Below are 72,089 nucleotides of genomic sequence, written 5' to 3' on the forward strand. Positions count from 1 at the left end.
TTAGGTTTTAGTCGAGGGGTCATATCAACCTCAACAAACAAACCACTGTAACAGGGTAATGTTAGCTCTTAACCCTAACATTGAGAGTTAGGGTGAAGCTGATGAAAGGTGAGTGAAGATGAAACTTCGCAGCTCTTATCCCTGGCCGGGGAGAGCTTAAGACAAGAATGTGTGGGTTCAGAAGGTGGGAACCCTTCTACACATATGACTGACTCAACTGTACAACTGTACAAGATCTTGGGTTAGTATCTGCAATGCATCAACACAGTGGTGTGAGCAAAGCAGATGACACACATAATAGCAGGGGATGGATTGCACATCCCTGGTATCTGCCAATGCCTCTTCACTTAGGAGGTCTTTGAATATGTACAAGGACAAATGTAAACAAACACAAACATTGCCTCTTAAGGAGGACTTCAAACAGGTGCCTGGCCAAGTAACAGGCCAGGTCTTCCAGACTACATGGAGTTAGGATGGTATACCTCAATGCAAATGCTCTTAAGCAAAGCAAAGCAAGTTCTCAATAGAACTAAAGCAACTAATGTACCTGAAATCAATCAAATACAATAAGTACTCAGACAAACCAACATTAAACAGCAAATGGTTAACAATTAATTATACACAGTCAAACACAAGTCAATGCACAAAGGTGCAATCTTTAAGGCACAAGACCAAGTTTTAAAACCTACAAAACAAAACAATGATTAGTCATAAACAATCGAGAAAGCAACTCCAAATGAGGCACACCATCAAGCATAAGCATTTGTGCTATTAACCTGAAACACAACTCAAAAGTGAGAGCACAAACCACTAGTCCAAGACTAGGGTCAAAATGAGATCAAATCATCAAAACAGAACATGAAACTTATCCAAAATCAAGATCAAACAATTAGAAATCAAACCCAATTGGTCCCACATTCATATCATTCATCAATATCATTTCATGATCAAAATAGGTCAAAGCATGTCATATAAGAGCTCATAGAAGTCAACAGAATGATTCAACTCAAATCCAATCACAAACATTTCAAAAAATCTTCAAATAATTCATGATCAATCATCATCCATAACATGATAGGCATATCAAATTTCATCTCATTTGGATCAAGGGAAGTAGGTCAATGAAAATCAGAAAGTCAAGGCAAGCTTAAGCAAACTCATACAAAGCATCAAAACATGCACCAATTTCAATTAATCATAAAACAGAAACAACATATGATAAATGAATGGGACTAAAACCATGACAAACTTTAAGATGTCTACAATTCACATATCAAATTTCAAGTCCATCCAATTAAGCATTAGGATTTCACAAATCAAATAACATCATGTGTCACAAGAGGTCAACAATTTGGTCAAACAGGGGAGAAATTATCAAACAAATAGGAAATGAATTCAAAAATTCCAGAAACATTCACAAGCATTCTCAACATGCACAAGTGTCTTCATGCAAAAATTCAGACCATTTTGAGTTCAATAAGCATGGTAATTAAAATCATGAAGTTGGACATGAATGGTGTGACACAAATTATCACACCCCTATTCAAAAAATCATATCTCCACAACCAGCAATGATAAAATTACAAACTCTATACCAAAATCACCATGAACATGTCTAGTTTAAGCACAAAAAATTTGAGAGGCATTGGATTATGTATCATCATTTCACAAGCAAATGGCAAGGCATACACAAAATGGACACACATGAACAAACCCTAACCCAATTAAAAATCCACACGTGCAAAAAATCTGGAAAAATCACCATAATAAACTAGAGATCAAGAGGAGCATTTCACAAAAAATCCCACCAAATTTGGATTAAAATTGAGTGACTTATGAATTTTCTAAAATTGCCATGCCAAATGAAATAAAAATGAAAAATGAAATGATTTAATTAAATATTAAACACGGCAATGGCAAAATGGTAATTACACGGCCACTTAAGTGAAACACCGTGTTTCACTTAAGGGCGTGTCTTGCTCTGATTGGCTTCATGGCCAAGAACACGGGAAACATGCAAGGCGCGGGTTTAAAGGATCAAACATGAATCTGGGCGCATAAAAAATAGGGTTTATGCCATGTTCATCATCATTTTTTCCAGCAAGAACAACTTGTGACCAAAATCAACAATCTATATACCATTGTGTTCATCTTAGCATGTACATTCACAAAACAACAATCATTTAGCCTAATTCAAACTATCATGGAAGAATCGAGCAAGATAATGTTTGACCAACAAACTTTAAATCAATGTATCTCCCTTAATACTCAACCATTTTCCACGATTCAAAGCTCATTACAACCAGCATGGAAAGATCTTTAATAAGCATAGCATGATTTTAACAATGGCTAGGTTCGAATTTTTACCTGATTTGAAGAACAGTGATGATTTGTGGTTATTCAGCCTTGCCAAGTAGAAACAGAAGCACAAAGATGTTCTAGATGATGAATGGACAAGTATTGCAAGCTCAGTTGCCTTGATTCTAGCTCCAAAGCACGACTGCCATGGAAGGGGTTTTAATGGAACAATGCTGAAAATGGCTCTACAGTGGTGAGATTTAGCTTGCAAAGGCCTCAAGAATGATGGTGAGTGATGAACCAATGAACCAGGGCACGAGTCTTTTGAAGATTTTTCAGAAAAATTCAGATGAAGAAAAATGAGAGAGTTTGTTTCTAGATCTAGATCTGAGTTGAAATGCAGTGCTAAGTGTATTTTCTGTTTTGATTATCTATATGTACTCTCTGTTAATGAATTCCACTAATCATCCTTAAGCCAAACCTTGCTAATTAGTGAAAATGGATATTTTGACAAATTGCTAAAACCAATCATTATGCATGGGGGTGCATGCTACAGTGCATGAAAATGGGCTTAGGCACACTCCAAATGTGGTTTTCAGTCAAATCCAATTGGTAGAAAGTGTAGACAATGATTAATTTGAAAGTCCATTTTTCACCTTTCCCTTTTTTAATTCAATGCACTTGAAAAAGGCCATTTTGATTGGATGATTTTTGGTGAAATGTGATGAAGAATTTGGATAGAGCACATCAAATGTGACTTGTAGCAAAAAACCTCACTCAATTTGGCCAAATGGTTTGGAAGTTATCTCACTTTGAAGCTCAAAAATTTCTGAAAATGATTTGATCATAACTTGCCAACCACAAATGAGAAATGAGTGTTCTTGGACTTTTTGGAAAGGTGAGATCAAGATCTTCAACTTTCATGTTGGACAAAAAATCATTTGAAGCTTGTAGGATGATGTAAATTTGAGGAGAAAAACTTTCCATTTTTGGCAGTTTCCAAATACAGGTCAACTTGCTATTTTAGGAAACTCTTTGTCTGACTTTATCTTCTCCAATCTTGATCTTTGAAATGTCAAATGAGACTTATATGAACATGAATGAAGCCTTTCAAACCATCTCCCACCTTCAAATCCATAAAATCAGGCACAGTTGACCACAGTTGACCATAGTTGACTGTCTAGGGTTTCTGGTGGATTGAACAATGACTGATGACTTCTGAGCACCCAATCCTTGACCAAAACACTTCAAAAGGACCCCTAGGTCATGTGAACATGTTGGACCAACCCTAGGGCCTTGTCTCAATGGAAATTGCACTTGCTTGCTTGATTGACTGATCTCTTGACCAGTTTGACCTAATTTTGTCAAAGGACTTGCACTTGGGCAAAGGACAATGCAATGCTATGCAGTGGACTATGTTATGTTAATGACCTAATATGAAGATGTATGTACAAAAGGTAGGTGCAAATTTGAGGTGCTACATAACTATCTCCCACTATGATCATATGAAGAGTGTCCTGCTTCATATTCTCTAGTTGAAGATACTTAAATAGGGGCAACTGTCATACCCCAATTTTGACCCTGAATAGTTGATTCAATATATTCATCATAGTTGTTGCACCTCTGCATTACATAACATGCACCCCCTACCGCATAATGCCTAGAATATCGGTCGAAATAAATTTTTGGATCTACAAGCAATCTAGTTGAATCAATTATCAAATGTGTGTCAAAATAGCGGGCGAAAAATTTCCAAATAAAAGTTGCAAACATCAGCTTTTTAAATCTACGTTTCACGTAGTTTAATCTATTGTGCTCGATATATTTTTCGGCTAATTATTCAGTCAAATCTGATAAGTCTGAGCCTTTTAATCGGTCACCTTTTTATTTCAAAACATGATCAAAACCTGTATGTTTCCAAGAAGTTTATTTTGCGCCGGTCATTTTAGTGCATTCATTTTAATTTTTTGGGAACTGTTGTGCCTAAATTTTATTCATTTTGAGTCCTGTTATTTTTTATTCTTTTGTCAAAAAATCAAAAAAATTAAATAGGTATAATCCTGCTCTCATTTTAATTTTATCATGTTTATATGAAAAAATGTGAAATTTATTTAATTTAATTGATTTAAATTGATTAAAGCTTCTATAAGGGATATTCTAGGCATTTTTAATTTGGTTAACAATGTTGTGTTTCTTTGGTCCAATCGTAACCTTTAATTCAAGTTAATCAGTGATCCCAATTGGAAAACACATGGATCCCTATCCTCAATTATCCTTCTCAACCAATGACCCTTTGACACATCACCAAAAACAAAAGCTAAAGAAACACACATGATAGAATACACTAATCTCTCGCCTCTCTCAACGTCTCTCTTAACCCAACTGTCACCCTCTCTCTTCTCTCTGACTTCTCTGAAAAGATAAAACAAAAAATCTTTTCTTCTTCCTTCACTCCCTCACGAAACCCTCACTCTCTCAAACGCCACCTACCACACCCATATCTCACTGCCAGATCCCTCACCTTCTCCCTAACCACAAACGACGCTCACCCTTCACACCGCTTAACCTACCCGCCTCCTTCGTCATCCACCACAACGAAACCAACCGTCGCGCCTTCAACCCTCCGTCCACCATACTCACACCACCAAAAACCTCACAACCGTTCCTCTCCTTTCACCAAAATCACCGTTAAACACCTCCGTCTCCAACCTCCGCTTCACTGTTCATCATATCGCATCCGCCACGGAACCTCACAATTTCCGTAATCACCAAATCACCATTCCGTTCATCACCTCAACATGATTTCAGATCTCTACCGCCGTTTCTCCATCAAAATCCAATCACCACCAGACCTCGTTTTTCCTTCCGAACCCCAATTCAACAGCCACAAGCGTTCTCGCTCGGATCCGAGTTCCGATTTGGATTTAGATTCTGCCGATGTTGAAAAGAGAGAGAAAGTTAGGGTTAGAGCTGAAGATCCTCCCGCGGACGAGGATTGGCTTCGGTACTCTCCTCCTCCTTCTCCAGTTAGAGCTGAAGAAGTGATATTCTCCAAGGAAAAGACGTTGTCGCGATTTGCATCGGAGATTGATGGTGAAGTTATGCCGGTGACTGCACCTAATGGAGACAGGGTTTATACTAAGCTAGATAGGTACTATGGTGAAGATCGAACTACGAAGCTGAATAGCGGAGATTTTTCTTCTGATCTTGCTTTAGAACCGATCAGTGTTCTGTTTGAAAGGCTGGAGGAAGAGACTTTTGCTAAGACCTTGGAAGTTAGTTCTGAAAGTCAACGTGTTGTAGATGTTCCTGAAACACTAACGCTCCATGAAAAAACTTTGGGTAGATAGATATGCTCCAAAATCATTCACTGATCTTCTTAGTGACGAACAGATAAATCGCGAGACAGGTACTATTATGGTTAAAACAATGGGATTCTACTGTGTTTGGATCTGAAATTCGAAGTACATCAGAGGATGTTTTGTCTGCTTTGAAACGGCATTCTTCTATTTCCCATAGTCAGAAGCCTCTGGGTTCAGGTTTTCCAAGGACAGAGGGAGGATACGATAGATCGATTTTGGAAGGTTGTTGCTGAAATGAGAAGTGCTGGATTTGAGATGGAAGTGGAGACTTTTGTTAAGGTTTTGGGACGGTTTTGTAAGAGGAGAATGATTAAGGATGTTGTTGAGCTTTATGAGTTTGCTTTAGCTGGTGCTAACAAGCCTACGCCGACGTGCTTTACCTTTCTATTGATAAAAGTTGTTTCTTCTAAGGAGTTGGATATGGATTTGTTTTCAAGGGTTTTGAAGGTTTCTTCTAAGCTGATTATTCAAAATCGAAATCTAGATTTGTTTGATACGTTTACACAGTTTGATGAATCAAATCTTTTTTTTAATTTCTAAAAATCAACCTTTTAAACCATTCCAAATTCAATTTAATTTTTTTTTAGGATATTTGATTCATATGATTAATTACTAATTGCCAAGGTTAGTGATTAAGGTCATTATTTCACTTTGATTTCAAATCAAATTCCAACTTTCCACAACTTCAAAGTCCATTTCAAAATAAATTTTAAATAATTTCCAAACCCGATTAAATCATTCTCGGTGCGATTCAAGTACTTTCCCAATCAAACATAACTTACAAAAATCTTTTCTTAAACAAACTCGAAAGAAAAGGACTGTTGGAACCTAGCATTCCAGTGTAACCCTTGAACAATTGAGTCCAAAAGCACATGTCTTGTTCTTATTGGATTTTCATTTTCCATTAAACCATTTCAATTTCGACTTCAAATGATTTTTGTAACTAAGTCAAACTGTCTTAAATCATTTATGTGAATCCATCCTTGATCACATATTGAGAAATATTTTCTTAAATCAAATGCAATATTAAAACTGTTTTTTTCTAACAACTACTGAAAAAGAGGACCATTGGAATCTAGCATTCCAGTGGGAACCCTCGAATGGGTTCCGAGCCATGCGTTTTGGGTTAACCATTCATTTTTTTCTTTCGTACCTAAAACAATTTAATTAACTTGGACAAAATAAGAGTCGTTGGGATCAAGCATTCTGGTATAACTCTTTGAGCAATTAATTCTTATCAAGCGTTTGTTGCCATCAAATAATTTTCTTAAATAATTCGAATGAAAAAGGACCATTGGAATATAGCACTCCGGTGGAACCCTGAATTTTTGATCTTGGGGATTATGCCTCATTCTTATAAATATTCGTCTTCTAAACTCAAAAAATACTTGATTCCTACCTTAACACTTTTTCAATAAAGATGGAAAAGGAACATGGTGTATACCGTGCACTCCTGAGATTAAGATTCAAGGTGGATGCCTTGCCTATCTTAGCTCCCGCCATCGTCTAAAATTGTCAATGCGGTTTCTTCAAACCCCTTTCTCAATCAAATTCAAAACACTTAATTCTTATTAAACATTTTTTCAAATAAAGATGGAAATGGACCATGGTGTATACCGTGCACTCCTGAGACTAGGATTCGAGATGGATATCTCGCTCATCCAAGTTCTCGCCATCACTCAAAAATACATCCAACCAATCAAACTCTTTTTCGCCGTTGTGCGACTAATCAAAAACCTTTTTCATAAACGAAAGACATATTGTCTTAAGGCGATGCAAAACAATGTTTCGGCCACGATTGTTGAGTCGAGATAAGTGATATTTTTCTGAATGTTGATTTGTAAATCCATTCGATGTGTGGTATACGTATGCTCCTCATCTGTTTTTGGTAAAACAATGTTTTCGTCGATTAATACAATATAGCTTTTGTAACACCCCGATTAAAATAAGAGAATTATTTAATTGAGTTAATAGTATTTTATTAATTTAATTAAATAAAGTTGAATTATTGGATTATTATTATTATTATTATTATTATAGTTATTATTTATTTTAATAATAATTAAATAAATAATATAATTGGAATATGAAGAGTGGAAGGGTAAAAGTGGAATTGGGTAAAAGAGGCCAAAGGAGATAACTGAAGGTTTTCATTTTCACGTATTTTGCCTCAGAGTCAGAAAAGGGAGAAGCGCTGAAGAGAAAGAGAAGGAAGAGGAAAAGACCAAAGATTGCTCAGAGCTTCCTTCAATCCAAAGAGGTAAGGGGTCTGAACCTTATTAAGCGATAATATGCGAGCAATTACATGATATAGGATTGGGTTGTTGATAAATTTGGGGAATTTAGGGAGATTGGGAAAGTTGTGGGTTTTGAGAGAAATTGTCCGATCTGTGAGTATGGTGGCGTTATATACATTGTAATCGAAGTATGTTGTGTATGTATGATTGTAAATGTTGATATTGGGTTGTAGGCTTAGAAGCCGCGCGTCCACTGTTTCTGCGCTTAAAATCTTGTTTATGCACATAACAGCCAAATGACGTTCGCCATTATGCCTTTGGCGCTCGCCATTTGGGCCTTTTTTCAGAATAAGAGCGTTTAACGCTAATGGCGTTCACCATTAGCCTAACGACGTTCGCCATATCAGTTTGACAGACAGTTTTCAGAATAAGAGCGTTTAACGCTAATGGCGTTCACCATTAGCCTAACGGCGTTCGCCATATCAGTTTGACAGACAGTTTTCAGAATAAGAGCGTTTAACGCTAATGGCGTTCACCATTAGCCTAACGGCGTTCGCCATATCAGTTTGACAGACAGTTTTCAGAATAAGAGCGTTTAACGCTAATGGCGTTCACCATTAGCCTAACGGCGTTCGCCATATCAGTTTGACAGACAGTTTTCAGAATAAGAGCGTTTAACGCTAATGGCGTTCACCATTAGCCTAACGGCGTTCGCCATATCAGTTTGACAGACAGTTTTCAGAATAAGAGCGTTTAACGCTAATGGCGTTCACCATTAGCCTAACGGCGTTCGCCATATCAGTTTGACAGACAGTTTTTCCAGAATAGGAGCGTTTAACGCTAATGGCGTTCACCATTAGCCTAACGGCGTTCGCCATATCAGTTGACGGACAGCTTTCGCGTTTTAAACTCCCAGATGTGATATCGTTGTAATGTTGTTGTTGTTTTGTTGAGTTGTATGTCATGCTATTAATGATGATGATAACATGACTATATGATGTTGTTGTTGCTATGTTGATTATGATGCATGTTTGATGTGCATGCATTCATGAAAGGCCGATGCCTAGTGATGAACGGACTGAGTTCCAATGATGTTGTTGACTCCGGGCTTGTTGAGAGGCTTGGTTCCTTATGGGGAACTCGGATTCTATGGTGGTGAATCTGGGAGTAGTGATCCTGTAGTGGTCACAAAATGGGTATACCGAGTCGTGTTGAGTCATGCATGGGTGTGTGCATTGCAATTGATGTGTTGTTTTGTTGATATTCATGAGTTTGTGGATTATAATGATGATTGTGATGATCCGTGTTGACATATGTGCAAATTATTCATATTATATTCTGTCGTTATATTATTGTTTAATAATGTAATTCTCACCCCTTCTGCATGTGTTTATGTTCATCTATGATGAGCAATGTGCAGATAATGAGGAGTAGCTTTTGTTGAGGTGAAGAATAAGTGTAGAGTTATTCTACAGAGTCGAGTCAATGCTCTGGTCATGTGACACCGGGGTTATGGGATTCAATAGAGATTATATTATTATTTAAGTTGTGTATGAAGACTAAATTATTGATATGTTTTGTTGAAACATTTTTATAAATCGTTAATTGTGTTGTTGTCCGCTGCGAAGTTTTATTAAAATAAATGAAATATTTTTATGTTGTAAAGTGATGAGTGTTAAGTTGAATGAAATGTAAACTCTTCTACATGTTGTACTCTGATAAATTCTTTAAATATGTCGTTTGGGTAGAAGGGTGTTACATTAGTGGTATCAGAGCATAGTCAGTCCAGTCGAGTCATAATGTTGAATTGCTTGCTATTGTTGACACGGGTGCTACTCATTCGTTTATTTCGTATGAGTGTGCGACCAGGATTGGTGTGATTATGTCGTCCCTAGGCGGAAGTATGGTGATAGATACTCCTGCTAATGGTTCTGTGAAGACTTCTGTTGTTTGTCGAGGTTGTCATCTGACGATCTTCGAGAGAGAGTTCGTGGTTGATTTGGTGTGCTTACCCTTGCACCAAATTGATATTATTCTGGGAATGAATTGGCTAGGATTCTATGGCGTGTTCATCGACTGCTATAGGAAGACGGTGCGGTTCTCTGAAGTTGGTGAGAATGATGAGGCAAGATTTCTATCTGCTAGGCAGATAGGGGATTTTGTGAAAGATGAAGCTCAGGTATTCGCTTTATTTGCGTCTCTACAAGCGGATAAGAAAGTAGTGAGTGTAGATTTGCCTGTTGTCTGTGAATTTCAGGATGTGTTTCCGGAGGATGTAAGTGATTTACCTCCAGAACGTGAAGTCGAATTTGCCATTGACTTAGTACCAGGTACGAGTCCAGTGTCGATGTCTCCTTATAGAATGTCGGCAACTGAATTAGTTGAACTGAAGAAGCAACTTGAAGAATTGCTTGAGAAGAAGTTTGTGCGTCCAAGTGTTTCTCCTTGGGGTGCACCAGTATTGTTAGTGAAGAAGAAAGAAGGTACGATGAGGTTGTGTGTCGATTATCGGCAGTTGAATAAGGTGACTATCAAGAATCGGTATCCATTGCCGAGGATTGATGATTTGATGGACCAGTTGGTTGGAGCTCATGTTTTCAGTAAGATTGATTTGCGATCGGGTTATCATCAGATCCGAGTGAAGTCAGATGATATTGCGAAGACTGCTTTCCGTACGAGGTATGGTCATTATGAATACACTGTGATGCCGTTCGGTGTATCTAATGCTCCAGGTGTGTTTATGGAATATATGAATCGTATATTCCATCCGTACCTTGATGATTTTGTTGTGGTGTTCATAGATGATATATTGATATATTCTAAGACGGAAGAAGAACATGCAGGACATCTGAGAATTGTTTTGCAGGTGTTAAGAGAAAAGAAATTATATGCAAAGTTATCTAAATGTGAGTTCTGGTTGAAGGAAGTGAGTTTCCTTGGCCATGTGATTTCGAGTGGTGGGATCTCTGTTGATCCTGCTAAAGTTGATGCTGTGTTACAGTGGGAGACTCCGAAGTCTGCTACTGAGATACGCAGTTTTCTGGGGTTAGCTGGTTATTATCGCAGATTTATTGAAGGCTTCTCTAAGTTGGCATTGCCGTTGACGCAGTTGACTAAGAAGGGTCAAGTGTATGTGTGGGATGCAGCTTGTGAAGCGAGTTTTGTTGAGTTGAAGAGGCGGTTGACCAGTGCTCCAGTGTTGATCTTGCCTAATCCTGGTGAGTCCTTCGTTGTTTATTGTGATGCTTCTTTGATGGGTCTTGGTGGTGTTTTGATGCAGAATGGTAAAGTTGTAGCTTATGCTTCTAGACAGTTGAAAGTTCATGAGAGGAATTATCCTACGCATGATCTAGAACTTGCAGCTGTTGTATTTGTGTTGAAAATGTGGAGGCATTATCTGTATGGTTCCAGATTCGAAGTGTTCAGTGATCACAAGAGTCTGAAGTATCTGTTTGATCAGAAAGAGTTAAATATGAGGCAGAGAAGGTGGTTAGAATTACTGAAGGATTTTGACTTTGAATTGAGTTATCATCCCGGTAAGGCTAATATAGTTACAGATGCGCTGAGTAGAAAGTCTCTACATATATCTATGATGATGGTTCGGGAGCTTGAGTTAATTGAACAGTTCCGTGATATGAGTTTGGGTTGTGAAGTTTCCGCTGATAGTGTAAGGTTGGGTATGCTGAAGTTGACTAGTGAAATTCTGGAAGATATTCGGAATGGTCAGCAAGTTGATGTCGCTCTAGTTGATCATATTACTATGGTTAACCAGGGTAATGGTGGTAATTTTGAGATTGATGAGAATGGCATCCTGCGATTTAAAGGTAGAGTTTGTGTTCCTGAGGTGTCTGAATTGAAAAAGAGTATTCTTGAAGAGGGCCATAGGAGTGGATTGAGTATCCATCCAGGTGCAACTAAAATGTATCAAGATTTGAAGAAATTGTTTTGGTGGGCGGGTATGAAAAGAGATGTTGCTAAGTTTGTGTATGCCTGTTTGACTTGTCAGAAGTCAAAGATTGAACATCAGAAACCGGCAGGTATGATGCAACCTTTGAAGATTCCTGAATGGAAGTGGGATAGCATTTCCATGGATTTTGTGACGGGACTGCCGAGGACGGTGAAAGGTAATGATTCTATTTGGGTGATTGTGGATCGATTGACTAAGTCGGCGCATTTCTTGCCGATGAAGATTAATCACTCTTTAGAGAAGTTGGCAGAGTTGTATATTGAGGAGATAGTGAGGCTGCATGGTATTCCATCCAGTATTGTGTCTGATAGAGATCCCAGATTTACTTCTAGATTTTGGGAAAGTTTGCAGAAAGCGTTGGGGACTAAGTTGAGGTTGAGTTCAGCTTATCATCCTCAGACTGACGGTCAGACTGAAAGAACTATCCAATCCTTGGAGGATTTGTTGAGAGCTTGTGTGTTGGAGCAAAGTGGTTCTTGGGATAGTTATTTGCCGTTGGTGGAGTTTACTTATAATAATAGTTTTCATGCTAGTATCGGTATGGCTCCATATGAAGCATTGTATGGTAGGAGGTGTAGAACTCCATTGTGTTGGTATGAACCAGGTGAGAGTGTTGTACTCGGACCTGAGATTGTGCAGCAGACGACTGAAAGGGTTAAGATGATTCAGGAGAGGATGAAGATTTCTCAGAGTCGTCAGAAGAGTTATCATGATAAGAGGAGAAAAGCACTTGAGTTCCAAGAGGGAGATCATGTGTTCTTGAGAGTTACTCCGACGACAGGTGTGGGTAGAGCTTTAAAGTCTAAAAAGCTTACTCCGAGGTTTGTGGGTCCGTATCAGATTTTGAAGAGGGTTGGGGAAGTGGCGTATCGGATAGCTTTACCGCCGTCGCTTTCTAATCTGCATGACGTGTTTCATGTATCTCAGTTAAGAAAGTATATTGCGGATCCGTCGCATGTTGTTCAGTTGGATGATATCCAGGTGAGGGATAATTTGACCGTTGAGGTGTTGCCAATTCGGATAGATGACCGAGAAGAGAAGACCCTGAGAGGTAAGAAAATTGCTCTAGTGAAAGTTGTTTGGGGAGGTCCAGCTGGTGAGAGCTTGACTTGGGAGCGTGAAGATCAGATGAAGGAGTCGTATCCGGCTCTATTTGCTTGAGGTATGTTTTCGAGGACGAAAACTTCTAAAGTGGGGGAGAGTTGTAACACCCCGATTAAAATAAGAGAATTATTTAATTGAGTTAATAGTATTTTATTAATTTAATTAAATAAAGTTGAATTATTGGATTATTATTATTATTATTATTATTATAGTTATTATTTATTTTAATAATAATTAAATAAATAATAATTGGAATATGAAGAGTGGAAGGGTAAAAGTGGAATTGGGTAAAAGAGGCCAAAGGAGATAACTGAAGGTTTTCATTTTCACGTATTTTGCCTCAGAGTCAGAAAAGGGAGAAGCGCTGAAGAGAAAGAGAAGGAAGAGGAAAAGACCAAAGATTGCTCAGAGCTTCCTTCAATCCAAAGAGGTAAGGGGTCTGAACCTTATTAAGCGATAATATGCGAGCAATTACATGATATAGGATTGGGTTGTTGATAAATTTGGGGAATTTAGGGAGATTGGGAAAGTTGTGGGTTTTGAGAGAAATTGTCCGATCTGTGAGTATGGTGGCGTTATATACATTGTAATCGAAGTATGTTGTGTATGTATGATTGTAAATGTTGATATTGGGTTGTAGGCTTAGAAGCCGCGCGTCCACTGTTTCTGCGCTTAAAATCTTGTTTATGCACATAACAGCCAAATGACGTTCGCCATTATGCCTTTGGCGCTCGCCATTTGGGCCTTTTTTCAGAATAAGAGCGTTTAACGCTAATGGCGTTCACCATTAGCCTAACGGCGTTCGCCATATCAGTTTGACAGACAGTTTTCAGAATAAGAGCGTTTAACGCTAATGGCGTTCACCATTAGCCTAACGGCGTTCGCCATATCAGTTTGACAGACAGTTTTCAGAATAAGAGCGTTTAACGCTAATGGCGTTCACCATTAGCCTAACGGCGTTCGCCATATCAGTTTGACAGACAGTTTTCAGAATAAGAGCGTTTAACGCTAATGGCGTTCACCATTAGCCTAACGGCGTTCGCCATATCAGTTTGACAGACAGTTTTCAGAATAAGAGCGTTTAACGCTAATGGCGTTCACCATTAGCCTAACGGCGTTCGCCATATCAGTTTGACAGACAGTTTTCAGAATAAGAGCGTTTAACGCTAATGGCGTTCACCATTAGCCTAACGGCGTTCGCCATATCAGTTTGACAGACAGTTTTTCCAGAATAGGAGCGTTTAACGCTAATGGCGTTCACCATTAGCCTAACGGCGTTCGCCATATCAGTTGACGGACAGCTTTCGCGTTTTAAACTCCCAGATGTGATATCGTTGTAATGTTGTTGTTGTTTTGTTGAGTTGTATGTCATGCTATTAATGATGATGATAACATGACTATATGATGTTGTTGTTGCTATGTTGATTATGATGCATGTTTGATGTGCATGCATTCATGAAAGGCCGATGCCTAGTGATGAACGGACTGAGTTCCAATGATGTTGTTGACTCCGGGCTTGTTGAGAGGCTTGGTTCCTTATGGGGAACTCGGATTCTATGGTGGTGAATCTGGGAGTAGTGATCCTGTAGTGGTCACAAAATGGGTATACCGAGTCGTGTTGAGTCATGCATGGGTGTGTGCATTGCAATTGATGTGTTGTTTTGTTGATATTCATGAGTTTGTGGATTATAATGATGATTGTGATGATCCGTGTTGACATATGTGCAAATTATTCATATTATATTCTGTCGTTATATTATTGTTTAATAATGTAATTCTCACCCCTTCTGCATGTGTTTATGTTCATCTATGATGAGCAATGTGCAGATAATGAGGAGTAGCTTTTGTTGAGGTGAAGAATAAGTGTAGAGTTATTCTACAGAGTCGAGTCAATGCTCTGGTCATGTGACACCGGGGTTATGGGATTCAATAGAGATTATATTATTATTTAAGTTGTGTATGAAGACTAAATTATTGATATGTTTTGTTGAAACATTTTTATAAATCGTTAATTGTGTTGTTGTCCGCTGCGAAGTTTTATTAAAATAAATGAAATATTTTTATGTTGTAAAGTGATGAGTGTTAAGTTGAATGAAATGTAAACTCTTCTACATGTTGTACTCTGATAAATTCTTTAAATATGTCGTTTGGGTAGAAGGGTGTTACAGCTTTCGCTAAAATCGACCAACAAACAAACATTTTTCTACCCAGAACTACGTAAGCCTTGATTTCTCTTTTGAGATACGTAGGAGCAGGATTTGTAAATCTTGTCAGGCCCACTAATAAAAAACTTAGGTTTAGTCCTTCGTCAAAAATCCAAAAACATTTCTTCTCTCTTCTATTCTTTCTCTCCCTCATTATAACTTGAGAAGACTAACATAAGCTAACATTCAAAACGAAACTAACAAAACGGTTCCCGTTGAATACAACGGACGTGAGGAGTGCTAATACCTTCCCCTTGCGTAACCGACTCCCGAACCCTGATTTGGTTGCGACGACCAATAATCATTGTCGTTTTGTCTTGGGTTTTATCGATATTTCCCCTTTCCTTTTTAGGGATAAATAAAGTTTGGTGGCGACTCTGTTCAGTCCATCAATGCGAGCGTGCGATCGCGCTTCGCTTAAAGTCGTATCCCCATTTTTCGAGGTGCGACAGATGGCGACTCTGCTGGGGAAAACAATATCCCTAAGTGAGTCAACCCTAGTTTGGTTAGGTTTTTGTATGTGTGTTAGCTTTGCTTGTTTATTTTTCTTCCTTTGTTATATGCTTTCTTTATCTATGTGTCTATGGGCCCAATATTGAACTGAACAAGGATGACATGGTCTATGCCTTATGTTCAATATAGACATAAGGGCAAAAGGATAATTATACACATAAATATTATTACATAAGGATTTGTCAAATCACATGACATTTTCGTGTCTCAGGTAGTAGTGATGTGTTGCTAGATACCGCTCACTGTTTATTATGTTAAATACGTGATTTAATATAATTGCTAATGCCGCGAAAACCTACAGGGTCACACACAAAGGACGGATTGATGAGAGATAAAGTAACTAAGGAACACCGTAAGGTACGGTGCATTTAAGTGAATTGTAGAACATCGTAAGGTACGGTGTACTTAAGTAGAATACGAAATATGGTAAGGTACCACGCGCTTAAGTGATTTTGGCATATTATAAGATATGGGTCACATACACTTAAGTGGGTTTTTTAGCTTGTAGCCCACACAAGTGGTTCTATAAATAGAACCCTTGTGTAGAAGCATTGATTGCGGTTGCATTTTCGTTTTCTCTCTCTCTCTCTCTCTCTCTCTCTCTCTCTCTCTCTCTCAAAACCTTCATTCATAGCAGCTAGCACTGAGATTGAAGGAATCCGTTCGTGTGGACTAAGTAGAGGCCTCGTGATCGCTCTGTAGATTTGCATCAAAGGTTTCAATCGTCACAAGAGGTAACTATTCTATCACTGATCATGCCCATTCGTAAGGATCACTAAAGGAGAAATTTTAAATTCCGCTATGTTTTGGATCGCCATTCTCCTTCAACACCTTGGGTGAATCATCAACGTGGGTTAGGGTCACGCGTTCAGGTAGCTAGGGGTTGTGGTACCGGAGGTCGGTTAGGTCATTCCGATTAATGACATTAGTCTTTATTGTATTTTTATGTAAATGCATATTAGTATTAATATCAATTTGTCAGATTTCGACTTTTAGAAAAAACGTACATTGTTTTTAAAAAAAATGCAAAGAGGCGTCAGACCAATTGACGTCTCCTCTCCTTTTTTACACATGTGCGCCAATGGATTGGCAACACCATGTGCATAAGTCAATCTAATTGACACCACCTCTTTAACTTAAAGAGCAGACGTCAACTCATCCGGCGCCACCTCTTCAAAATGGGGTAGTTTGGAAATTAATCTGAAAAGTGGATTATTTTGAGATTTTTTTTGAAAAAATGGGTTAGTTGAGTAAAAATTTATCTTTATGTTTCATGTGTATTTGTTTATTTTTGTATGATATGTTCTAAATAAATACTATTTAGTATGATGATTAAAGAAGGGTTCAAAACCTATCAGCGAAAACGGTATGTTACGGAAAAATGACCATGACAAAATAATAATGGTAGGGTTGATATTGCTACTTATTTACCGTTTTTATAATAATTAATAAATTATGATTAATTTATATAATGACTACCGTAATAAATATCACAACACCCGTATCCATCAAAAACAAAAAACTGTATGCGTATAGTTTATATAATACAACTGAAAAATGTCACTAATAAGTGATGTGATAAGTGTATTTATTTTGTCTCCAAAAGAAGAAGAAGAACTGAAAAATAGTCATGTTACCTCTCAAACTTATAGTTGTCTGACACTATATTGCACCACCTAGAGTAATCTAACCTTTGAAATTTGAAAACACTAAATAATTGCTACTATTAATTTCATAATGAAGATATAAAAATACTTTTGTATGCTTGATTTTAGGCTTGATTTACACGAACCAGAGGGACCATGAGGTTGACTTTGGATTTACAAGAGACAAGCATACTTTGAATTGTAGTGACTTGCGGACGACAGCGGTAGGATGTAGAAGATAAAAGTTGTTTCAGCGCTAGGGTTTAGAGGAGAAAGGTTGTTTCATTTTGAGAAAGGCAATGGTGGATCCTATGTTTTTATTAAGTATGTTTATTTGTCAAATCGGAATCCAAATCAAATTATGGTGTTTGGGTTGGAGATTCTTTTAGTTCAGACAAAAACTGAATCAAATTAATGAAATTCAATGTTAATTGATCCAGACAACCAATTTTCAAAATTTTATTCGTGAGTGCATTTACTCGAACCAACCATAATTAATTTGTATAATTTATATCATCATTATCATATGAGCTAGTATAATGTTTTCAACTCTCCAACTTCATTAATATATATTTATTATTTATTTATTTATTGTTATCAACCAACATCGTTCTATAAAAGAATTAGATAAAAATAGTATGTTTACGCTACTTAAAAAAACACATTTAACTTCGGACGTGAAATGTATTTAATATCTGCTACAAAAGCGAGGTAACAAAGAGCGTCATGAAAAACTGTCATTTTACCCCTTGGTTTTAAATAACCGAGGGGTAAAGTTATCTGCGCATGGGTTCAAATTCCATCATCTATATTTTTATCATCTTCAAAACTAGATGGTGCGCTCAATACTAAATCTCGATTTTGTGTAAAATCGAGGTAATAGTGCAACATTTTTACCTCGGTTATAAGTAAAAACTGAGAGATATTTTTTTTATACTTTCGTTTGTACCTATATTGTAGAACCATATTATAGAATATAGAATCATATTTTACAGATTTCTGAAACAAAAATATTATACATTTTATCAACTTCTCAAACAGAAATATTGTACCACAAATATTCATCGTTTACACCAAATGCAAAGCCAAAATGACACACACCTTATAATTTTACAACAAAACTAAAACAAATGATTAACCAACAAAAGCAAAACCCAAAATTGAAAGTCTTCTAGGTTGTTCAAAAGTTCTATGCTAAGATTTATCACTGGTGATTAAACACATATAGTTTGAACAATATTTGAAACCAATTAGGATAATCAACAAGATCATTAAATCTTTAGTAAAAAGAATAAAAATGAGTAGAATTACTAAGTTATATAAAATATTTACTTACTAGTTTTCTCGTATCCTCTCTTTATGATCACGACGAATAACATGCACATCATCGGAATCATTTTCTTCAGATGAATGACGTACATGTGTTGCGAAACAATGAGGCTCACAGTTAAAATCTTGATTTTCATCAGTACTTTTAGGAAGATATTTTTTGTTTAGAACAATTTGACATCTAGTGTTATAAGGATCAGTGACATAAAAAACTTGTTTTGTTTGGGTTGCTATGATGAATGGTTCGTTCTTATAAGTTACCTTTTGAAAATCAACTTGTGTAAATTCTAATTCATTGGTTTCTACATTAGTGTTACTTTCAATCCACTTGCACTTAAATAAAGGCACTTTAAAAACAACATAATCAATCTTCAAAATCTCCTTAATGACCCCAAAGTACGCTCTAGATGCTAGTACAAGATTGTTATGTTTGGAACTAAAGATGTACATAAATTCAGCTTCAACCACAACCCCACTATTTTGCATGGTACTACGATCATCATTTGATTTTGTATAAAATGCAAATTTAGTAATATTGTATGTACTCCAAGTAATTACATTAAACTTAGGCATACATGACAACCATTTAATTAGCTTTGATGCACCACTCTCTTTAGAAACACTTTCATTAAACCAAATTATGAAAGTTTTTTTATGTTCTGTTAATAACCATCTTTCATTCATCCAGGGAAAATTTTCTTTATAAGACTTTTGTGATTGAACTTCATCCATGTTATTCAATATATACAAATGTGCTTAAAGAACGACATATTGGTCAAAAGTATTAACATTTAAACATTGAGTACCTCTACCATCATATCTTTCATCATGACGAGACTTAGGAACTCCTATAGAGTTCACTTCTGACAAATAGTTTGTACAAAATTCAATAGCTTCTTCTGTGATGTATCGTTCAACGATCGAAAGCTCTAGACAATGATGATTATGTGTATACCCTTTAAACATCTTTATGTATTATTATACCGGATGCATCCACCATAAACAAACTGGACCACAAATTCTAATCTCCCTTACTAGATGAACAACTAAGTGAACCATAATGTCAAAGAATGATGGAGGGAAAAACATCTCTAATTGACACAAGATAATTGCAGCCTCATGTTCCAACTCGTCTAAATTTCCAAGATCAATGACTTTAGTATACATAGCATTAAAGAATAACCACAATCTAGTTATATTTACCCTTACATTTTTTGGTAGAGTGCCACGGATAGCCACTAGTAGAAGTTGTTGCATCAAGACATGACAATCATGACATTTTAAGCTAACTAATTTGAGATCATTCATTAATACAAGTTTTGTCACATTTTATTATTACCCTTGGGGTACTTTGACACCCTACAAACACTTGCAAAAACTTTGTTTTTCTTTTATAAACAAAGTATGATAAGTAGGGGGAAATATGTTATATTTCCTATTTCTTTTGGGGCTAAGTCTTGTCGTATACCCATCACCATCATATTTTCACGAGATTTCTTAGTATCTTTTGTCTTGCCTTTGATGTTGATAATCGTTCCAATCAAACTATCACATACATTTTTCTCTACATACATCACATCAAGACAATTTTTTACATCAATGCTATACCAAATTGAAAGATCAAAGAACACTGACCTCTTTTTCCAAATATTTTTCTCCATGAGCCCTTTTTGTTTTTTTCCAAAGACAACATTAATGTGTTGTTGTCTTTCATAAACTTCCTTCGCGGTTAAGGGATTTGGAGCGATATCAAACTCTTGCTCTCCAATAAAAGTCTTTTGTAATCTACGGTATGGATGATTAGGTCTTAACATTTTTTGATGCCCGAGATAAACAATATTTTTTCCATTTTGTAATTAGTGGTGGCATGTACCAAATTCACATATAGGACACGCTTTATGTCCCTTTACATTGTACCCTGAAAAATTACCGTATGCAGGAAAATCATTGATTGTGCAAAATAACATGACACACAACTTACAGTTATCACATGTATACACATCATCAACATCAACGCCTTCCTCCCATAAAAGTATTAAATCTTCAACTAATGGTATTAAATAAACATCTATGTAGTTCCCTGGTTGTCTTGGACCCAAAATCATCATTAATAACATCATATATTTTCACTTCATGCACAACCATGATGATAGGTTGTAAATTATGAGAAGAAAAGATCATGACATATGGTTAGTACTCAAATTACCAAAAGGATTCATTCCGTCAGTGGCAAGTCCAAGCCTAAGGTTCTTCGGTTCAAGGGCAAAATCTGAAAATAAGGAATCAATTTTTTCCATTGCTGTGAATTAACAACATGGTGAATTTTTCCATCACACACTCTTTCATCTGCATGTCATATAGTATTATTTACGCCATTTACATTAGCAAGAAATCTCTTGAACCTTTGAATTATCGTTATGTACCACATCACCTTAGAATGAACACTCTTTTTAGTTACACTGTCATCGTCTTCAACACTATTTTCCTTCTTCTTGTAGCGTGACTCCCCACATCTCGGGCATTCCTTCAATTTTTCATACTATTTCCTATATAATATGAAATCATTATGACATGCATGTATTTTGACATAGTCCAAACCCATTGAACACAATATCCTATTGGCGTCATAACTAAGGTTCAACAACGTGTTATCTTCTGAAAGTATTTCTTTCAACAATTCAAGCAATTCAGTGAAATTTCTATCTGTCCACCCACTTATTACCTTAAGATTAAATAGTCTTAATATAACTGACAGTTTTATAAAACATTTACATCACAGATACAATGACTCTTCCATGTCTCTTTGCTAACTATCTACCATATTAGCTTTCTTGAAAGCATATACTCCAATATGACGAATCATGTCTTCTAGAGTATCATTCATAAAATCATCATTATCTTCAACTGTATGTGACATAGGTTTTTTTGTCACTTCACCTTGCCATACACATTTTGTGTAATTTTGAATAATTCTATCACAATCTAAATGATTGAATATATCATTCCTTGAATGTTTTTTCATATTTCGGTAAGTTTTACAAGGACACCGTAAAATCCCCTTATCGTTAGAAAGGTTTTTTCCTGAGAATTATAGAAAGTGAATCACTTGATTCTTATACTCTTTACTTAATCTCTTGACTTTCATCCAACTGCGATTCATAATCACATACAACTTCTCAAAATAAAATAAAAATAATACACAACCAACAAAAATGAAGCATATAAGTCTCAGAAACTATAATAATAATAATAACAACAACATCAACGACAACCACACCACCACCACCACCAACAACGACGACAATAACAAAAACAACAACAATAACAACAACAACAATAATAACAAACAACAACAACGACAAAAACAATAACAACAACAACGACAACAATAATGAAGAATTTGTACTTACCAGAAATATGATGAGAGACTCAAAGAAAAATATTGGTTTGAGCTTCCTTCCTCCTTGGAGAATAATGGTGTTTCAGTTTCGTTTGCTGGAGAAGAATAAAGTTCCTTTCGTTCGCTAGCTAGGGTGCAAAAAGTGATATATCTCACACTATATCTAACCAATTTAAGTCCTTCCATAATATGCATAAAAATAGAATCCAAACCTGCAGATATCCACCCAAACCCGCCTTGAGTTTGACGGGGAAAACCTTTGACAGAGTTCAGGTTCGAGTTTGGATATTCCACCATTACAAGATATGTGGACGAGTCGGGTAATAAAGACATTAATGTCTACCTCAAACCCGCCTCATTCATATCACTATGTACTTTATTATTTAGTTTTGATAATTTAGAATATTTGTTGTATCGTCAATACTTTTGTATTTTGGTTTTTACTTTATTATTTGAAGTGTATATTATAAAAATTTTAGTATTGTTTTACCTTTTTATTTTTAATGTAATTTATTATATTTATTTTAAAAATTGATTACACTAGAGAGATGAGAGTGAGACGGGGATACCTGAACCCAATCCAAATCCGCTTGGGACAGGTTTAGGGTTCAATTTTTCATCCCCGACGGAGATAAGGGCGAGTAACGGGTTTTTAAGTAAGGATTCAAATTTGGGTTTGGGAAAGATAATAATCGTTCGTGGCCCATCCTATTGCTATGCCCATTCCATAGTCTAACTTATGACAAATTATATCTACTTTATAATGGTCAAGTGTCACTCATAAATGACTTTTGTACCTTAGATATGAAAAAAAAAAGTGACAGAGTATCCAATTTATGAGTTGCAAAATTATATTCTCTTATCTAATCTCATTCACTTATTTACTTGACTATACTTGACTATACTCTTACATTTCTCAACCCTAAACACAATTAACACATTTTACAGTAGAAATTTATTAGTCATATATCATTACAATCCTAAATCACTAAATAATAAAATGCAAGTATAAATATAGGATACAACAATATAGATTTTTAAGAATAATATGCATGCATCGTGTTCTAACCTACTTAAAGTAAAATTTCTAAATCCTAATATCATAAAACTTACCATAATGCATGAGGAATGAGGGAAGAGAAACTCACACTTATTTGAAGAATATTTTACCCATAAGAGAAGAAGGTGAAGATCTTGATGTCGAGGATAAGAATGATCATTATACTAGTCTTCTTTCTCTTTCATCTTCATAAACCCTTATCTTTTTTCAATCTCTTCGCTTCCTTGTTGATGACTTTGTGTTAAATCAAAGGATGAAAGGGGGAAACATAGAGTTAAGTCTTTAACTTAATGGTTTGAGGAGGAAGATGAGCGAGATTGATTGAGAAAAGAGGTGAACCTTTAACACACAATTCCTTCACTTGAAGAATGAAGTTGAGATTCCTCTAATAAGATGCAATGCTTTGAACTTAGTGATGAAACCATCCATTCCACTTTCCATTTCATATGACTTTTTGTACCATACAATAAAAATCTTATTTGTTTTCCACTCATATGTTTTCATATTGCCTTGCAGACCTAACTTTACTCTTAACTCTTAATCACTTCAATGATACTTAACTTTCTAAAATTATAGTTTATTAAAAATATAATTACCAATAAATGTTAATACTAAATAATAAATTTTTATTTTATAATAAGTCATATTTGAAATTATGATAAAATATCTATTTTACTATTATTCTTTTTTTTAAAGGTCTGAGATAAGACTTAACCATAGTCTCTTACATTAATATCCTTAAAAATATAATTATTAATAAGTATTAATACTAAATAATAAACTTTTATTTACAATAATTTATATTTGAAATAAACAAAATCCACCGTCCCAATATAAGAAGCATTTTTATGGTTTCATAAAGAAAATTGATAATATCATCAATCTATTTTTTGCTGGGACCGAAGGATTCGAACCTTCTTAATATTATATGATAAAATATCTATTTTATTAAGATTTAAGGATAGTCTTTTACATTAATATCTTTAATAAAGTCTAATAATCTCGATATATATATATATATATATATATATATATATATATATATATATATATATATATATATATATATATATATATATATATATATATATATATATATATATATATATATATATATATATATATATATATATAATTTCAAATATTTGGATAATCTAATTAGTTGAACTTAATTATTAAGAGTTATTCTCATTTTCTTATAAACTCCCTTTTAATTTAATCTTACTTTTAGTTATTTTAAATACATTTAATTCTAAAATATTCTAAACTAATAAAATGCATAATGTTACCAACAACATCATTGTTTTCATTTTCTTTATGGATTTAATTGAAATACACCGTGTAAAAAGATTTTACACCGTCTGTTAATCCTATACGTTGGATATGGAAATAAGTTTGACTTTTATTTTAAAAATCTATAAAGTAATACAAACGAATGATGATGATGAATCGATAGTGTAGATCTTTTTACACAGTGCATAGTAATTAATCTCTTTCTTTATTATCATCGAAACTAATTAAAAATCATTATTCTTTTCAAATCATTTTAATTCCTAGAGTAGAAAGTTTGATGAAATTGTTAACCTAAAAAACTTCTCTTTTTTCTCATTTCCTTTCCTTTTCCTTTCAATTAACTTCCTCTATATTTCTTTTATTAACCAAACAAATATGAAAGTAAAAAAGAATATTAAATATAGTTCTCCACTAAATTTTCTTCTCCTTCGTTCCGCATTAGCTCTGCCTCTTACCACACTTTCCTCCCCATATCTACTCTCTTTACGATTTACGAGTTTGATCCGATCGCAACTCCCTCATCTCCTCAATTCTCCATTCCATTTCCTCCAAAACCCTAACACTCCAAAATGTCCGAACCAGAATCTCATAACCAACTTCAACCATCGCCGGAACCCGAATCTCAGAACGGACTCCAGCCAGCACCAGAACCCGAATCCCAGAACGGACTCCAGCCAGCACCAGAACCCGAATCTCAGAACGGACTCCAGCCAGCACCAGAACCCGAACCCGAACCCAAACAGGAACCTAATCCTCAACCGGAAACCGAACCGGAACCAGTTGCAGCAGAACAGTTAGAATCACAAGCACCAACACAATCGGAACCGGAATCTGGATCAAAACCCGATCCAGAAGTTACCGCTGCAGATCTCAAGGAAACCGCGATCCATTCCAATGACGCTTCTAACATTTCTTCACCACAACCTCAGCTGAAGAAAAAAGACGAAGGAAGCCGAACGTTTACCATGAGAGAATTGCTACATGGATTGAAAAATGATTCTGAACCGGAGAGAGAAGACGTTAGCTCTCCCTACAGGTTTAGTAGAGATATTGCTGTTAGTGAATGCCTTGTAAAATATGCACTGAGAAATTGCTCTAAATTTTGCATTTATATAGATATAGAAATTTTCTAATTTTACCATTTATATAGATATAGATAGATATTGAATTATGGGAGTAATAAGGATTTGAATTTGAGAGTGTTTTTCCGCTTGTGAAATGCATATTTACATTGTACTATTTCAACAGCCAAGATAGTCAACAGCAACAGCATATAGACCAGAACAATGCTGCTATGGATTTGATAAACAGTGTTGTAGGTGTTGACGAGGAAGGTCGGTCCCGACAGAGGATTCTTACATTTGCTGCCAGGAGGTACTTCAATTACTTCTATCTATAACTAGGAATATAGACTGAAGAATTTGTTGCATACTACAATCTGTTTTGTAATCTTTGGCATATATTAGGAACCCTATCATGGCGGGGATTTTCGTTTTTCTTGTGCTTCTCAGGGAAACTTATAGGTTTCTTACTTGGATATTCTAGGTATGCTGCTTCTATTGAGAGGAACCCTGAAGATTATGATGCACTGTATAATTGGGCATTGGTACTTCAGGTCTGAGAAGCTGCCTATTTTTGCTCTTGTAATATTGAAGTCGGCTAGGGTTTTCATATTATTCTTTAATTTTTATTTGCTAATCGGTTGTTTTTCTTGTTAGAATACTTGGCTTCATATCAACTTTGATAGGTTTGTTAATTGAGGGAGTTAGAGCAAGTCGGGGGGCTGATATCATTAAAGAAATAAGACATGTTACCTATAGAAAGAAGGGTTCAGAAGAAGAGATATGTTGTCATTTTGAGAGTGTTGGGGTCCTTTTGGCATAGAGAAATTTACTAACCCTTTAAGTTTCACATACTGTACCCAAGGGCAATTTTCCTTAAATTTTCTAATAAATTACAATTTCCTATGAAGTGTGGTATTGGGGTTCTCGGATCTATGGGTAGTGCGTATTGAAGGATTTAAAGAGCTGTTCAGAGCTCAGCAAGAATGAAGAAAAAAAGATTCTGGAAATCTTGGAGAATTAGGGAAAGTGGTTTTGTGTTTCAAAAGAGAATTCTAGGAATCCAAGTCTTGGTAAGAGAGGCTGCATGTTTATGGCTAAGCTTCCAATTACTGTTGAAGATGAGTGTCTGAGGAGTTTCTTCTTTGAGCCTAGCTGTGTTATTGACTGTGGAGCATAATGGGAGGCAAAAATATGCTATTCCAAGTTTCCAATTCTGCCATATAGCAACATGGAACCACCATCATTCACAAATTGGCCATAGAGGTTGTGAAAAGTCCACCATGGACACTGAGCGAGTCAGATTTATTATGTTGGGGATAGAATAATTGGGGAAAAAGGCATGTTGTGTTGGTAATCCGGGTTTGAGCACCGGAAAATGTAATAGTTTGATAGCGATGAGCAAAGCTCTTACAGGAAATGGAAACTACCAGAGCTAAAGCTCCTTCAAATAGAATAGTTCTCCTTGCCTAGCTGAGAGTACAACCCGAATTGTATTACATGAAAGAATGCACAGAACTCTATGATGCCCATCATTTATTCACTCAATCTTAACAGAAAATCCCCCAAAAGTGGCGCCCTCATATGCCATGTCAGTATGTCACTAACAGCCAAATTTCTTCTTTCTTCTAGAATAAACCTTCACATGTTGGACTGTGGGCCAGTGTCTAGCATCTGATCTTCTCTAAGTCCTCATCCTTATTGGGCTCAATGGCATTGGGCCCCAAGGTCTTGTCATGTAGTGTTATCAAATAGCGGCGCCATGGCCGATATGGCGGATTTCACAGTTGATCCATGTCATAGAGATTCAACAAAGTTTTACGTTGGCTGTCGACTTCCTAACACAACCCTCTCCTTTTAACAAAGCTAACATAGGCGGGAAAATGATAACTTAGAGTGTTGAACTCACAACCTTGAGAAAGACATTGGATTTTTTGGAAAATAGACTTAGGTGGTTTGGACGTGTAGGGAGAAGACTTGTAGATTTTGTGACAAGGAGAGTAAATCAGATGGAGAGAAGTCAAAAAACTAGAAGAGGAAGACATATAAAGACTATAAGAGAGGTTATCAAGAAAGATCTAGAGATCAACGATTTGGATGTAATTATGGTCCTGAATAGAACCTTATGGCGAAAGTTAGGCTTGGTTGTTGTTGTATGGCCGTTATGACGGATATACATGGAGGTTTTTGGACTCGGCGCAATGGTAAATATTGGCCGATATTGCGAGGTTTTCTGTCATAATCCACTATAACGGTGCCACAAAGTAGCTGGTATGGCAGGATTTTGGCTCTCCTCCATGGACCGCCATCTGCCATGGACAACAATGCTATCATGTTACTTATAAATAAGAAGAGGGTTGTTGAGAGGGAGATGTATCTTGTCATTTTGAGAGAGTTGAGGCAGTTGGGCATATGGAGGTTTATTGATTTTTCAAGTTTTGCAATGCTGTAGTTCAGGGAGAATTTCCCTAAATTTTCTAGTAAAATGCCTGCTGCTATCAAACTTATTATCTATGAAGCACTGACTCCGACACGGACACCGCTACACGACACGGACACTCCGACACAGATAATATAAAAAATATAGGACACTGACACCGCTACATATACGATAGTATTTAAACTTTATTTATCTATCTATTCTTAAAAGAGTTCAAACTATTCGAATGAAAATTAATGTATTTAATTTTTTATTGATAATATTATATCAATACATGTCCAAAAGATGTGTATGGTATGTTGAAAACCATTTTTTTGGAAAAAATTGTGCGAATTGTTTGACACATGTTGTATGAGTGTCATACGAATGTCTGACTAAGATATAAAGAGTGTCAAAACAATGTAAAAAACTATTTTTTTGAGAGACACTTCTCTGACTTTTTCGACACTTGTCTGACTTTTCCAACACTTGTCTGACTTTTCCGACACATGTCGTATGGGTGTCATACAAGTGTCAGACACCGACACACGTTGGACACATGACACGCCTACTCTTAGAGGTGTCCGTGCTTCATAGCTTATTATCGTATAACTTTTCCTAGGATGATATTCTTATTTGTGCATAAGTACAGGCCCTACACTTCTTTCACTCAATTATTTTTCGAATTAACCTTGTATTTTTTCATTTTCTCATGAGATTGCAACTTCATATTATTGTACATAGTAAAAATCATTGGATATTCACAATCCATTACAAACATACAAAATGTTACTAGTTTGAATCATAAAGATGCTATACTTGAAGTTACTAGTTTGAATCATAAAGATGCTATACTTGAAGTTTTGAATCTGTTCATTCAATCATTATTGTCATGCAGGAAAGTGCAGATAATGTTAGTCCAGATTCCACTTCACCTTCTAAAGATGCATTGCTTGAGGAAGCTTGCAAAAAATATGATGAGGCCACTCGCCTTTGTCCCAGTCTACATGATGTATGTAAGGATATTATTCTGTTTAAAGTTTTTGATGATTGGGTAGCAATTTTTTTCCTACAATAAAGCTAAAGTTGTAAATGAGTAGAACAATAGTCTGCCTAGGCACAGCTAGGAGAAGTTGAACCTAAATAAATAAATAATAATATTAAAGAATACAACTCAAGAAAATCTTAAACGGGCACATATATGCAAATGCAGGATTTATAAATATCAATAATATTTTTTTTCTTATGCAAGCTATTGACAAGCTGACTAAGTAGTACAATTTTCATACTCAGATAATTCATTAAATGAGCTTCAGCTCTAATATATTTAAATCTTGAAATTGAGTGTCAAATAAAATACATCATGTATTTAAGATACATCTTTATTTTTAAAACAAAAAATATACATTTTAAAACATATAAACTTGTAACCTAACTTATATTATCTCATTCGATTTAATGTTTTTTATAAAATGAATAAAATTAAAATATTATGTAAACTTTTTAAGATGATAAATAATTCATAAATATATATTGAGTAATAAATATAAAATTAATTTAATAAGATGTCCCTTTGCATCATTTTATATTTATTAGTTAGTTCAACGACTACTTTTACCAAATTCAAACTAATAGACTAATTTTTCAGCTATTAGTTAGCTTATCTGTTACTTTTCACAAGCAGAGCCGTAGATGTAAAAATGAGTAATGACTTGTAATTTTTAATCCTCTGTCTGAATGGGTCAGGCTTACTACAATTGGGCAATAGCAATCTCTGATCGTGCGAAGATGCGAGGCCGCACAAAGGAAGCTGAAGAGCTATGGAAACAGGTTAGGAAAATGACATGCTTCCTTCTATTAAATGGCTTCACATTTTCACTCACAGGCTCTCGGAAAATTGATATGATTTATTGAAGCTCCTGCTCTTATACCAATTCCTTGATGCCTGCCTATTAGATGATGCTTGTTACATAATAGGATTCATACTGAATTTGAATGGGAGAACTTTTCAGTTTCCTGTTTAGCAGTTTCTTTTGTTGATGGTTGATAGAGAGAGTTAACATCCCACCTTCTAATTTTTGTAACCAGGCAACAGGTAACTATGTTAAAGCAGTCCAACTCAACTGGAACAGTCCTCAGGTTCTTCTCTCTTTCTTGTTAAAAGTTTGATTAGCATTTTCTTAAATAATCCGAAAGTGATTTTGAAACAGCTTTTTTTTTGTTTCCTTAGTAAATATTTGCTTTATCAAGTACTCACTGTCACTTTATTCCTATGCACCTTTTAATTTTCCTTACAAGCGTGCCATTCTGCATTTTGAGCCCCTTTTACTAACTCATGGAATCTATTTCAGGCACTTAATAACTGGGGGCTTGCACTTCAGGTATATTTTGAATTTGGGAGTGTACAAGCATTAAAAAGTGTTTTATTTATTTATTTATTTGCACAATAATAAAAATATAACTTTTTGAGAAGAAAAAATCTTTAGCTTCTTAGAGTCCTCTTAAAAATTATTTTGACCCTTTTAAATGATCTGAAACTTTAACTTCTGGAAAATTATTTTTATACCAAAAGTACTTTGTTAATTAATGCCTATCCAAGAGTGTTATCATGTGTACATATGTGCTGCACACCCCATATGTATCATGATAATAATACTTCATAATTACCCGTTTCACTATTTTTAATTTTTGTTAAGCCAGTCATTGATGTTATACGATTGATTTTAAAAATTAATTTTTCACAATGCACATCCAGTCAACCACCAAGTTTTGTATACTAGACCAATAAAATCTCCATTGGGTTTCATAAAAAACCATTGGGTTACTCCATTAGCTTTCATTGGTCTACCACGTGTTTCAGTGTTAATCGAACTATCTTCAATTTGATCTACTTTTCTCATTGGAGATTTTATTGGTCTTTTTTCCTTAAACCTAATGTAAGCCCCTTTATGCTTCCTCCAATATATTTTCTTCCTTGAGATTTGTCGACGCTTCCAAATTTACTCAGTACCCTGTAGGATAATGTCATCCCCTGCCTATTTCGCATTACATTTGGGGCTGATGTAGCACTTCTAGCTCATTCAATTCTATATTCAAGCATCCTTGTGGAACACTACTAGGGTATTGGCCTGCATTAGCAATTAACAATTTAGCACATTTGAGTCATTGATCAATGTCTGAGCATATCCAACGTGGTTTTACTTTGTCTCTGAATTGTCTAATATAAATAACCTCTTTTAGTTTTCTTTGGGCCAGGCATGTAAAATTTTGCAAAAATGGTAGGACTTCGTTAAGTTTATCTTGAAAATTTCTATAGGAATAAAAGAAATATAATGAAGATAAAACCTTTAAATACCATTGGAATTGCCATGCATTTCATTTAGTTTTCAAAATAGTTCACTATACCATTGGAGTTGTCATGCCATTCTTATTTTGCTAGTCATACTCAACTCTCTTCTTTTATTCAGAATAGTTTTCTCTATATCATAAGAATTCTTTGGCAAAATATCTACTTGCTGAAAAAAGGGAAACTTGGTCCTATAAAACATTTGCTATGGTAAACTATAAGGAAGGGTCGAACCTATTATGGTGGGCTTATTGTTGGTATCCTGATTTTCATTTGCAAGAGGCTGAGTCCACAACTTGAATTTTTCCCCTTCCAGTCACATGATCACAATTTTAACTGTTTCCAATTCTTCCCTTCAAATATTGTACAGGAACTCAGTGCCATTGTTCCAGCTCGAGAAAAGCAAAAAATTGTAAGAACTGCTATCAGCAAGGTACACATTTTTTTAGCAGGGAATCACATGGAAGTCAAAAACATTTACATCTGCTCCTCTTCCTCTCTTGACTTTACCCTATTCTTCATTGCAGTTCCGTGCAGCCATACAGTTGCAATTTGATTTCCACCGGGCAATTTACAATCTTGGAACTGTTCTGGTCATATTTCTCCTTCAATTTTTCACCTATTTAATAACACATTTTGCTTTGTTGTCTTGGATTGACATATATCACAAAGAACCAGTATTAAGAATGTATAATTGACTTGTTAAATGACTTTGCAGTACGGATTAGCAGAGGACACTTTAAGAACAGGGGGATCAGTGAATGCTCAAGAAGTTTCACCAAATGAATTGTACAGCCAATCTGCAATATATATTGCTTCTGCACATGCATTGAAACCAAATTATTCTGTAAGAACCCACTGTCTACTCATTCCTTTGTACATAATTACTGGCTATATGCATTTTTTGGATTAGAAAGGTTTGTTAGTCTAGTTAACATGTGCTTTTCTCTTAAACTTATCCTTCTGTTTATTTCCTTGTGTCCTGTTTTTTTGTTTTTTTTTTGTTTTTTTGTTTTTTGGGTTACTCTTATCCTGAAATCAGCCTGAATTGTTTTTCTTCTATTGACAGGTTTATAGCAGTGCTTTGCGGTTGGTACGCTCTATGGTGAGTACATGTTATCCTAAATTGTGTTAGTGTAGTAGCTTTTGATCTGGGACAACACTGCAATGTGAACTTATCACTTAAATGATCTAATTGTTTTTAAAGTAACCATACTGTTTTATTGGGTTTCATCCCTATTCCTTTCTTCCTGTTGGAAATTAACTTATCTTCTACTTGAATTGATATGCGCTATATGGTAGTTGTTTCATTTCATGATATACAACAAATGTGAGTGCTCATTATGTAATCATTCATTTATTCATTTATATACCAACTTTGACAGAACTCAATTTTCACAGCTACCACTACCTCACCTTAAAGTTGGATATTTGACTGCACCTCCTGCGGGGGCATTAGTTGCACCTCACAATGACTGGAAACGATCAGATTTCTTTTTGGATCACGAAAAGCTTCAGCAGGTAAAGTATCTGGCTGATAAATTGAAATTTTATAAGAGGCTGCTCACATTAAATTTTGAAATCACTGGATTCTTGGTTCTCGTGTGAGAAATCCAAATTTTAAATTAAAAAAAATGGACATGCTTCAGGTACCCAGAGGTGAACAGAGGCAAGCTTCTCAAAGTCTCTCAACCAGATCAGATACCGTGAATGGGGATAAGAAGACTATCAAAGTAGAAATAGCGGATATTGTTTCTGTATCAGCATGTGCTGATCTGACTTTGCCACCTGGTGCTGGCCTCTGCATTGATACAGTTCATGGATCAGTTTACTTGGTAAGCAGCACTTTAATCGACCTTAGTGTAATTGTATTCTATATATCTGCCGCTTGCTTCATCTACCCTTGTTGTAGGTTGTTTAATCCAGAGGCACTAAATAAATTTTAGCTGAACTCAATATAGAGAAATTTTGGACTGATAAAGCCATGAACTTTTTCACTATAAAATAATCAAGTCCAGTTTCAGAATGAAATTTCCACTTCTGCACTCTTGACTTTCCCAACCACTTGTAACATTAGTTTGAGTTTGAGATTTTTGTGATGCCTTTGTTGATAGTGTATCTGATTATATCATGAGACTATCAACTTTAATTGGTAATGCAATTGTGTGAACCTGCACTCTTGTTGTACTATTGAAAGTGTGGATACTGCCCCTTGATGGCATGACTTTTTTTATACTTCAAATACTGCACACTGGTTTGATATAAAAAGCTGAATTCATACATGTTTTTCCTGAGTTACCCGCCCTCTCAAACACCAATGTAATTAAAAATTGTTCTGCCAAATTCAAATTTTAGTAAGATTCTAAAGGTTTGATGAAATCTTTAAATAGTGCTTCATCTCAAGCCGAAAGCATGAGAATCTCTTTAGCTTTTGAAGTTGCAGCACTAATTTTCATTTTTGTACATTGCTTTACCAAGGTTGCTGACTCTTGGGAATCATTGGATGGATGGCTGGATGCAATTCGTTTAGTTTACACTATTTATGTGCGAGGCAAAAGTGATGTATTGGCGGGTATTATCACTGGATGATTGTAATTTCGTTAAATGTATTGCCAATTTGGTATGTCAAGTTGAGTAAGAATTCATCATCAGCTTTTTGCACCTCTCTGCGAACTTGTGTATAATGTTGAGTAATGTATGAAATAATTTTAATGCAATAGAGAAATCCGAGTTTACTCATTAACCATCCCGTTAAATATCGTGGTTTTTGCCAATAGTTGTAGAATTTGTGGTTTGGACCTTTTACATCTGTTTATATAATTGGTGCCTGTCCACACCTGCATGTGTTTTTTTGTCTTTGCTTTTTCAAGCCTTTTTTTATTCTCTGATTTAATATTTTACCGGTTATTCAATCGTAAGGCTGAAAAATCATCCATTGTTCTACAAGGAAGGTGTTTTCTTTTAGTTTTGTTGGGGTTGGGAATGCACCTGCAGCATGAACTGTATTCATGAAACCTGCATTATTTTGTCAGAATTTTGTCATGTTACAAACTGTATTCTAATGCCAACAATATGGGGGTAATGTTCTGTATTGAACATCATTTTATATTTGTTTGATGTGTGCTTCAGAGTACACAACTCGTGACAAAAAGAAGAAAAGAAAAAAAAAGGTAAACTAGCTAATGCTCTTCATATGTTGAGTCAAGTTTTAAGAAGAAACAAATTTCATGCATATAGGCGGATTAATTTTTGCTAGAGCAAGAATAGCAGCCGGAAGAGTCCATAGTCCTTCCCCACAAATTAGTCCAGAGGCAATTGCAGGAACCATCAACTCTGCTTTCTTGGTGTTAAGCTTGTGCAACACGAACACAACCAAACTACCCATGCACATATCAATTGCAAAGTACGCCCCAACCAGAAACGGTACTGCCATGACCATTGGTAAAGGCATCCATTTCCCTATCTTTTTGGGTGAAAAATCTCTTAACATGTTTGTTCCTATAGCAAAAGCAAAGAACCCAAAACAAAGTTGCAAGCAATGTCTTGGCAGTGCCGAGAAACCTTGAACACCTATAACTGCCATGTTTCTGTAAATTAGTGCATAAGGGGCTTTGAATTCTCCACGTGGGTTTCCCACGTCGAATGCCTTGTAAAACAGGAAGAAGCTCAGAGGACAGCATACACACCCCATCGCCGTGCCAACTACTTGGCATGCAAACATTGCCCTGGGAGAGGTACGCGTGCAATGAGCAGTTTTGAAATCTTGCATCAGATTGCAAGACACCGAGATCACGGATTTAATGAGACCACACCCCACAAGTCCCGCCACTACACCATTCTCTTTTCCTGTCACAGTTGCCAGCAAAAATAGTGCAACTTTCCCATAGTTATACGCCATGTTTATATCAGTAAGACCTGCTCCAAAAGCATTGCAGAATGCAAGAGATGGAGCAAATATGTAAGCAACAATGATGTAGTACCATTTCAGCTGAGGAAACATGTGAGGGATTATAATTATCGAAATGGTTGTGAAAACGCCATATCCAACTACCCCGATCCACATTGGAATGACCTCTTTCAAGAATGTTTGACCTTGTTTAAGGTCCTCAGTAGGACTCTCTCCCTGATCAGAAGCTGATTCTACAACAAGAAAAGAACTCAACATTAGATATATCATATATTCATATTAGTAGTACTATTGAAAACTTGAAAAGAAGAGCGCAGCCGTCTATGACTGTTCTTACCATTTTTAAGTTTCTTGTTCTTCATTCTCTCATTTACGCCAATGACAGTTGAAACTAGAATCTTCGTAAAAGTATATACACCATCACCAAGGATCAGAGCAATCGATAGAAAAACCTTATAGCCATATAAACCCTTCATATTAGTTTCTTCTAAGTTATCAGGAAACCACTCTCCTTTAAGCCGATCGACGAGCGGATACATGACTCCAAAAGACAGCACAGCTCCAAGGAGCAGAGACAAGTTCACAAGGTGAGAGCAAATCATTCCCGCTCCCACAAAAGTCGTACTAAAGTCGAAATAGAATCTGCATAACAATAAATTCAACCAACAAGATCAGTACCAACCAACTAGAATCGAAAGTTTCGTTCCAAACCAATTATAACACGTTTCAAACCAAAAACTAAATCATCGTACGTTTGCTTCCAAGCTTGCAATCCAAAGGTCGGGAATTGTTCGAATCCACACCCCTCTACGCCCGAGAAAAACCACTTGAAAAAACCCCATAAGAAACTGATAGAAAAATACTTCATGAATCCATGCACTTGCTTCCTGCAATATTACAATAACATGATTACTACAATTTAGCACCTTTATTTTCCAAACTAAAAAACAAACAAAAGTTAATGAATGAATGAATAAGAAGACATGTTTATAGTACTTAGCCATTTTGTCATTCTGTGTATGAAAACCATTGATGAGAACTGCTGTTGCCAAACCACTTGGATAAGGTAATTGGAGATCAACTATCATAACCTGTATCAGAAGATGAAAAGACACCCAAAAATATTGTATAAAGAAGAGTCCAAATCTAAAGTATGTATTATTATTATTACCATTAACTAATTAGTTAATTAATTAAATACTACATACCTTTCTGAGTGGAATTAAGACAAAGAGTCCAACAAAGCAAACCACAAAAAGGAAACCAGACATCCAACCAAAGGCAGGATCCTTAACTGCGTTTGGATTGTTACCTTCAATGCCTACTCCAGATAACTCATAAGTCTTCCTGTTTAATCCCAACAGATACGAAGCAAATCCTCCTACAATACGCATACGGGTCATCAGATAAGTAAAGTTTGATCAATGATTGTTTCAGTAAGAGATCGAACTCGAGAAAATATATATATATATATATGAATCTCACCACTAACAGCAATGCTATAGCAAGCAACAGCGCAAGTCTGAATAATAGTATTCTCTTGGCGAGTGAACGGCTTAGAAACAAAACCAGCTTTTTCAAGCACTTTAGTCCAACTTCTTATGAACACAAAAGCAAGTAGAGCAGCGGAGACGTTCAAATTCGGAACCATTCCGGTGGTAAGATTAAGCTTCATTGCGATTATACTATAGATTATTCCAATCATCATACTCACAAACAATCCTCTCACTGTGATGTGTTCTGTCCATGCTTCGTCGGATTGGATTGCTTCAGAGCCTATCACTGGTAACTTATCTTCCAAGTTCTGATTCACTTCTCTTTCGATTTCCATTTTTTTATCTTGAAATTCTGTGTTGATGTTTAGTGGACTTGATGGAGAAATCATCTCTATAAGCACCTATCAACTTAATAATACACAGTTCTTGTATCAGACAAAGATAGATTAAGAAAACAATTGTTAATTTATACATATATTGTATACTATATTATAGCAACTCACCTTAGTTTATTTTTGTTCTTTCTCTTCTAGTTGTTTTGTTGCTGATGAAGCAATGAAAAAATGGAGATGCTTTCTTTCAACAAAGACACTGATATGGTTTGGATTTATTATATAGTGTAGGGTACATATATAGATATAGATCTGCTTAAGGTTAACTGTAATAATATGGTATAATATAATAACAATTTTTATTCGGCTGGTGCGGTAGTAAATGCTTGAGACTTATAAAAGTGTCATTTTCTCTAGGTCTTAGGTTCGAATTCTGCTAATAAATTCTGTGTTGGATCAGTTTTTTTGCCAGATCAGATACAATTATATTATATTGAATTTTTTTTGCTAATAATGTTTTGGAAGCATATATACAAGTTGTGGTCAAGTTGACTGCAATGTATGTCATTTGGGTAAAAGGAATATTGCATCATCCATACAAATGGGATATATATAAAGCAGAGAAATAATAATAATAATAATAATATAAAATATTCTTGTCAATCATGAACCAATTCTAAAATAATGGAACACTATAAGTGGATCATTGTAACTAATTTTAAAAGAATGAAAAACAGTTTAACAAAATTGTAAATTAAAATCTATATATTGTTCTCTAATTTAACATGGCATCAACAAGTCAATTCTATCTATGGTGGATCTACCTCCCTCCATCACCACCGCATCCGTTACAGAGTGGTGACAACTAAATTCTCAGCTTGTTATTGAATCTTGTTTTTCGCTTTAATTCTTTTTAAAAATTTAAGAAAAATTTATAGAAGTTAACTTTCACCTATGACATCATCAAGTAAAATCTTATATCAATCCATACAATCTCACCAAATTTATTGTATGTCCAAAAATTCTGATGAAATTCTCAAACAATGCTAATCACAACAACAAATTGATGAGTCATGCATATCTCTTATTATCGGATCCTCTAATCGTAGTTACAATCCATATTATCGAGTGAAATATTGTCTCTTGTTCTTATTTCTCTCATGCTCATGAGATATAGGAAAATTATTCACCTATTTTTCAAAAATAGGCTCGTGCAAAAGCACGTCATCTTAGTGTTGAACTTAGCGCATACATGCTTGAAAGTGTAAAGGTAAAGTGTATCTCTTCAAATTAACAAAATTGACGATGTTTTGACATCAATAGGAGATCATGTTCCACTAAGTCATCATATTGATGTGATTTTAGAATGTTTTCCTTCAAATTACGTGCATGTAATTGTTTTGTTTGAAAGTAAGTTTGATATTCTTAATGTTTATGAGGTCGAGGTTTTACTCTTTGCGCATGATCCGCATCTTAAGAATTACAAGAAAAAAACATTTGTATCTCTCAATCTCACACATGTTTATATTAAATTCACTAGTGCTGATACCTCTCATTCTTTATCAAAGGACTTGTCTAGGGGTGTTTGCGAGCCGATTTGGTTTGTTTTTGAGAGAATATGATATCCAAAGTGATAAAAAATATGGAATTTCTTATCCCACTTTATAGGGTAGAAAAATACCCTCTAAAAAATCCAAAATACCCCTTAAGTTGCGGAGATGCATCTCCGGATGCACCATGTTTTAAATTAAAACGTTAACTGTTCTAGAGGTGTATTTCCGTAATATTTTAAAACATACACCATGCATCCTACTCTCAAAGACATTTTACACGTTTATTGTTTTGGAGATGCATCTCCGCTTAGGGATTACGAAGATGCATCTTCGTACCATATCAGAATAATGCAGGTTATGTCTGTTTTATGGTTTACGTAGCTGGAAGTGATGATTTATAAACGTTAAGAATCCTGTTAGGTGATGAGACTTAAACCTTACAACTGATGCAAAATATGACATATATAAATCCAAATGGTCCAAAAATGACATATATAAATAAAGTCGATATACACGATGAAGTAAAAATAAAATTTAATCCATCATGAATCCAAAAAAGCAACTACTATATACTATTGCACTACTGCGTATGTATGACTCCATTTTCTCTGGTTCCTCTGGCTCGTTTGGCTCCTCGGGCTCCCCAACCTTTAATACCTCCGTCCTTCAGTGCTGTCTACGGTACATCAATGCCTCCAGTACCTCCGTCATGATGGCATCTAGGATCTGTCCCACATCATACCCATCCGGAAAGATATCCCTGTCAATGTTTGCTTGTGCAAGCTCCACTATATGACGACATCTAGGTAAGACATCATGAGCATGATCTAAATGTGTATGCTTCTCCTCTAGTATCTCCTGATGAGCTGGCATCGATGGATCTCTTGGAGCAGCCTGTACCATATATGGATGTGGCACCCTGAAGAACCATTTGATGTATCCGTCGACGTAGCTCCAGGCGCTCTCAGCTATGGTACTCCGTGCCTCCTTCGGTATCAGATGACTAAGATAATCATCAAACATGGAATCCATATCTCTACGTGTCATAGCAGGAGGAGCAGAGAAACCAGGGTGTCTAAGAATGGTCAGAGTGTAGCCGAACTTCCGCATCACGTGCTCAGGCAGACGAGGGGCAATGAGACATTTTCTGTAAGTTAACCATCCTGCGTATAATACTATGTTGCTAAATAACAATGTATCACGATGATCAACATAGCTATTGAAGTGCATGTCCTCGACAACCAAGCGGTCAAGATAAACTCTGAATGACTCTATTGCCTAGTTTCTTTTTAACGGGGCAAATGCAGATGCACGCGATATATCCTTAGTATAAGTCGGCACACAAGACCAGCTGGAGATGCACAGGAAGTCCTGGAGGATCCTTACTTGAAAAGTGTTAGAAAACACGAATCATTAGTAATAGCGTTGCAAAAATCAATGAAAATGGCATTGAAATATTAAAAGACCAATAAATATTACTGTCAGTAGTGTGATGTTGCCTATGACCTGCTTTCGTTTTCCATATACAACCATCTGATATCTTCGAGTACAAGTAGACTAAACAAGCGCCCCCTAGTTATATTCATGGATCCGCTCGAAGTCCTCGAAGTACCGTAGGTAGACGACATCCACATAAGTGACACTTTTGTCCACAAAAATTATAGTGTCAACCAAATATAGCATGTATGCTCTCATAAAATATACTCTATGGTTCCCCACCTACTTGTCACTGCCTCTAGCCTGCTCTACTCTAACGATCTCATATGTATATACCTTTTTTCGTAAATTCAAACCTAGCATGAGCCCCTCTGGTTTTTTCAAACTCCCTCATGGCAGTCTGTTGGTCAACTCCCAAATAATCTACCATAATCTCAAGTGCCTCGTCTTTGGTAATCCTTCCATGATCTAGAATTTTTCCCCTGATCGGAAGATGAAGCAAACACAACACATCATCGAGTGTGATAAACATCTCACCAAGCGGTAGATAAAATGATGAGGTCTCAGTGTGTCATCTCTCCACGAATGCATTAAGCATCCAGTGGTTGACCGTAATATAACTGATCATGCACAAGTCCTTCATCCTTGTTAAGGACAAGACATCCTGAAGCCACTCCTCATTCGGCTAAGGCAAGCCAGTAATCTTCCGCCCATGGTTAATAATCTTCAGCGGATCAAGGTCCTGCAGAAAAATAAATCCATGTCAGAAACTTGTAATATAAAAAAAATGTAAATTAAAATAAATGAATCCAACTAATTTTACCTCTCCGTTCCAAATATGTCTGGAAGTATGGTCTGGGTACAGAGGCAGCAATGATAACTCTACATGTCCTCCTCCAAATGCCTGAGATAGCTCTGGCTCATCATCCACAACAGCCTCACCATTCGGAGATGGAACAGGCTCAGTAGCCTCTGTAATGCCCAAACTTATTATTTAAGCAATTTATTCAATTGTTTGCATAATTTGGTGACAATCAAGAAAATTGGGGTATTTTTGAAATGTAGGGATAATTTGGCAAATTACTTAGTCCCGAGTTTGAGAGTATTAGAGCTGATAAAATAATACTATTGAGATTATTACAAACAATTAGGCATTGTAATTATTTTGTAATAAGAGAAATATAAAAATCCTAATTTAATTATTATTTAAATTAAATATTTATTTAATTTAAATAGTATTTTAAAAAAATAATTATGAGTTTGGGCAATTTGTGTGATTAGAGAGGAGTAAGAGGTGAGAATAGAGAAGAGAATAGTAAGTGGGCAAAAAATACAATATTGAGAAATATAGCCCATATAAATACTAAAATGATGGAAAATGCTAGGGTTGAGAAATTCTTCTGTACGTGAGAAAGAGACAGATCTAAAATTTGGAATCGGAAAGGCTCTGGGAAATCGATCATAGAAAGAGAAAAACTTCAATTTCGAGGTAAGGAATGATTGTCTACTTTTAGCTAGTCTCTGACTTGTAGGATAATGAGAGTTCCTTACCCTCATATCAATGTCATTTTGAGATTTTGATGGATTTTTCCTAATTTCTCTTTTTAGTGATTTATGAGCTACAATATTTTCGTGTTTGAATTGTGATTGTTTTGTTCACTGTTTTGATCATAAACCCAATTTCGGGATTTGAGACAAATCTCCCTAGGATTCCATAACTTCAAGTAGGACGTATGACCTTGTAATATTATGTAATAGATGATTGTTTACATGCTATGTGTAATTGAATGCTTCTGTTTTAGAATTTACCCCGGGGTTTTGAACGATCTTTTGAGAGTCGTTTGATTCTCCAAAATTTTAACCTTTTGGATCTCAATTGTTTTTCCATGATTTTTTTGAGTCGACTGTTATCTTTGAATTTTTCCCCAAGATTGTGATTTTGGAATCTGAAATGTATTCTCAATTTTCTTTCCCTGTTTTTCTAAAATTTTCCTAAAATCAAGAGAAACTTTATTTTTAAGTTGTTTTATGGAAAATCACTTCTTGGCATAAACTTCAAACTGAAAAAATGTTTTTTTTAAAAAAAATAAATCAGATTTTTGGGAAATAGAAAAATCAAATTTTTAAATAAAGAGAATATCGGTTCAATATGGAGAAAAGTGCAGAAAAATTGCAGGTAGACTTGGAAAGAGATTAACCACCTTATTTCAGACATATCTGGAGTTTCGGGACTCGAATTGAGACGTGTTTCAAAATGTTGGAAAACTAACACAATCATATTTATTTTGAAGTAGATAAACTGGATCTAAGAGTGCTACAATAATAGCAGTTCGTTGGTTTTTATACCAGATGCATAGTCAATTTCGGTCATGCGCTGATCATCATGGTTCAAGCATAACTTGAGTTGCATAAGTTCTTTTGTGATGCCGTCAGCTGCTTTAGAAAAAGGGTTTAATATCCTTTCAACTGCAAATTTTTATAATTTTCTCAAAAGTGTATAATTTTTGGCGCCATTTTGAAGTTAGGCGAAACATTTTGCCCGATGCAAATACTTGCTTGTGGAGTTTGATTAAACTGAAACGATTTGTGTATTAAGTCCTGAAATAAAAATCATATTCTTAAAATAAACTCTCTAAAATTTCCGGAACATATTCATTTGGTTGATTCCGACTCCGTTAGATATTTTAAATAATTATTCAAATATGACGTGTGACTAGTATGAAGCGTGATTTTGGGGCGGTTTGATGAGTTTGTGAGAATTATAAATTTTTGAGACATTTTGAGCTCCCTGAGTAATTTGAAAAATTGAGGAAATTGATTTAGTAAAGTTATCACCCGTGAACTTTTAATGATTTTTAAGGTTTTGAGCATTTTGAGAAAATATGAGTTTTTGAGAGTTTTGAATTTTTTCAACTTTTCGGGTATCCTTGATTTTTTCTTCTTCGAGTTTTTGAGTATTCCATAGAATATTGGAGTCCGGGAGTCTTCAGTGTCATTTTGGAGCATCTTGTGGCATTGGAGTCCCTTTGGTGACCTTATGAACATTTTTGAGCAAATTGAGTAAAATACTTGTCATTACCCTTTTAGTGGTCTGACACAAATGATAATAACAAATTTTAAGAGTTTTAAGAAAATGTGGATTTTGAGATTTTTGAGAATAATAATGAAGTTTTTAGAAACTATGGGTCCTTGGGAATTTTTTGAGTATTTTTGAACAGTGTGATGAGTTAAGAACAATTGGTAATAACATAACTTTACCTTTTGTGATAAATAATCAATTTGTTATTGAAAATATATTTTGAGTATAATAATCCAGAGAGAGATTACAGTGATGACCTTGAATGACATTTGACATAGTAATCCAGAGAGGGATTACAGTGATGGCCGATCATGGCGAGTGATAAGTTCAAGAGTGGAACCTTTTGTAAATGATTGAGACCTGTGTCTTGTTATAACTTTGAGATGATGATTTTGTTGTATGTTATTTTACTGTGATCATGCATTCATGTATTTCAGAGATAGGTAGGACTTTGGTCTATTTGATGGTCTCAGATCCATTTGGTGGGATCGTTGGTCTAATTGAGAGACCAGAGACGGGTCTCAGATCCATTTGATGGGGATCATCGATTCAGGTGAGGGACTGGAGACCATGGAAGAAATCAATAATATACCTCTGATATCCAGAAAAAATTGATACCACATGCATGTAGGTGAAGGAGATGGTGGCATTGCATTGCATTTGCATCATGACTTGTTTGATTGTGTGTTGAATGTGATTTGAGAATATTCTGTATTGCTATTATTCACCTTTAATAATTGTTAGATGTATTCTTACCCCCTATTTGTTGTTGTGGCGTCTGTGCTCCTCGGAGTACAGATAGTCAAGTACAAGAGAAACTGCTGAATAGGGGATGGTGTCTATGCCCCCTTTAACTTTTATCATTGGGTATTAGAGGATTAACTCTGATATGTAGCACTTGGGATGGGATTTTATTCGTTATTGCGTGATGCTTTTATTTCGTTTTATTGGACTTGTTGATGGGACTTTATTTTTGAACTTTGTTGAATTTCCGATGCGTATTTGCATAACTATTTAGTTTTTAAAGTTTATGGTTTGGTGACACTCTAATACTTGGTTTTAATCAAACGGTTTTATTTAAATGTTTAGTCATAGAATTAGGGTGTTACAATCTCAGCAGCTGGAGGTGGCACTGGCTCAGAAGCATCATCAATCAGAGGTGTCAATGGTGCCTCAGGTACCATGGGTGACCTGGGTACCTTTGGCGCCTAAATAGGTGAAACCTATCGCCTGCTGGAGGAAGGATGGAGTGATGCATCGGTAGGTGAAAACCGTCTCCTATGGAAAGAAGAAGATGAAGAAGCATGAGCCTCAGAAGTAGATGCCTCTGCATGGCTAGAGTGAATATGAGCCTCCGAAACCCGACTCTTCTCCCTGCGCACAAATGCATGATATGCAATCCTCTCATGCCTCAATCTATCATGTCTATAATCCATAATGCACGTAAGTAAACAAATAATTAGTAGAAACAACACTACAAGCATGAAAAAAAAACAGACTGATAATCTTCGGAGATGCATCTCTAGTTACTGGGAAACTAAACGTTGAAAAATTCTGGAGATGCATCTCCAAAATTTCCTGCAACTCTCCAGGTCTGTCAATGGCGGAAAAGAAGACATACAAACCCAAAAAATAATGCGTTGATCGTTATTTTCAACGAAAAAACATGTTTTATAATATGTATAAACTACCATTCATGCAATTCTTACTCATTTCTTACCTAAATCATCATTTTCTACTCATTTACATAAAAACTCAAGAAACTTATCAAAACATCAAAAACTTACAAATTTAAACTTTACTTCAGTGTTGGATGATGTCTCTGATGTACTTGATGTCAATTGAAGATCCTTTGAGTTTGGTTGTTTGATTTAGGACTTGGTTGGTGGAAATTCTTTGAGAGAGTTTCATAAAGTTTTGAGTTTTGTTAGAATGAGGAAGGAGAAGGATTCTTGCGTGATTTAAGCTCCAATACCGATCAGAGACGCGTCTACGAAATAAGTTTGAAGATTCATCTCTGAAAATATTTTAACGTAAGTCAGATTTCTATGTACTCAGGGTGCGTTCGGAGACGCATCTCCGGAAACTGAGGGCAATTTTGTATTTTTACGTGACGCCTAATTAATATATAGGATGCATTAAGAAATTCCCCAAAAATATATGGATTCATTTAGATTAGATTTGCTTATTTTTACGATAAAGCCCAAATCGAACCCAATCGAGAAATAACATGTTCATTTGTGTTGAATTGATCATGTACATTAAAAACAAATGTAATAAAATATTTTTTTAAAATAATTTATTTACATCAAATAATTTTTGATAATAATATGATATTTTTCATAACTATAATTGCAATTTTTCTATAGCATATTCAAAAATAGATAATATGAAAAATATCTAACACAAACTTTTAAGTCTATAATTAGTCGCTTGTAAGAATATGTGTGCTTATAAAAACATCCACATAATTGGATTTATATTTTCTTTAATGTAAAATTGCTAATTTTTTTGCTTCTCTGTATAGATTGTGAACAACACAAATGACACTTCATTTTTCTTTTTGAAGTTGAATGCTTGACAATAGTTTCAATAATAATGATGATACGAGTTATACAAATCAAATATGGTTGGTCAGAGTGGACGAGCATGTGGGTAAAGTATTGGAAACCCATTGCCCGAACCAATTAACATTGAGTTTCATTGGGTTGGTTCTATTTTTGTCCGAACTAAAAAATACAAAACCTAAACACCATGGTTTAGTTCGTATTCCAATTTGGTTTGGATTTTCTCGAATCACTGAAACCCCTAGACTTACCTCTTTCACAACCAACTAAACAAAATTACAACTCTTTTAGAGCTAGTAGTTATCGTGGTCGACGTAGAAATCATGGTAGAGGATATCATAATCCTAAAGTATAGGTCCAAGTGTGCTCCATGTTTGGTTACACTACTTTCAACTATTGACACATGTTTAAGCAAAACTTGTAACTTTCACGCAATGGTGTTCTAGATGAAAATCAACCTTCTTCTAAAGGTTACAATGGAATTATCCCAATTGCCTAATTTTAGCAATTCTCAACCACCTCACACATGTTTCTGAAGTTGCATGTGCATGCCTCATGAATTAAATGTTTTGATTTCTTGTATATTAAACTTTTGTTTTTGTTTATTTTTCTATTGAGTCTCCTCATAAATTACACATCTTTAAGGTTGAACTTTAAATCCATTTTTAACATGCATAAATCAAAATGTTTTATTATAGTTTAACCAATATGATTCAAGTCAATATATTGAGTTTTTGAATCAAGAACTATGTTTGAGAATGATTTAAGTCATGACTATAGTAGAATATCAAAAATATTTTGAGGTTTTGCAAATGTGAGATTGCGGCAGTGTGATTCGAATCACACTGGTCATTTGAATCAAATCTAACTCACATGGAGCTCATGGGTTATTTTCTAGTTTTCACGATTCAAATCACATACTTCATGATTCAAATCATAACACTCTGATTCAAATCACATAATTCTTGATTCAAATCACACTGAACTAACCTAGTTTGCTTCTAGAACTCTGATTCAAATCACAACTTTTTATGACTCGAATTCAATCACAAGTTTTGTGACTCGAATCACATAAATGGGTTCTCATATAGTTTTTTATAACATAAAAATCCTTTCACATTGTTATAAAACATATACTTCCAATATTGATTTGAAAACTCACAACTCACTTGTTCACTCATTTTCAAAAAGGTTTTTGAGTGCTTGCAAACAATTTCTTTAATCTTCTACCTCATTCTAATTCGATTTTCGTGTGGATAAAAATATCATCTTTTGATATTTGTGATTGTTGAGGAGATTTTGTTATTTTGTTTAACATTTTGTTGAAGACTTTTTTGAAACTTTAGAGGTTTGCAAGGTGCATGGTGTTGTGGCTGGTTTGACAAGTCCATAAGGAAAAGAAGAAAGTTCTTGGCTCCAGATTCACTTTGATAGTGTTACGTGGAAGCCTATGGTAAAGGTGAGAGTTCTTCTCAATTTTCAAATAGACTAACACTCAAGATACTAGTAGGATCGAGTAAAGATTAGTGAAGAACAAAGACTTTGTTGGAGAGTGATTGTTGAGGCTGGAAGATTCAATATAAAAGATTTTTATATTTTTAGCATTATTTTGGACATTGTGATCGTACTAAAACTCATGTAATTTATCTTCAATAATCTTTACTCAATCCTACTAGTATTTTGCCCATTTTGATAAACTTTTCAATTCGATCCTTATCATATTGTATATTGATCATGTTGTTTTGTGTCTATATGAATTGATAATCTTAATTATTTTATACGCACTTAAATTATTTTTATTTTTCAAACTTTAATAAAACTTTTCAATTTTTTTTTCAACTGGTCAATTATATTTGGAAGGTCTATTCATCCCCATCTAAACGGTTGCATTCTCCATATTCTCATCCATAGTTCCTAGCTAGCATATCAACCTCACCCTCCCAACATGACCAATAATCAAACTTTAATTCCTCACCAAAAATTTCCCATCTTCATCAACCTCATGGTTTCCCGACTCTGGCACCTTTTCACGTGACCAATGATTCTAAAAATCTACGACAAACTAATTCATATGAAGGTCACGATCAAATCTACATAGGAAATAGTCAAGGTTTGGATATAAACTCTACTGATTCTAGTTCCTTTCCCTCTCTTCCATAACCACACTTCCCACTTGTTCTTCATAATCTTCTTCTTCATGTCCCTTAAATTACCAAAAACCTCAATGGTGTGAGTCGGTTTTGTCGTGACAAGAATGCGTATTTTGTGTTCACTTCTAATAATAGTCTTATGAAATATCAGGCTATAAATGATGAGCTCTTTCAAGGGTCTATAGGACATGATGTCCTTTATGAGTTACCTCACACCTCTGTTACTACTCTAAAATAATGCCTCATTTACTACCACTGATTTTGTTAATACAATTCTATGATTGATGTATCTAATAATGCCTAGTACTTCTAGCATCCCAGGTTAAGATATCCTAACAGTAACTCTTTGAAAACTATTTTACAACAGTGTAACATTCTCTAAATAAATAAAATTGTCTCTCAATTTTGTTTATGCCTGTTGTACGAAAATATATCACATATTGCACTCACCTATGTCAGACACCACGTACACTAGTCTATAGATGAACTTCAATTTGACTATCCTATAAAAGAAATTCAAACTGATTCATCCATAGACTCATATGACCACATACACACCATCAAAATAGCATGGCTGAGAGAAAACATAGATATTGGTTGTACTTGTTTTCCTCTCCCTAGATCCTGCAATAATTACATGCTTGACTTTAAGTCTCATGAGTGCTTGTTCTTTGGATACTCTCCTTCTCACAAATGTTACACGTGTATATCCTCTAGTGGTATAATGTATTTATTGAAAGATGTTTTGTTTAATGAATCAAGATTTTCTTTTGTCAATGTGTTCACTAGTCTCAGTAATTAACTATTGTCCACCCAACTAGTGTTACATTGTCTATTACTAGTATATGTTATATTATTCCGACATCATCTATTTACAATTCCCATATGCCTACAAACTATATACATTCTACTTGGCTTGTCATGAGATGTGACTCAAATGCATATAGTTTTCATTCACCTACAGACTCCTATACATAAATTAGGGATTGTATTCCTCAAAAAAGTACCTTCATGAGGATCAATTAGTGATTGTCTTTCTCAAAAAGTCCTACCTTTATGATCGATCTTGTCATATCCATAATATATCGACAAACGCTACTTACGTCCTAAATGTGGTCATCCCTAGTCTCAAGTACCTCCTGATTAGATGGCATATGTGGTCTTCCTAGAGCATTTGGTGTCATGATAGAGTGTGACACACTATAGAACCATGTCATGTAGTCGTCAACATAAGTCCATTATATAGGAGCTGGCATCCTGCAATACTCTTATGGTATCAAGTGACTCCCGAAATCCTTAAGTATTGCATCAAGATCTTTGCGGCGGAAGGTGGGAGGAGCGGATTCTGAAGGGTGTCTCAGAATAATATACAAATATCTCAAATGAAGCATCACTTGCTCGAGAAGATAAGGATACATGAGACTTGACCCACATGTCAACCATCCACAGTATGACGAAATGACATATAGCTGACGCGTCTGGCGTTGACCTCTATATGGGAAGAAGGCAATATCATCTTCTACGTGACAGTTAATATACATTTGGAATGACTCGATTTCCTGATTCTTCCTGTATGGGGAAAAGGTGATAGCACGTGGCCAATCCTTAGTGTAGTTAGGCACATGTTCCCACTGGTGATGCGAAGAAAGTGGGAGATGACCCATCCCTGAAAATGGTTAAGATAAAAATATTAATAACAATTGTAACGAAATAGTTATGAAAATATTAGTAACAATAAATTACCGTAAGCAGCGTCCGACTTCCTGTTATCTGCTTTGTCTTCCAAATACAACCCTCAACCAGCTTTGAGTACAAGTAGACAAAACAGGCACCCCCAGTTGTACTCGTGAATCTCTATCAAATCAATGAAGTATTTAAGGCAGACCACATTTACGTAGGTTGCATTTTTTTCCACAAACACGGGCGTGCCAACCAAAAACAATAGGTAACACCTCAATTCACACTATCAGTGGTACAATCAACCTGTATATCATCATCGTCGGCATCCACAGCCATTTGAAGGTGTTCTTTATAGAGTTCTTCAAAAAATATAAATCTAGAATGAGCACCTTTGGTGTCAGCTACCTTATTTGTCACCTTATTTGGGTCAGCTCCCAAATATGTAACCAACATCTCGCTGGCTTCCTCTCGACCGAGCCTTCCATGGTCCAATAAGTTTTCCTTGATGCAAAGATGTAGAAGATATGAGACGTCATCCAAGGTGATGGTTATCTCACCAATAGGAAGGTGGAAAAATGACGTCTCTGAATATCATATCTCTACAAATGTCGCCTACATGCCATGATTTATGGTCATGTATGCAACAACACCTAAACTGGTAAGAACAAAATAACTATTAAAATTCTTAGACGAGTCATCGTCGAGATACTCCAAATCCAATATCTTCCTGTTGTGGTGTACCTTTTTTAAACATAGAAGATCCTGTAAAAAGTATCACTATAAGTTGTGATTTAATTAGTTTAAAACATTTGTAACGCAAAAGTAAACAAATATACTTCTCCTTCCCAAACATGCCTAGCATCATGGTCTCCATAGAGATGAAGTAAGGATGTGTTTAATGGGTCTCCTGGATAACTTTCTAAAAGGGCATTAGTAGCGAGTTCCTCCTGGGCTTTAGGGGCTTCAGGTGCTTCATCATCTAGGGGCATGTGACCCAATGAAGTAGAGGCATGAGATATACGACTACGAGAAGTAGAACCATATGATTACGAACCTCAACGTTGTGAACCGTCAAAAGAGTTATCATCAACTTGTGGTCTTGTGGTCCTGGCCGCGACCCTCTCTAGTTTTATGGACGCAATTTTTGGACACACAACCGGTCCTAATTCTGCCATGGTTGTTTTCAGTCATTGCACCTGCGTTAAAACCAGAAAGTAATATAAAAATTCAATCAAAATTCAGCTAGGTACAAATCCGGATATACATCTCCGAAAATAGTCCAGACATAATCCGAATATGTATCTCCGAATGAAGTCACGATTTTCAGCCATGACAGAAACTCCATGGTTGTCATAACCTCCAACCAAATGGCAATACATATCCATATCAGCTATCTATTTTGATTGCACTACTATCTAATGTAGCATAAACAATTTATGATATCTAAAACATCATTCAAAACACAAAAATAAAGAAGTTATAAACTTACCAAATCAAAGTTGTGGATGAGAAGCTTGAATGGAGTGAGTAACTTTGTTACAAATGAAGTATAATGAAGTGAATGGACTTGATGAAACTTCTTGAAATAGGGTTTGAAAATGGTTTGCAGCAAAAGAGCTAAAATGATATTTTTTTAGAGACTTTTCAGGAAATGAAAAAGAAAGAGGGAAGAGCCCGACGCAAGTATATGAAATAAAAGCATCCGGAGATGTATCTCCGAACAATTCTATGAATTTTAAATTAATGATTTTTTATTGAGATGCATATCCAGATTAACCGCATATGCATACAAAGATGCATTTTTGGATTAAATTTTAGCAAAATAAGATGTCTCATCAATTTGTGTTGAGGCGTGCGTAAAAAAGATGCGTCTGAGGATTCATCCTCGGACACTACGGGCAGTTGTGACTTTTCATGGTGGTGAAGAAGCACCTGTAAGGGTGGAAAAAACAACCTCTTGAAAATATGTAAATGCATGTATCTGCAAAAGTTCGAAAAAAAATAAAGTGGAATATAACAATTACATTAGAGAATGAGAAACTAAGATCTTGATTCGTCCAAAAAAAATTAGAAAAAATAGACATGCCCGACAAACCGATTCCGTTTTGCCAATCGAGAGAATTTTGTAAATTTTGTAGGAGAGATATTTTTAATGGTTACACTTTAGAATTTTGTAGGGGAGATATTTTTAAAAGTTACACTTCGGTTAATTTTAAAAATATAGTATAACTTGTTTAATCTAAAAAACAAAACATAAGATCTTTCATTTTCTCCAAAGTTCCACTCCCAATTAAATCCTTAGACTTGGATAGAAACATATGCTAGGTAAAGTTTTTACCCAAAAGTTTAATAATGCTGTATTTTTGGAGTTAGAATTCGAGGTTTTTAGATAAGGTATGAAAGGTATTTGAATGTGAGCACGTCCAAGCTTTGTGAATAATAGACAAGACTATATATTAATTAAAACTATAGGTTACATCCTACATGACTACACAGTCACGGAAGGTAAAGTATTTTAAAATATCACAAGTTTCTTTTAAGTGAATTAGAATATATACTCAGATTGAGAATTAGAATATGTACATAAACAGACACACGCACAGCTAATGAATTGGATGCACTTGCGATTGCAACGGTCTAAGTAGAATAAAAAAGTAGGGGCCAAAAGGTTGTGTCACTTTTAACTCTAAACAATTCAATATTTTATTTGATATCCAAAATTGCACATGCTAATTTGTCTCTTTATTTAGATTAGTTATCAAATACTGGTATTATTTAGTTAGGACAAGTTTTTTAAATGATTTTTTTTGGTTTTATATATTTTGGTTGTTAAAATGTTATTGTGAGTATTTTATTATTATTTTTAAAAATTGAATATTAAAATTTTAAGAAATTGCTTATTTTTGAAGTTATTTTAAATAATTTTTTATTTATAAAAAATCAATTTTGAGATAATTTTTTTTGGAAATATTAAAAATTTAACTATGTTTTCATTTTCAATAATTTATGTTTAAGTTATAGGATGTTAAAATTAGTTTTTCAATTTATAAAAAATTTAATTTAATTTTTTTAATATTTTTATAAAAGTTATTTTTGAAAATACAAAGAAAAAATCTGATTTTCTAAAGGTAAAACAAACATGCCCTTAATTTAATCATTGGAAAATTTTGTGTAATTTCATAACAATGGGTAAATTTTGTGTAGTTTCGTAACGACGGATATCATAGCCAATTGATTCTTATTGCCAATATTCTAACGAATGCATTGTTCACATGATTAATAATTTTGTGAACAGTGTAAACTTTGGTCGACTTTATTGATTGTTTAAAAACGTGTCTTGAAACATAGTGATTTGTAAAATTATTATAACAATCCCGAGGAAGTCAAATTTAAGTGAGAGTTATGGTCACAAATAAAGGAAATGTGAAAATCGATAAGTTTGATGATGCAGACTTTGACTCTTGGAAGATGCAATAGAAAATTATTTGTATCAGAAAAGCTACATCAGACTCTCACAGAAGAGAGAAAATAGATTCGATGAATGAAAAGGATTAAAACCTTCTTGATAGACAAACACTTGTCGTTATCTGATCGTCATTATCTCGAAATGTTTCATGTAACATTGCAAAGGAAAATAACAATACTAGTCTTATGAATGCTCTTTCTAGCATGTAAGAAAAGTCGTCGGCCTCAAATAAAATTCATTTGACAATGCAGTTATTTACGCTTCAAATGATAGAAAGCACATCAACTGCACAACAATGATTAACTCAATATTGCCACAACCCACTTGAGTTCAGTGGAAATTGAATTTGACGATGTGTTATGATCATTAATACTTTTGTCTTCCTTACTAGATAGCTGGAGTTTTACTATTACAACTATGAGTAGCTTGTCCGGAAGTAAAAAGATAAAATTTGATGATGTTTGTGATCTGGTACTCAGTAAAGAGATATGACAAAGAGAGTTGGGTGAATCTTCATCCTCTTTAAGATTACGTACAAAGTCAAGAGGAAGAAATTCAACCAAAGGATATAGACATGGTAAATCAAAGGAAAGGCGATCCAAATCCTAAATAATTGTAATTTTCACAACTCAAAGCCTATCTAGGGTTGGGATTAAGGAAAAAAGGGAATTGAAAAATGTCACAATGGATCTATGTGCTTGTTGGTACAACAAGAGTGAAACTGATGTTTAGATCATGGTAGTTTTGTTGATGACTCTGATGTTCGATGGAATCATGTTGCTTGATTCGTTGCTTAATCATGTTTGTCCTTAGTGATATGTTTCCAACTGTCTCTAACGTTGATGCTCATCTTGAAGGCATCTCAAGCCCCATCAGAAGGAATATTTAACATTTTAGTAAAGTGAAAAAGTCAAAGATGATTTAGCAAGGAACCTGAAACTTCAAAGTTATGAAAGAGAGAAAGTGTGAAATTCACCTGGTCGTTCGTGTGCTTAGCGCAATATTTGAATGACTAGAGTATTATAAAAGTGTTAGTTTAAATCACAAGTTACTAAGAAAACTCACACACAATCACCAAATGTTTCTAAGGACCCTCTTATTTTGGTAAAACCACTAGAAAATTTTATACGCAAGTAGCTAGTTCGTTACTAGCTCAAAAATCCTTTATGAGTGAAGATTACACTAAATAAACGATTAACAATTAGGGTGAGTTGATTATCTTATGAAGAAGATGTTCATCATCAATCATAAATTAGTTTTGACAAAGACCAAAGACTTTCTTCAGAAGAAAGATCAAAGAAGAAAAAAGGATGATTCAAGTTTCAAGTTTATATCAAGATTTTGATATGTATGATAAACAAAGGTATATGTAATTCAATTCATATACATATCTTAAGTGCTCAAAGATCATTCATGCATTTCAGCCATACAAAAATTGTTTTTCACTATGAAACATGTCTAAACTTTGTTTTGATACAATCTATTGACATGTATGAACAATATATTGTCATATGTGCATGATTTCATAACTTAGAAAAAATTTCAAATTTTCAAGTGAACAAATCAATTAACATATAACCACAATCGATTGTTTCAAACTCTCTGTTTCAGAAAAATCAGATTTTTCAAAGGACCAATCAATTGATGTTATCGACCAATATATTGTCCTATTAAAATTTTCAAAATTTTAATGTTACTTTGAAAGAACCAATCTATTGACATCAAAGACCAATCTATTGTCCCTAAAGATTTTTTTTTTTCGTTTTTCTGAAACATTGACACAGTACTTCATGGTATCTCTTCATGGCAACTTTTCCCAAACCATTGCAATTATTTTTCTGATGAAAAATATCAAACATTTCTGGGATAGATCAAAGAATGCCTATGTCATATAAATAGAAATCAAATTTTAGAGTTGAAATAAAACTCTTCCAAAATGTAGTTTTCAAATCAATTCAAATAAAGGAGTTAAGTGTTCATATATTTTCAAATAAAATTTTGTGCATAAACTTTCCCATCATTTAAACAAGTTTAATTCATGTCATTTATGAGCACTTAAGTGTATATGTTTGTATTGTAATTAAAGAGAAAAAGAAGAACCAAAAATTTCATATATCTTGTAAAATAAGCACGTCAAAAGTGATACAAATTCAAGTGTTAAATATGTATTATTGTGACCATCAAGTTGTTCGTGATTGTTGTAAAAAGGTCATTTAAATTGGTTTGATTCAAAGTCCACCATAGTCATTGGTGTTGTTGGAAATCAAGAAAGTAGTGTGCTTCTTTGTTGTTGTTAGAAGATTGTAGGAGAAGTCTTAGTGTGAGGCTTGTATAAAGATCTAGCAATAGTAAAATCTCTCACAGGGTGTGAGGGGACTAGATGTACCCTTGGTTGATAAGGGGAACTAGTATAATTCTTTGTGCTCATTTAATTTTTCATACTTTAGTTTTCTCCATAACATCATTTTAATCAAGTTGCAACACTTAACTTGTTTCCAAAAAAGTAAAAATTAAAAGGAATTTGCATAAAAACTAGAAAAATCCAGCAAGTCTAATTCACCCCTCCCCTAGATTTCACATTCAATAATACTAACAATTGGTATCAGAGAAGATTAAGTCAACTTGTTCCTTAATCCATATGGCTTCCGCAAAACCATTTATAAGAGAAGGTGGCAGCATAAATAAGCTTCCATGTTTTAGTGGTTAATGTTATGATCTCTGGAAGATCATTATGCAAGAATTGTTAAATCAAGATTGATCTTTCAAGATACAATACCATATGATATCGTAATTCTAAAAGTTTCATTGATTGAAAGATGCTTTGAAGAAAACATCAACTGTGATATCAACTTTAACTTCATATGATAGCATTATGATATCTTTATATCATTTCCCTTATATATCATACTCCTTTGGATTTTACTCTTTTTCTTTTTGATAATGTCAAAGGGGGGGGGGGTGTATTTTTGTTGTTTTTCAGGATACCAAAGATATTGTTGTGAATCAACGTCTTCAAGAGCAAATCAAAATATGAGAAAGATTGATTTTCTTGAAAAAAAACACAAGAAACCCTATTAGGCTTTACGAAAGAGATAAGAGAAGAAGGAAGAAGAAGAATCAAGATTGGTTATAACTGTTTACTATTCACTTTCTCAATAAGGATTCAAAGATTACAAGTGAATATAAACAACCAAGTCTATTCATAGACTACTAAGCTAACTTAAACAACTGGATTAAACAAAAGCCCAATTCGACATGCTAACAATTCTAGCATTTCGACTACTGCATGCTTGTACATACTTCAATTACAACATACAAGATCAACATGTGAACATACTTCGACTACATGCTAAACCTATGTCGAACCAAGAAGCTACCCTTGTTGAGACTAGAGTTCGATCCAATTATCACAAATATCCACCTTGGAACAAACTCTACAAACATCAAGGGAACAAACTAGCTTTCTTCATGCAACTTTATCAACTATATACAGTGGAAAAACTTGCAACTTGGCAATGTCTTGGTGATCATACCAATAACATTGTCATCAGCCAAAACCTTCAACACTTGGACTTCTCAACACTCGATTATCTCTTTAACAAAATGCAACCTCACATCGACGTGCTTGGTTCACTCATGATAGGCTGAATATTTTGACAGGTGTATTGCACTTTGACTATCATATTTAACAGTGATAAATCGACCTTGAAGTTTCAGCTCCTTAGAAAAACCTTCAAGCCATAATTCTTCTTTCACAGCTTCAGAGAGGGCAATATACTCTGCTTCAGCGGTAGATAAGGCAACAACCTTCTGAAGTGTCACTTTCCAACTAATTTATGTGCCAAATGTAAAACCCCATTTTAAATTTATTCATTTTTATTGAATTAATTGTGAATCATGTGTGTATTGGGTGTTTTGATTTATTGATGGGTTGGGTCAATTAAAATAGTTAAGTGGTGTATAAATTAGTGGAATTATTGAGTTACCTTAGTGATTAAATAATAAGAGTATTTATTTAATTAGGTGAATATATATTAGAATAATTAAAATTTTAATTATTATTAAAAATAAATAGAGAAATTGGTAAAAATAAGAATTGGACCAATTGTGTGAATTGAGGAAAATTGGTGGTAAGAGGAGATGAGGTAGAATTAATTTGTGCAATAAAAATAATTTGACAAATGTAAGGAGGTTACTATATATTCTAAAAGTTGCAAGAATTAGGTTTTGAGAGGAACCAATTGACAGTACGTAGAATTGTTGAGCAAAATAGGAAAATGCAAGATTGGCTAGAGATAGAAGAAGAAGAATTCAAGAGAGAATTGCATCACTAGATAGGAATTCAGGTAAGGATGGGGTTCTGATTATCTAAGGGTTAACATGATGATGGTGGGTAGATTATTCCATATAGCTTTTGTGCTCTTCTTCTCTATATTCATGATCATTATGATAATTGGTAATTGTTGAATTGATCAATTACTTGTTGAATTGTGTGTGTGTGGTATGATGTTGTTGTGACTGATGTTGGAATGATGAATTGTTGCAATTGTTGCTACTAGAATCATAAAACTTGGTTTATTCATATGATTTTAACATTGTGTGATTCTTTGTTGATGTATGTCATGTATTATGTTGAAAAATATATGAACCGGTGATTGAAAATGATGAAATTGATGATATAGTTAAGTAGGGTTGTTGATCCATGATTACATGAAGAAATAAATGGGATTGAATGATTTTTTTGATGTCAATCTGTGATATAATTTGATTTTTATGTTTTAATCATTGAATAATTATAGTATGTCGAATTCTGAGATCATAGATTTTTACGGAATCGAAATCGGAGGTCCAGAAGGCCTCTAACAATGGAAAAACACAAAATCTGCATTATGAAGGTCTGTGGCGAACACCATGAACCCGTGGCGGACACCATGAAGCCCCTGGTAGCAGGTGCCATGCCCGTGAAGCTTCCTCGTCACGGCCAGAGAGATTTGGGTTCTAACACGGTTTTGATCATAACTTTTTTTCCCGAGTGTCCAATTTGAGTGACGTTTGAAGCGTCGGAAAGCTGAGAGCGTATGCTTTCATTTAAAATTAGTTTCAATACCTGAAAATGAATACTTTTCTGTGTGATGGTGTTGAAATTCATTGTAATATTTATGTGGTGGTGTGACATAACCTTAAATGCATTGTTGTTGCTTGTTATGTTGTATGTTGATGTTGTTGAGCTGTATAACATGTGTTTGATGCATGATGACCAATATTGGAGGTGTAAATTGACTATGGTGTTGGGTCATTGTGAATGATGTTGTTGTTGCTGCATGTATAATATGTTGCATGCATTCATGTTTTTGGACAAACGGTCTATTGTTGGCGAGCCTCAAATCCCATTGTATGGATTATGCCGGTAGCTGATTTCGGAGGTGATGGATCAGTGAGTCGTTATCGGAGGTGATTAGAATGAATCAGTGGCTTTGATCCTATGAGGTAAGGATCGAAGCGATGAACTTAAATGTTCCCGTATTGGTACCACATGCATTGAGTCAAGTTGTTGAGTCTCATTGCATTGTACATTGGTTGCATTTGTTATTGTGTTGAATGGTTGATTATGTTGTTATTATGTCAGATGGTTGTTATGTTGTTGTTATGTTAGATGGCTGTTATATTGTTATCCTTTTTGGATAATTGTTATTTTGTTGTTCCGTATGGATAATTGTGAGGTTGTTATTATGTGTGGATAACTGTTGTATGGATTTTATGGAATCGGTGATCTGCATGTGATAATATGATGCTTACTTATTATAATAATTTCCTTTATATAATTATGATATCTCACCCTTTCTGTTTGAATGTTGCCTTCACATGGGTAGCATGCAAATAATACGCAGTAGGAGCTCAGATTTGAGTGGAAGATGAAGTCTTCTGTTTTACTTTAGTGTCGGTGTCTGCTCTGATGTGTAACACTGAGGAATTTGGAACGCTGTGTCTTTTGTTATGTTTTAACATTTCTTATAATGACATATTATGTTGATGTTAGATATGTGAGTTAACTGTTTGTTATTGTTGTTCCGCTGCTATTTAGTAAAAGTTAACATTCAGACATGTAGTTATTACTACTATTTTTATACCTGTCAAGTGTTACATGTCTTTTCGTTTGAGTAAGTTGATTGTATGTTATAGTGTAGCATCCTAAATTGCATGTTGAATTATTTTACTCTAATAAATGTTTTAAATTCACGTGGGGGGAATTCAAGGTGTTACACCAAACATTGTGAATACATATCCATAATAAGATTTTTTGGAATCTATATAACCTGCATAATCAGAGTCGACAAATCCTTCAATTTTGACTTTGCTATCATCACCAAAGGCTCCACCATCAATCAATACTTTGCTCAAAGACCCATTTATATACCTTAGAGTACACTTTAATGCTTTCCAGTGTGTCTTCCCAAGATTGGCCATATACCTACTTAAAGGACTCACTCAATGCACTAATGTCTGGCCTCGTACATACCATATCATACATCAAGAACCTACTATACTAGCATATGGGATTCTATTCATATAGGCTCTTTAGACCTTAGTACTAGGACTTTGAGTTGAACTAAACTTGATTTGAGGATTATTTGGCGTTACCACATGATTTGAATTCGACATGCCAAAGTTGTCGAGAATCTTGTTCAGGTATGTCTCTTGAGATAAGCATAATCTTAGCTTCTTTCTATCTCTCTGAATATCAATCCGAAGAATCATGCATGTAGCTCCCAAATCCTTAATGTCGAACTCCTTATCGAGTTCAGCCTATACCTTCATAACATCTTTGAAACTATTGCTTTCTATGAGGATGTCATCTAAATAAAGTAACAAAATAACAAGTGAATTTCCATGTCAAAATCTAAAGTAAACATAGCGGTTGAACTAGATCCTAGTGAAACCTATGTGTGCCATGAACTTGTGGAATCTTCTATTCCATTACCGAGGAGATTGTTCCAGGCCATACAAAGACCCATTCATCTTTCACATATAATCTTCATTTCCCTTTCCTGCATACTCTTCAGGTTGCCTCATCAGGATTGTTTCATATAGATGATCATACATGAAAGTTGTTTTCACATCCATCTGTTCAAGTTCTAGGTCGAACTTTGCCACCATGGCTAACAACATTCTAATGGATCCATGCTTTACAATAGGTGAGAACACATCATTAAAGTCGACACCTTCTTTATGAGTGAACCCCTAGCAACCAGACATGCCTTAAATCGCTTCGATATCACTCATTCGATTCCTTCCTTAACCATGTAAACCCACTTACTGCTGACTAACTTGGCCCATGCTGGTTTCTTGATCAGCTTCCAAGTGTTATTATCATGAAGATATTTAAACTAAGAATCCATGCCTTTCATCCATTCAGTGTTGTTTTAACTCCTTACAACTTCCTTATAATCTCTAGGTTCTTCTTCAAGGACCTCACTTGCAGATATTAAGGCAAATGCTATGATATCTGCATAACCAAGTCTCTGAGGTGGCTCGATAACTCTTCTCAACTTGTCTCTTGCCAACAGGTAGTCATTATCAGTCTCCTCAGTTTCAACAACAACTTCTGCTTCTTCTTCGGCTTCATCTGGGTTATGCAATTCAGCATCAACATGTTTCACCTCAATAGGAATCTCTTCTAGTTCCATTTCTTCTTCATAGATCATGGTACTTCGACCAATGTCATCAGTTTTCTTGAATTCCATTTCTACTTCATTAAAAACTAAATATCGACTTGTGATACACCTCATGTGACCTGGCTTTAGGAACAATATCCTATAAGATTTGACTCCTTCAAGGTCTCCAAGAAACATATATCTCAGAGCTCTAGATTCGACCTTGTGTTTCCTAATGTGAGCATAGGCTAAGCATCCAAATACTCTAAGTCTGTCGAGATTAGGTGGATGCTTTAATCAGACTTCTTCAGGTGTCTTCATCCCTAAAGCAGTCGAAGGACACCTATTTATTAGGTATGCTGCAATCGCAACAGCCTTGATCTAAAAAAACTTCTTTAATCCAGCACTAACCAACATTACACTAACCCTTTCCAGAATGGTTCAATTAAATCTTTCATCCAATTTTTTTTATTAGGGAGTACCTGCAGTAGTTATGTGCCTTGCAATACCAGATGCAACCCAATAGTTGTCGAAGGCCTCATTGCAAAATTCAAGACCGTTTTTGGTCTTCAACCTCTTAAACTTCCTACCAGTTTGGTTTTCGACCAGAGTCTTCCAACTTTTGAAATTTTCAAAAGTTTCATCCCTAGTATTTTGGATGAATACCCATAACTTTATGGAGTAATTATCAATTATGGATATAAAATACTTTTCACCTGAGTGTGAATGATTCCTTGCAAGCCCCCAAAGATCATCATGAATGTAATCAAGGGATCCATGCATTCTTTATTTACCCTTTTTAAACTTCACCCTATAAGATTTACCAAATACATAAGGTTCTAAAAACTCCAGTTTTTCGACCTTGTCTCCATGCAATAGATTTTGTTTCGATAATTCGACCAAGCCTCTTTCACTGACATGTCCATATCTCTTATGCCATAGCTCAGTCTTTGACATTGGTTTTGTGGATGACGCATGTGCTGAACCACTTACAACCTCAGCCTCAAAGGTATACAAGCCTTGTTTCTTCACGCCTATCAATACTTCCTTCGACTCGTTCATTACCCTTAAGATACTTTGTTATCCTTTGAACACATATCCTTTCTTTTTGAATTCACCAAGAGAGATCAAATTCCTCTTAAGTTTAGATACATACCCAACCTCAGTCAATAGCCTTATTGACTCATCATCGAGGTTGAATCCTACAGATCCAATACCTGCAATTTTGCAAGCTTTGTTGTTTCCCAACATCAGCATACCACCATCTTGATCACATAATTCCTCAAACACGTCCTTGTTTGGAGTCATGTGCCGAGTATAACCTGAATTCATAATCCACTCCTTGCTCTTAGACGACAGGCCTAGACCTAGAGGGGGGTGAATAGATCCCAAGTTAAAAAATTATTTGAAACTTTGTTTTAGAATTTTTTTGGCGCGGAAGCAAGTTTCAAATATTTCCCGAATTCAAAATCGTCTAACCGAACCTTCTATTGAAAATCCTGGATATGCGTAATAGTACCAATAAAGTGATAATAATCCACAAGTCGATCAACAAATATTAAGCACAACTAGTTGAATACTCTAGAATAGTAAAAATCTATCTCCAATGATATTCACACAAAAAAAACTAAGTCAAGCAATTTGTCGAACATTTAGTGTACGACAAACAAAGCTTGGAATTTTATATGGTGTTTGTTGTTCTAAGAAATCCAATCACAACCAAATGGTTAGTGATCAATACAATAAACAGAAAATTCAAAATGTAATCAAAATTATGATCCAAACTATGTTGATTCAGTGATCAAAGCAATCGACAGTTTGCGCATCGAAAAATAAGAGAGAGAGAGGGAGAGAGAGAGTATGCAAGGATTTGTTTAGGCAGTTCCCCAATCAACCTCACTATGGGTACGTATGCCCTTAATTCGAATTCGAATTGGGATATTAATATAATAAGTCTTACTTTGAAAATGTATGAATACAAGAGATGATAAATAAATCCCATAAACCCTAGGTATGTTCTTGACTCTAGCACCTGCAAAAACCTTGATCAAAGATTGATCAAGTCACCAATAATGCCACTTCAATTCACCTGTTGTTGCTACTTCTTGCACAACCTCCTTGTCTCAAGGCTTTCACCCAGCTGAATTAATCCCAAGCGCACACTTATTGAACCCAAGATTTATCAACACGATCCATCATTTCACGCTACTCCCTTGGCGACACACCTAGTCTCAAGGCTTTCACTCGACTGGACCCGAATTGCATAATCTTGTCCAAAACCTTTAAACCCTAAAGATCTTGAAGGAAAACCCCACCTCAGTTTTCTTATTTGAATCCCTCAATGGTTGCAACCCAATATTTTCGGTACAACAAACCTAATTGGATGACGCCCAATCAAAAAATGATTATGTATAATTTGGTTGTGTGTATGCATAGATTGAATTAAAGATGATGAAATGCTTTGAAATCCTGGATTCATGTAGGTTTTACTCACTCTAGAAACCTAACTAGAGAATGATGCATGTATGGAATATTTATATGCATGGGTGATTTAGGTAAAAAGGAAATGCAAAAGGAATGAAAACAAATGCAAATTTTCAATTTTGTGTCGACCTAACTATAGAATGCTGCATGTATGGAGTATTTATAGACCATTTCCAACAAAGCTGACATGTTTCCTAATGCAAGAACACTAAAATGCACAACTAGATTTGGATGATACCGTCCAATGATGATGACATCATGCAAAACATATCTAAACATAAGAATGCACTCACATACTCCCCCTTTTTGATGATGGCAAAACTTGAGGCAATGCGTTCTTGTTCATGGAAAGCTCCCCCTGAATGTGTGCATCATACTTTCTCCCCCTTTGAAAACATCAAAAAGAGACCAAGCACACAATTAGAAGAATCACATATACATAGTAGATAATACATAGGCAATTTGAAAAGACAAGAAATGTGCTCACACACATACAACATATATGATAATACATAAAATAAATAAACAATATAACAATAACAACAACCATGAGTATTTAATACAACAACAATTGTCTAAATCCAAATAGTTAAAGAGCCATTATTAATACATAAACCGAGAGCCAAACAAACCATAATCTAAAAGGAACATGCATAAAGACACTAAAACATGAAATAACAAAATGCAGAAAGACACAAGACACCCAAAATAACCAGACACCACAAGACCAATCTCATAACACATTATTTAACCACCAATCTATCTTTTCCCACGTCCTCTTGGTGCACCCCTTTGCCAGCCATGTCCATCATTGCGGTATTGAAAACCAATAACGTCACATATTTCCCTGTAGAGACTCTCATAACAATAAGAGTCATCAACATGTACATAAATAATGTGATTGATTCTAGCCAAAATGACTTCGTGATTTGCATTCATGTCAGTGCATAAGTGAAGGTGTGAAAAACAAAATAAAGAGGGGTTTGAATTGAGTTTTACAAAACAAAATCTTTTTACCAACTCAAGAACACCACTTAAATGTTAATAACAAAGAGATAAAAACACAAGTATTTTCATCCTGGTTCGCTTGAAACTCAAAGCTACTCCAGTCCACCCACCAAGGTGATTTTGCCTTATACGCAAGGAATTAATCCATTATAATCAACTTATTACAATAATCACAAAGAATAACCTTCTTTGTCTTCTCAAGGATCCGACTATATCCTAGTCTTCTTAAGGAAACACAAAGAATACCATTCTTTGTCTTCTCAAGGATCCTATTATATCCTAGTCTTCTTAAGGAATCAAACAAACAGTTTGAATAATATTTTGTGTGTTACAAGTTGCTTCTATACAAGCAGATTTTACACAAATGATAAACAAATACTTAAAGAAAGAAATTGTGTATAAAGAATGATAGCTTTTTCAAGTTTAGAAAAACTTCATCATTCTTGTGTGTTCTTTTCTTCAAGTCTCAAAGTCTCACTTATTTAGCATAAGAAGAAGACCGTTGGAAGGAAAAATGGGGAAAACAAATAGAGCAGTTGTCCACTGTTGGATGGTGAAAGGAGTGATACTGCATACTGTCTTTCGCCCACAAATTCAGTGACATGTGTGATGTATAGTATTGTCCTTGCCCATGATATCATGTAGTGGAAAAGATATTTGATTTGTACTATGTACTATTTGATCACGTGCCCATTTGATCTTATCTTTAAGTTTATTGGCTTCTGATGAAAGTTGATGAAGAATGGAATGAAGAAACATAAACCTGGATTTAGAAACTTCATAATCTTTGGTCAGAACCTTGACAGTGTCAGTAGTCTGGCTTGAGATCTTCAATATCTTCAAAATATTTAGAGTCTTCAAAATCTATAGTTAGAACCTTGATAACCTCAACGTCTGGCTTGAGATCTTCATAATCTTTAGCTAAGTAACACAACTTCAGAAGCTTAGTAATCAGAGTCACGTCCAGAAGCACAAACTAAGAGAATGTTATAACAACAACATAGCGTCTCCTCAGGAGTGAATTAGCACAGAAGCAGAAAAATAATTGTAACAACAACTTTGAACATCTTTCAGAACTTCTTATGATTGACACAAAAGCGAAATTGGAACTCATCGTTCAAAAACTGATGACATTACACATCATATACTCATAATCAGAACTGGATGTTAAAGCTACACAATAACAAATCGTTAGGGTACCAAAATTGTTCTCACACAAATACAACATTTTTATCATAAAAACTCAAGGTATAGATGCATAACCAAATATTGTTCTAACAGTAAGAACACCAATGCCTCCGTCATGTATAAAGAAAAAGTCTTAAAGTTGGAATCTTGAGTGGACAAATGTTGTTGCATCCGATTATATTGTTCTATTTGTGCAGCCTCAAACTTGACTCGCCTTCGACACTCGTCAGCATATCACTTATCTTATTGTACCTGCATATTTTGAAGCACAATGATAATGGTGGCAGTATCCGCCGAATTAGCACCAGAATCTGCACCATGATGATCTCTAACAGGTGCATCATAATATCTTCTTCAGGGAGATTTTGTTGATTCCAATGTGATGCTCATCCTCCATATGAACACCTTCTTCTTCACCTTCATTCTCAAAAGCAGTAGGACCATCAAAGTTATAAATTCTTCTGGCATTCTTACCAGCAAGAAAGTAATATGCCCTTTTTCGGACATTCCAAAAGTATCCCAGATTTGTAAGAGTCCTTTGAGAAAACTCTTGTACATACCCAGGAGACTTGTATGACAAGTTAGCAAGCCAATATTGAAAAGTTTCATAATCTTTGAAACCATAGACACATAGCAAAATGAAGTACCTTCGTTGCACTTGTTTATAGCAAACATCCTCGAAACAATGTAATGAGACCCATTTATCTTAACTTTGTTGAGTAGGATGTAGACCAAGTGAACTTCAGAATAATCAATTCTTAAAAAATGCCATTTTTCGGACAAAGAACACGAGAAACAAGCCAAAGAAAAATCCTTGGAACCATTTTTAGTTGTCCAGTAGTTATAGGTTCAAAGCTACCATCATCATGATTAGCTATAAGCATTTCGTTTACCGTATCACTCCCTTTATAATCAATGTGAGTATAAACATCCATCACCAACGAATTTGGTTCATCTCCCACATCAGAATCATTAAAAGTTATCTCAAACAAAGAATGCCACAATTCATATGTAAACTCATAAATCAAATTTCCAATGGTAAATTTAAAATGAGAGCCATTGTAGTCTTGTGCAAGTTGCAAAAAGTAGTCAATCTTCTGATGAGAAGCCAACTCAGTAACACTAGGAAGAGCCAAATGAGCAACAAATTTGGCTTTCCACACATATTGTTTTACCACAATCCTATCCTTGTGATTTTCTTCAAACTCTTCAATACACCTTTGATATACCAATGAGAAGGGAGTTTCTATAGCAGTAGATGAGTAAATAGCCTTTCCTTTACCTTTAGAATCAACCTTAGTCTTTGCTAGCTTAGGAGCCATTGAAAAAGGTTGAGATAAGATATGCACACCAAGTGTTTGATAGATTGTTTGAATGAACTATGATGGAGAATGGGAGATTTAAGAATGCTCACACACTCAACCAAGACACACAATCACAGTAACACATAATAATGAGAAACTAATAAAAAAAAACAAATGAGAATATGAAATTTTTGTAACTTAGGGTGAAAAGAGGGTTATTGAAATAGTAAGAGGAGAAATAAGATGAGTGGATGAGATTTTATGAAAATGTGAAGAAATATGAAATGGGTTGAGAGAGACAAACAAGATTTGACAAAAATGAATGACTTTTATGAGATGCGATGAAACTTGGAAACTTGAGAGATTTTAGTGCATGAATGTGAAATGAAAGTTTTTGACTAAAAGGATGCAATATGAGTCAACCTCTGAGTTAATGTGTCAACCTGTTAAGTTTATGTGTCAGCATATACTAAAACATTTAATCAATAATAGAAAAATTAATTCTATAGGTTGACCTATCCATGGATGTGTCGATACATTCTGAAGCATTTTGACAGATACAAACAAAATCAAATTATGCGTTGACCTATGCGACCATGTGTCGATGCATTATGTACAAAACTTGACAAAATTCACATTTATGACTTATGAAATGATTTTTGATGTCTCATAATGACTTACGCATGACTAATGAATAAGAGACTATGCATATCCAATGATTTAATGGTTTGAAAGCAATTAACATGCAAACACAAGAGTAAGCATGCATTAGAAAAAGATATAAATCACATATGATGAAATTTAGTATGAAGTCACTATAAACATATGAAATGAAACAGACAATGGTTGCACTGAGATTTTTGGAAGTGAAAAAACATCATACATATCATACACATACTACATCATATACCTTTGAAAAATAAACAGGTAAAAGAAATACTCACTTACGAAATAAGAAAAAGGATTGAAACTATATAACCTCACCGTACGGAAGACAAAGGATGCACAATCATTCCATGAGAAACTTTTGAAAGAAAGTTGAAATGAACGTAACAAGTGCCACAAATATAAACATAACCAAAACACTCTTACCATTTTTCTCTTTGTACAAGTATTTGAGAGTGCCATTAATAATGTTCCCAAGAGTCCCATTGACTTGATGATCATCCTAATACTTGGACTTTCAATCTTGTTCAATTATGATAATCATCTTGCTCCTCCTCATATTTTCTCATATTAGGTTTATCCATTTCCTAATTTGATGAACTTAAGTATGTCTTGTCGAAGATAACCTACATCCTTAAGAACAATGCCTTTTCCGACACTTCTTGGATAGAAAACATTAGTAATAATCAATGCACTTTTACCAATTAAAAAGAATAATAAACATTAACCTATTTAGTAACACATTCTATCTTCCTTGTTACCAAGTCAAGAAATAGATAAGTGTTACAAATATTATGTATTAAGCTTCCACGAAAAAGATCCCATACTCTCTTCATAGTGTCAAGACATTTATCCTGTAAGGTTATCGACTAGTGTTAGGTACTCAATCTTCATTAGATCCTTGATGATTAGTGAAACCTTGGTTGCACTTAGGAAACCATTGATAAGTGCCTTTGGGGACCAAGAGTCTCCTAAAGTTACACTTTGCAATGGTATGACCCTTCATGCAACAATAATGACAATAAACATTATGAGAAGATTCTCTTTTGCTATTTGAACTCTTTTCAACATAACTATACCTTTTATAAAGATTATGAGAAGGAATATCATATTTTGAATTGTAGTAGAAAAAGTAACTTTGGGTTGCAAAGTCTTGTTCAACTTGGCTTTAAGATCTTTTGACTCTTTTTGCCAAATATGATAAGTCTCACACCCAAACCAAGAGGTATTATTATCATTACAATTATCTTTTAAAATATCTATCATGTATTTCCTTAGAGCTTCGATATTCTTTTCATTTTCTAACATTTTAGCTTGCAAATGAGAGAAAATTCTTTTATTTGAAGCAAGCTTTTTGAAAGATTCCATGGCTTGTCTTTGTAGATTTTCAAAAGATTCTTGAAATTTAGAATAAGATAAGTCATGAGTAGATTTAGGATTAAAGTGACTTACATTCCTTTTCTTTCCTTTGTTGGCCATGTAACATATCTTTGCCGATTCGTCGCTTTAGCTAGAACTTTCTCCACTTGAAGAACCACTTTTGCTTTCCCAAGAAACATAATCCCTTCTAGGATTATTTGATCTTTTACGATGACCTTTTTCATTTTCTTTCACTATTTTAGGATACTCAGGCTTAATGTGATCTTCTTTGCCACAATGGTAGCATGTACTTCTACCCTTACTTTTCTTATTCTCATCATCCTTTGAGTAATTTGACCATCTTATGGATTTCCCATGATCCTTCTTCTCGGAGTGCTTATTCTCTTGTTCCCACATATATCTATTGTACTTTTTGATGAACAACCCCATGTCTTCTTCATCAGAGTCTTCGTCATCTTTATTTCATAATCACTAAGCTCACTATTTGAGAACTTTAAACTAGAAGTCTTTAGAGCAATGGACTTCTTATCTTCCACCATTTCTTTACCTTTCTATTTCTTCATATTCCTTTCATATTCCTTTTCATATTCCTTTCATATTATTTTTCATGTTTTTCCAAGCAAGTGATTTCTTGTTCATGTTCTTCAAATTCACCAAACAAAGTAGTAAGATCAAGTGATTTAAGATCATTCGCTTCTTTGATAGCGGTGACCTTGGGTTGCCACTCCCTGTTAAGACATCTTAAAACCTTGTTAGTAGAAATAGCATTGGAGATAGGATTACCTAGAGCATTCAATCTATTAATAATATGTGCGAATCTTTTTTGCATGTCGGGAATGGTTTCATCATGCTTCATACGAAAGAGTTCAAACTCTTGGTTCAAAGTATTGATCCTAGCTTGTTTGACTTCATTAGTTCCCTCATGGATAACTTCTAACGCGTGCCACATAGCCTTGGCGATTTCAAAATGAGAGACATGACAATACTCATCAACACCTAATGCGGACATGAGAATATTTTATGCTTTCCAATCATGAGACCACAACTTCTTATCACTATCATTCCATTGATTTTCCGGTTTTGGTACGATGACGCCTTCACCATTGGTCATTGTAATTTGATTAGGACCATTGAAAATGACATCCCATACACCCTTATCAACAGAGTTGATATGTATACACATATAAGCTTTCCAATAGCCATAATTTTCGCCGGTGAAAATAGGTGCTCTATTACACGCCCCTTTAGGTTTGGTAGTCATTATCTAATAAGCAAATCTTAGGACCGAAAACAACCAGAGCTCTGATACCACTTTTAGACGATAGGCCAAGATCTAGAGGGGGGTGAATAGATCCCAATTTAAAAAATTATTCAAAACTTTGTTTTATATATTAATGATCAATACAACAAACAGAAAATTCAAAATGTAATCAAAATTATGATGCAAACTATGTTCATTCGAGGATCAAAGCAATCGTTAATTTGCACGTCGAAAAATAAAAGATATATATATATATATATATATATATATATATATATATATATATATATATATATATATATATATATATATATATATATATAGAAAAAGAGAGAGAGAGAGAGAGAGAGAGAGAGAGAGTACGCAAGGATTTATTTAGGCAGTTCCCCAATCAACCTCGCTATGGGTACGTCTGCCCTCAATTTGAATGTGAATTGAGATATTAATATGATAAATCTTACTTTGCAAATGTATGAATACAAGAGATGAGAAATCAAATCCCATAAACCCTAGGTTTGTTCTTGACTCTTGCACCTCCAAAACCTTTATCAAAGATTCATCAAGTCACCAACAATGTTGTTTCATTTCACCTGTTGTTGCTACTTCCTTGCATGACCTCCTTGTCTCAAGACTTTCAGTCGGCTGAATTAATCCCAAGCGCGCACTTGTTGAACCCAAGATTTGTCAACACAATCCACCATTCAACACTACTCCTTTATCGACACACCTACTCTCAAGGCTTTCACTCGACCGGATCCTAATTGCACAATCTTGTCCAAAACCTTCAAACCATAAAGATCCTGAAGGAAATCCCCACCTCGGTTTTCTTATTTGAATCCCTCAAAGATTGCAACCCAATATTCTCTATACAATAAACCTAATTGGACGTTATCAATCCTAATCTAGATGACACCCAATCAAAAAATGATTATGTGTAGTTTGATTGTGTGTATACATAGATTGAATTGAAGATGATGAGATGCTTTGAAATCTTGGATTCATGTAGGTTTTACTCACTCTAGAAACCTTACTAGAGAATGATGCATGTATAGAGTATTTATACGCATGGGTGATTTAGGGCAAAAGGAAATGCAAAAGGAATGAATACAAATGTAATTTTTTCAAACATTTTAACCAATAGGTCGACCTATATGAATCATATATCTACCTATTCAAGTCATGTATCAACCTGTTGGAAGCATGTGTCGACCTGTAAGGTTATGTGCTACCCAATGGTTGAACGGAAGACTCGACACATGAGATAGAAGTTGCAGGTTTTAATACTGCAGCATACGTGTCGACCTATACCATCTTTGTGTCAACTTGAAGTTTTCAAAATTCATTTATAGGTTGACCTGAAGCTTTAAAAACTCATCTATAGACCGATCTGTAGTCGTATGTGTTGACCTATAGTAAGGATTTTTCACTTTAAACAAGTTTCTCATGCACAACACACTATTTTGATGCACACATGTTTTCTAGACCATTTCCAACAAAGTTGACATGTTTCCTAATGCAAGAACACTAAAATTCACAGCTGGATTTGGATGATACAGTCCAATGTACATAAACACTACTTCCTAGTTTTGACATCATGTAAAACATATCTAAACAGAAGAATGCACTCATACTTGCTAGAGTCGTTGCTTGAAACCACTAGGACATCAGATGATTCATAACCATATTTCATAATGGCTTCATTACCATTATTCTTTCCACCATGATTGTTCAGTCAATCAGGGTATACTTTTCTTGTCTGACCCTCCTTCTTACAATGATAACACCCAATAGTAGGAGAATTACCACCATAAGAGTTATGTAGAACTTTACCCTTCTTATTCTCAAACCTACCATCTTTCTTCAATAATTTTCCTTTATCGGACAATCCTTCGGCAACTGAAGATGATTTATGCTTCTTTCGTTCGTTCAAATCCTTAGAGTACAAGGCATGTTGAAAATCTTCAAAGGTTAACGAATCTCTTTCATACAAGAGAGTTTCTTTGAAATGAGCACGAGAATTAGGTAAAGCACACAAAACAACAATGTTTGATCTTCATCATCAATCTTGACCTCGATATTCTCAAGATCAAGAATTAACTTATTGAATGTATACAGCTGCTCAGCCAAGACTTTATCTTCACTCATCTTGAATGAATACAAATCTTGCTTCAGGTAGAGACGATTGACCAACGATTTTGCCATGTACAAACCTTGCTTCAGGTAGAGACGATTGACCAACG

The 72,089-nt window shown here is 34.9% G+C and overlaps 2 protein-coding genes and 1 pseudogene across 3 annotated transcripts; 2 read left to right on the plus strand and 1 right to left on the minus strand.

The window, feature by feature from the left end:
* The first annotated feature begins 5,096 nt into the window (after window positions 1-5,096).
* LOC127094033 (uncharacterized) lies at window positions 5,097-6,037 on the plus strand (annotated as a pseudogene).
* Window positions 6,038-24,802: 18,765 nt separating this feature from the next.
* LOC127091665 (protein HLB1) lies at window positions 24,803-33,978 on the plus strand. The gene is made up of 14 exons (XM_051030350.1): window positions 24,803-25,449; window positions 25,662-25,787; window positions 25,959-26,028; window positions 28,792-28,905; window positions 29,640-29,723; window positions 29,982-30,032; window positions 30,245-30,274; window positions 31,610-31,672; window positions 31,767-31,832; window positions 31,958-32,086; window positions 32,309-32,344; window positions 32,641-32,760; window positions 32,889-33,074; window positions 33,718-33,978. Exons 1-14 carry the CDS (start codon window positions 24,983-24,985, stop codon window positions 33,826-33,828), a joined length of 1,653 nt encoding a protein of 550 aa, XP_050886307.1. The 5' UTR covers window positions 24,803-24,982; the 3' UTR covers window positions 33,829-33,978.
* Window positions 33,979-34,235: 257 nt separating this feature from the next.
* On the minus strand, window positions 34,236-37,334 carry LOC127091663 (metal-nicotianamine transporter YSL1). Of its 2 annotated transcripts, none has more exons than XM_051030348.1 (7): window positions 37,146-37,334; window positions 36,632-37,050; window positions 36,355-36,527; window positions 36,143-36,237; window positions 35,899-36,033; window positions 35,484-35,788; window positions 34,236-35,379 (listed from the first exon to the last, which is right to left on the minus strand). In XM_051030348.1, the coding sequence occupies exons 2-7, from the start codon at window positions 37,029-37,031 to the stop codon at window positions 34,448-34,450; spliced, it is 2,040 nt and encodes a 679-aa protein (XP_050886305.1). In that variant the 5' UTR covers window positions 37,032-37,050; window positions 37,146-37,334; the 3' UTR covers window positions 34,236-34,447. The 2 variants fall into 2 exon arrangements, with proteins under 2 accessions (XP_050886305.1, XP_050886306.1); XM_051030349.1 differs by having other exon boundaries at window positions 36,632-37,043; window positions 37,146-37,315.
* Between the last annotated feature and the right edge of the window lie 34,755 nt (window positions 37,335-72,089).

Source organism: Lathyrus oleraceus, chromosome 6 (assembly GCF_024323335.1).
Source record: "Lathyrus oleraceus cultivar Zhongwan6 chromosome 6, CAAS_Psat_ZW6_1.0, whole genome shotgun sequence".
NCBI classification, from domain to species: domain Eukaryota; kingdom Viridiplantae; phylum Streptophyta; class Magnoliopsida; order Fabales; family Fabaceae; genus Lathyrus; species Lathyrus oleraceus.

Bases quoted from the DNA above. Each gene is read 5' to 3' on its own strand.
- LOC127091665 (XM_051030350.1), top strand. From the start codon at position 24,983: ATGTCCGAACCAGAATCTCATAACCAACTTCAACCATCGCCGGAACCC. The intron at 30,033-30,244 runs GTTCTTCTCTCT...AATCTATTTCAG, and splicing joins TCAACTGGAACAGTCCTCAG to GCACTTAATAACTGGGGGCT. The intron at 31,673-31,766 runs GTACACATTTTT...TCTTCATTGCAG, and splicing joins TAAGAACTGCTATCAGCAAG to TTCCGTGCAGCCATACAGTT.
- LOC127091663 (XM_051030348.1), bottom strand. From the start codon at position 37,031: ATGATTTCTCCATCAAGTCCACTAAACATCAACACAGAATTTCAAGAT. The intron at 36,238-36,354 runs GTATGTAGTATT...CTTCTGATACAG, and splicing joins TCTTAATTCCACTCAGAAAG to GTTATGATAGTTGATCTCCA. The intron at 35,789-35,898 runs GTACGATGATTT...ATTGTTATGCAG, and splicing joins TTGCAAGCTTGGAAGCAAAC to ATTCTATTTCGACTTTAGTA.